The 70,607-nt window shown below is 38.6% G+C and overlaps 4 protein-coding genes and 1 long non-coding RNA gene across 7 annotated transcripts; 4 read left to right on the top strand and 1 right to left on the bottom strand.

Annotated features, from left to right (window-relative positions):
• Positions 1-12,373: 12,373 nt before the first annotated feature.
• Positions 12,374-14,548, top strand: fitm2 (fat storage inducing transmembrane protein 2). The gene is made up of 2 exons (XM_046869271.1): positions 12,374-12,633; positions 13,723-14,548. The coding sequence occupies exons 1-2, from the start codon at positions 12,455-12,457 to the stop codon at positions 14,309-14,311; spliced, it is 768 nt and encodes a 255-aa protein (XP_046725227.1). The 5' UTR covers positions 12,374-12,454; the 3' UTR covers positions 14,312-14,548.
• A 2,543-nt stretch (positions 14,549-17,091) lies between these two features.
• LOC124398829 (protein lifeguard 2-like) lies at positions 17,092-24,512 on the top strand. The gene is made up of 12 exons (XM_046869270.1): positions 17,092-17,483; positions 18,767-18,842; positions 19,587-19,675; positions 19,766-19,830; positions 20,411-20,464; positions 20,605-20,655; positions 20,784-20,823; positions 20,993-21,030; positions 21,157-21,244; positions 22,229-22,324; positions 22,427-22,480; positions 22,606-24,512. The coding sequence occupies exons 1-12, from the start codon at positions 17,469-17,471 to the stop codon at positions 22,753-22,755; spliced, it is 816 nt and encodes a 271-aa protein (XP_046725226.1). The 5' UTR covers positions 17,092-17,468; the 3' UTR covers positions 22,756-24,512.
• A 2,911-nt stretch (positions 24,513-27,423) lies between these two features.
• On the top strand, positions 27,424-36,151 carry senp1 (SUMO specific peptidase 1). The gene is made up of 18 exons (XM_046869225.1): positions 27,424-28,084; positions 28,734-28,794; positions 28,872-29,065; positions 29,510-29,594; positions 29,903-30,086; positions 30,400-30,547; positions 30,653-30,771; positions 30,846-31,138; positions 31,406-31,469; positions 32,009-32,047; positions 32,132-32,216; positions 32,319-32,462; positions 32,789-32,920; positions 33,535-33,738; positions 34,045-34,124; positions 34,303-34,387; positions 34,776-34,871; positions 34,959-36,151. Exons 2-18 carry the CDS (start codon positions 28,791-28,793, stop codon positions 35,019-35,021), a joined length of 2,019 nt encoding a protein of 672 aa, XP_046725181.1. The 5' UTR covers positions 27,424-28,084; positions 28,734-28,790; the 3' UTR covers positions 35,022-36,151.
• Positions 36,152-37,650: 1,499 nt separating this feature from the next.
• Positions 37,651-65,937, bottom strand: rbms2b (RNA binding motif, single stranded interacting protein 2b). Of its 3 annotated transcripts, none has more exons than XM_046869241.1 (14): positions 65,725-65,937; positions 59,045-59,211; positions 50,349-50,407; positions 49,771-49,862; positions 43,894-44,051; positions 43,716-43,795; positions 43,482-43,591; positions 41,779-41,825; positions 41,560-41,653; positions 40,727-40,777; positions 40,518-40,625; positions 40,008-40,088; positions 39,836-39,923; positions 37,651-38,513 (listed from the first exon to the last, which is right to left on the bottom strand). In XM_046869241.1, exons 1-13 carry the CDS (start codon positions 65,794-65,796, stop codon positions 39,843-39,845), a joined length of 1,200 nt encoding a protein of 399 aa, XP_046725197.1. In that variant the 5' UTR covers positions 65,797-65,937; the 3' UTR covers positions 37,651-38,513; positions 39,836-39,842. The 3 variants fall into 3 exon arrangements, with proteins under 3 accessions (XP_046725197.1, XP_046725199.1, XP_046725198.1); XM_046869243.1 differs by having other exon boundaries at positions 59,045-59,208; XM_046869242.1 differs by lacking the exon at positions 37,651-38,513 and adding an exon at positions 38,521-39,628.
• On the top strand, positions 65,911-66,930 carry LOC124398835. Its single transcript, XR_006928132.1, has 2 exons — positions 65,911-66,043; positions 66,549-66,930. It is a non-coding gene; the product is annotated as an uncharacterized LOC124398835 (long non-coding RNA).
• The last annotated feature ends 3,677 nt before the right edge of the window (positions 66,931-70,607 follow it).

Here is a 70,607-nt window from a genome sequence, read left to right as displayed (position 1 = left end):
AAAGCTTTGATTGTGTGAGGTGGATTTGTGCTCGCATCTCTATTACCACGACAAAGCAGTACAACAAAGCGCATAGCGGGGATGAAAGAGAGGAAAAAAAGCATCGATCAGACAAAAGCCAGTGCACCAGATGTCCAGGATTCCAGGAAGACTTGAAGGAATCATGCCATGTGCAACACATCTCAAACTAGACTTCTTGAAGTGCCAAGGTACATGCCACGAACTGGCACAGATCCACCGCACAGGGTCACTGAGACAACACAGAGTGCTGCAAACTGAAACAGAATTAGCTACTCAGATACACCTATTAAGTCTGTGTGTTTTGTTAGTCTTCCACATATGGCTAATTAAACCATTTCCTACAAAAGCTTGTTTTTCGTTCTGGACAAATGTCTGCCGAATGAATGACATCACCGAACTGGCAAGAGGGTTCCCCCCACCAGGGCATACGCTCTTTCAGCATTTACTATATGCACTTTGAAGCTTTACAGTATTTGCAGAGTCTGTTTAACGCTCACCCCACTGTTGCTATAGTGAAATGATGCATGTTTTATTTCCCCTCAGACCAACAAACACCAATGTGGTCCACTGTAGAGCTAGCAATAGTTTCTTAGTGTTAGTTTTTAAGAGTAAATATATACTATTGTCTCTGAGGTGACAAGTTTAGAATTAGGTCTTGCTTTATACAGAGAATAATCCAATAAATCATACAGGCAAGTGCACTAGAATGCTTTTTTTGAAGCATTTGCAGGCATTACAAAGTTTCTTAGTATTTGCTACATCACGTCATTTCTCGCTCTAATGACGGTGTGCATTTGAGCGGAACTCCACAAGTTTGCAAAACTTTACGCTCCAATTTTTGATCATATCCATTCGAGGAAGCACACGAACATAAAAACATAATCTTTTGTACAGGTCCATATGGTTATTATCCCAAATATTTAAATAATGCAGGATCTTCAATGTTAAATAGTCAAGATATTGAACATGCACTTGCTTGTTTCCAATTGTAAATGAGAAACAATCCCAGCTTTTCAGTGTAGTCTCAGACTTTTGGACCCCACTTTAAATAAAAAAGATGTAGACAAGCACAAGAGTGGCTTTCTGGGATTTAATTCCACTAACATGGTTAACCTCTGAAGTATAACTGTCCCAGCATTTATGCACATTTACAGCATTTGGTACACGTCCTTATCCAAACGACATTGATCTCTTTTATACAACTAAGCAAGTATAGGGTTATGGGCCTTGCCATGACTGGCAGCTTGGTGGAGCTGGAATTTGAATTTTACCATGTTTACCACAAGCCTACCACCTCCCTAACATAATTACAACTCCTGTTATATTGAACTATTAAATAGTATAATTAAAATGTTTTTAAATGCTTGAACAAGAAAATTGTTTTGCGTCTTTGATCCGATCCATTACTTTGAAACGTTAACAGCTCAACTCATGCACAATTACTATCCTGTTTGCAGATGTTCACTCTGCTATGCCACTGTCCTGCTGAATTCTCAATTCTGATTTGTCGGAAGGTGTCGATTAATTTTCCGTAAGAGAACCTTTGACAATAATGCAAGCTGCAATGCATATTTGTACTATTGTGCTTATTCTAATACTTTATCGTTTGTATAGTGATGTACATGGGGACTTGTGTGATGGACGCTTTACATTTCTTATGTATCTGTAGCCATGGTGACTCTGTTGTAATGTAAGTGATAATGCATGATTAAGAAGGCATTACATTATTAATGATATAAGTTTGATATTAAGATGTTAACACTAAACTATTATTAATAAGAATATAATTTCTAGATGTGAATCAACTGGCTGTTAATGTATGTGCTTAATTATGTGCTTATGTGCTAGAGATGAATTTATTATTATGAATGCATTAGTTAAGCATTACACAGTAATTCTCAATAACCCTTTCTTAAACGATTTAAAATTAAAGCTGGATGGAATTTTTTATTGGAAATATTTCTTTTTCTTTTTTTATTTGCTTTATTAGCCTTGCATATATACATTAAACACTCAAATACCACACAAAAATCACCACCAAACAAAATGGCTTCTTTAACACTGTAAAACTAATTGCTTTATAAACATTGTAAAGAACTGACCTGGCTGTTCTAGTGCAGACCTTTATAATCATAGAAAACCAAAAAGATGTTTTTTTTGGGGGGGAATCTGTGAAACAACAACCTCTTTCAAATATATTACATTTAAAGCAGAAGTGTGTGTGAGTGTGTTCACAATGAACAATACAAACATACACTGCCAGAACTGGCATGGAGCACTATAGACATTATTCAACCACAATACTAATAGTTCATAATGAATATGATGTTAATCTTAACCAAGGATGCAAAGCCTAATGTTCAAGGTGTATCCTGTTAAAACTCAGTGTCAGGGGGCAAAAATACACACATCTTTCACACAAGTAGAAGTACAGATACTCATGTTCTAAAAGACTCTATGAAAAGTTGAAGTACATATTATACCTTTTCACAAAACTGTTCTCAGTCATGTTTACATCGCTGACTTCCTCTGTCTCATCCACGTTAGCCAAACTTTGTGTTGCCTTCTGCCTCGATTGTTAGCTTCGTAGGCTAGCCTACATCTGTAGTGCGTGATAGTCAGAAAATGATACCAGTGGTAGGTTGAAAAAGTATTTGTACTTTGTTACTTCTCTGCTCAGTGTTGGAGAGAATCTTCACTAACATTACAAGCTTGTGGAGCTTTGGGCTCATTTCGCTTCAAGGGTGTTCGTAATGAGATGAGTTGAGGGGGTCTGGGGTTCAGTCAGTGTTCCAATTCATCACAAAGGTGTTCAGTAGGGTTTAGCTCTATAGCAGGTCACTTAAGATCTTCCACTTCAACCAATGTAAAGCATATATGCACGGAGCTGGCTTTGTGCATTGTGCATAAATGCTGGCCATCCTTTCGTCAAGCAATAATTGGGCAAAGATACATCAAAGATACATCAAAATGTATTTTTAAATAAAAAAGCTGTATTTCTATATTTAAGAAATACTACAAAATACTTTGAAATTTCTTCTCAAACCTTCCATCAATTGGCATATTTGATCTGTTCCTTCACCATTACACAGAGCTGATCAAACAAACAATATTTGATAGCAACAGCTTTTCTCTGGCAGAGTCATGCAATAAATCTGACATATGCAACCATTTAACAGATCAAACATGCACATACATAATTCTTGTGATCTCTCAGAAGAATATGTTCAACAGTTCTAACTCATAATTGTATCCTAATTTAGTTATACGGTGTTTGGTAACAAAGGGCTACTTTGCATTAGCAACACTGACTCATTTAAAAACAAGTCATTCATAAGAAAACAACTGATGGCACCCGTTTTTATAGCAACTAGTTTCTAACTAATTAATCATTTGATTTTTAATCATAAATATAATAATATATTATGTGTCAGGCAGTCGTTCATGCAATGGTATGCAAAATCATGATCCTACCAAACAGCTGCTTGGATTAGGGAACAATATTTTGCAATCAAATATTTATTTATCAATCATTGGTCACTTATTTGAAAGCTGGCAGCCTGCACATCTCTTCGTTCACCACCTTCTTCCATATAGATCAATTTTCTGTTCTGATCTCAACATGTCTGGGCAAACTATTGAGTAGCACCAATCAGAGGCTGCATTTTTATGATGTCATCATGCAGACGTCTTACAAAGTATTTTACAGTATTTTAAAACTACAAAAATACAGTATTTGGACACAAAATATGTAACCATTTTCATCAGCCCTCTCAAATACAAATCACAAAATACTATTTTATATTTTACATACATATTTGAAATACATGCATCATAAATACTGACAGCATACTTCTTTGCTGTAGATTTCACTATAGTTATTTACAATCGGAGATTATCCATAATAGCTCTGTACAAATACATCTGAAGTTTGAAGTTTTTTGTTTCAAACCTCGTCGTAGTTAAGAATGAAAAATTGCTCGAACAAAGACTTTGCAGCTACAAGGAGCCTTGTCACTTTGTGTTTTATGGTCCACCATTAAGGTTGTTTTCCTTCTGAGGTTAGCAGTTTCCAGGGTCAACCTATAACTCTTGGGTCAAAGTTTACTGGTCACATCTGTTTCTACCACTTTCTTTTTGTTACAAAGAAAAATTTGTTGGATTTATTGAACAGATAGTTGTTTTAAACATTGACACATTCCTAGTATATATTTACAAAAAACCCCAGGTATATCAGGTTTGCTCCACGACCCTATATCATTGGTTTCATTCAATAGATGTGCTCCTGAGCTGAAACACTTGCCAGTTTTATGTGAAGGATCTACACAACGACCTCCTGCACTCCCAGACTACAACGGACTCTTGTGTAGTGTAGCAATTTATATTTAGTAAGAAGCATAACCATGTCAATTCTGCCACATACTTAAGAGTTCTGTCATCACATATGAGTAGCAAGGGGGAAAAATGTTGAACGGAAATATCAAACAATCCGGGCAAAGCCCATACCATACTCTTTTTATATGTTACATTAACACAACCAACAAGGTTCACTATATTGCAACCCTGCACCTTGGATTTATTTGGGGAAAACAATCATTGCACTGTCTCGCTTGCATTATTATTTGTACTGCCTCTCTTTACAGACCCTGCACAAACTGTATAGTAAATATATTTATTTATTATTTTGTTATATATATATATATATATATATATATATATATATATATATATATATATATATATATATATATATATATATATATATATATATTATTATTATTATTGTATTTATATTGTTTTATTGACAATTTCCTGGTATATGTAACCTATGATACTTGGCAACAAATATGTTGCCAAGTATATTAAATCTGATTCTGATGGTTAAGCACAAGGCCAATCAAAATTGTATTTTATGTTTATGAAACTCATGCTATGTTTCCTTGGATATAACAAGCTTGCTACGTTTAAGGCAAAAAACTAGGGGTAACCCGACTTAGGACTTATGTAGTCGAATCTGATTGCCCTTATTTAAAGCGTGTGTTTGTGTTGTGGTGGGGGGAGGACTGGGGGCCGGGGTTTATTTAATAACCTGCTGCCAACATGCTCCTGTTTCATCACAGATAATACAAAATACAAAAATACAAAAACAGTCTGGGCTACAAAGCAGTCAGCCCCAGCCCCATTTCTGAATACCACCGTATATATTTTTCCTATAATTGTTGGTTGGTTTGTTACAAACTAAACTGCTTTAAGTCACTGCATTCATTTGAACCATTACAAATCAGTACATCTTTATCACTTGCAAGAAAAAAAAACCTGGCAGAACAAGACAGAGTAAGAAAGAATGAATGGGTAGACGAACAAAGTTGCACAGCTGTACAGTTATCTCTTTGGAAAAGAAAAGAAGGGAAACTTTGTGTCTTTATATCTAAACTCCAGGTTTCAACTAAATGGCACTGAATTAGCACTTCAAGAAAAACTAGTGGAGACAGAATGAACAGAAAAATGGTGGTGTGATGATGCCATTTGCTGCAAAAGAAAAAAAAAAGAGAGTGATGTGTATCACTACGCAAACCACATCCAGCTCTCCAGGTCTTGGCCTTGCTGCCTCCCGTGCCCTCGCTGCTCCCTGTGTAATGATCCATTTCTCATGTCAGCAGTCCAAACTTTGTTTTCTGGCAGACCGAAAAACAAATTTACAAAGCAGAGGAGCTGCTCACTCGGATGGATTGTTTGAAAGGAAATGCAGACAATGGGGCTCATACTGGTTGACATTTCCTGAAAGAAAATCGACGATGAGTCAGTGGAAGATTTGATTGCGAGGACACACATCTTCCAGGTTCAGCTGGAGAAACGTTGGGGCAAATATTCACCTTGAAAAAGACATCCACTATCCATCCAAGCTGTATAGTACTGGTAAAAAAGAAATGGTTTGGAAATGGTTTGAATTTATAAATAATTCGAAGGTTAATTTACCTCATTGTAAACTGTAATTGTCCCATAAATCTCTATTAAAATGTTAGAAATGGTCCTGTCTTCTAATTATATTGGAAAACAATTACCGTATTTTTCGGGCTATAAGCCGCTACTTTTTTCCCACATTTTGAACCCCGCGGCTTAAACAATGAAGCGGCTAATTTATGAATTTTTCCTGGGTTTTTCCCGGTTTCACAAACTTCAAGCCAAAAAACTGAACCCCGATGCCCCACGGCATCGGGAGAAAAAACTTTTTTTTAAACGCACGACGATGCAAAAAGATAAACTCCTGAGATAAATAGTTGTAAAAGAAAGGAGGAAGACAGTAAACAATGACTTTCTTGGTAGGCTACTGTTTAGATACAAGCCGTTGTAACGGGTTGAGTCTGGGTCATGGGAGAGCTCGCTAACTCCAGTTACAACAGAAATCATATAAGTACAGACAGATTTCCAAACCTCGTGCTTTTATATTTTTCTTGGCAACAGCGTTACGGGTTAGTCTAAGAAACTTCATCAGAAAATAATAAGGACATAATCCTTGGTCTTGAACTCACGCAGTAATACCGGAAAATGCAGTGGCATGCTATTCCCAAAATACCACTATGATCCTAAAGGAAGCGCAACATATTTCACCTGTTACACCGTGTCTTTCGTTAAAGCCTGTGTAAAGTACATTAGTGTAGACATGCGGCTTATAGACAGGTGTAGCTTATTTATGTTAAAAATAAAAATATTTGTAAAATTCAGTGGGTGAGGCTTATATATGGGTGCGCTTTATAGTCCGGAAATTACGGTAACACTATTTGTTACAATATCATGTGCTGTACTGCCCAAATAATTAACAATTACCTATGAATAATTATAAATCATAAATCTAAAAATGTATATGAAAACTTTTGGGGAAAAAAGAGCAGGTGAATGTTCAATTATGGTGAACCAGTACACACACCTTACACACACATCCTATTATTCTCTGACAGCAGTGAAAACCAATGGGGTCTTCTGTATTTGTAGTTGTATCTGGTTTAAGGTTTGACAATTTAAAATGCGTTTCTGCTCACCATGGTTGTAAAGAGTGGTTATTTAACTTACTGTGGACTTCCCTTCATCTTGAAACAGTTTGATATGGGATGTGAACATTTATTGAAGCTTTTGGCTTCTATTCACACAATTTTTTCAATGAGCTGCTGCCAGTGTGATTGTGACTGTCTAAGTGGATAACTGCAAAAATGTGAAATGTTAATAATGTATTTCTTTACTGAATGTTGCTTTGTAATTATGCATTATTAGTTATAAAGGTACCTACCGAAATACATTTATATAAGAGCATTATAACATGATTCTAAGTGATTCATAAATCTATATTATAGATTTATAGGGCATTATGAAAATCTATACAGTTTTATGGCATCATTACCAAATGGGTTGCAAAAGTTTTATGCAAGTGTAGGTGCTACCAAATATTAAAATTTTCCAATTGGACTTCATACATATGGATTTCGGAAAGTCTTCTTTGTAAGCAGGAAGTGTTTCCAGGCCCAGTCACAAGAAGACTAATAAATCTCAGCCGGCTTTAGTGCAGGATGAGTCTGGAGAAACCTCAAGCCAGAAGCAATCTTGCGTCTTCCGCTACATGACATCACTCTGTCTAGACACCGGAGTACAAAAGCACACTGTAACTCTGTAGCGTTCGTGACTTTTCAGCAACTTAGTTTCAACACTCAGATGTTGGCTGCCGAATTTGGGAGGCGTTAAAGGAAGGTGGAGCGGAAATTGAACTAAAATGATCATTTGAGAAACTTAAATAATAAAATAATCATTTGGCAAAGGTACAGATTTTCAGAAATCTGGCAGACATAAAAGACATTCTGATTCTTTAGTATGTGAACTATAAATTCAGCTTAATTTATTATTGTTGTATGTGATTGCAGGATGCTAGACCTCAACATGGTCTTTCCAAAATCATTGTGATGTGTGTAGTACAGATATATTAAAAAACTATAGACATCAGAATACGATAGACATCAGAATATACTAGGAACTCAGTGTTACTACTAATCAGAATAGGGTCTTGTGCAATAAATATCAAAGTACAGTAATTCATGAAATGATTCTGAGCCCAGCAGAGAAAAGCAGCCATGTTAACAGTGTATGGTCTGTGTAGACTGTAAGAAGAAATAATGTGTGTGCACTATTGTTAAATTGTTTCAAACACAAACACTGAATAAAACGGAAAAATGCATCTCTTTGGTCTGATGCCACAAATTTTTGGACTTTTGTAGCTGGGCTCAAAATGGCAACCTACAGTAGCTTCCTAGAACTTTTAGAGCTTTTTTCCAATCCTAAATATCTGTGTTTGTACGCATTTGCACTCATCAAATGATTAATTTGACCTTAATATTGTATTCATATTCATATATTAATTGTTGAAGTTTTTCTTTTTTTTTCTGAAAAATGTCCTTTTTTATTCTGTTAAAAGGTGCCGATAATTATGATATTTATAAAATCATAATCATGTGCATAAATGTGACCGTGGCCTGCTCCTGAAATACTAGAAAAAAATAAATCACTAAATGGGATGACTGGATTCTTAAAGGTTACATAAAGAGTCCTTTCTTCTGACAAGCTTATTTTTAATTGTCACTCCATCATTCCAAATTCAGAGCGAGGAAATATTGTGCCTTAATGACCCTGGTACTGGGAACAACCAGGACAGAAAAACTACACAGTAGGTCCAACTTAAAACACATGCAGTGCCTTTTCTCAGAACCAGCAAGACAAATGTGTTCTTGTTTTTCGTTTTTGGACTACAACAACTGTACAAATCATTGAAATTGCAACTCATTCGTTAAGAGACGCAGACACAGATGTGCACTTTAATACATCCAGGACATTTATACAAGGATTTCATCCATCTAGGTGAACCTATACACACGTTTCCGTTGCAGATGTTGCAGCGATGTCTTCCAAACAAGGCTTGGATGGTCTCACTTTGCGCTCCCAACGTGCTTAATTCTTTTTCTTTTGACACACTCAAGTCATTTGGCAACAGTGCTGCTCTTGAAATGTCCAAACAACACAAACTTACACTGAAAAAGAAGTGCAGAAAAAAACACAGAAGATCCAAATGCACCCTGTGCTCCTAGACCACATCCAAAGTATACTCACAGCCAGACAACAGTAAAATTCATGGCCATCTCTTGTTAAAATGCCGGTATTTCAGACAGCACAGTCTGGCATGGTGCTGGAAAGCAGAATGGAGACACAATGAAGCCAAATGTGAGATTTGTTCTAGGAATCAGGACTTTGAATATCCACATCCTTGCCAAGACAAGAGTGCACTGAGGGCAAAGCGTGCTTTCACTTGCAGCAGAGATCGAAATCTGAAAATGTCATTGAGCAGGACTTTAGGAAGGATTAGAGTGGAAAATCATTTCAGAAGTAAAAAAACGACCAGAAATATCAGTGCTGAACAAATCTCAGTGAAAATGATTCCTAATACGTTCTATAGAATGGCTGAAAGCTTTAAAACATCTTTCTTACTTTGGGTGTTTATATATACCCTTTACTGGTCTCTGGATACATTTTTGCTACTTGAATTTCACAACTTGCATTGATTATACTGCCCCCTACTGGATATTATAGTCTTTAAGGCGCTTTAGGGCTCTGCTCTAGAATTAAAATTAAAATTAATTAAAAATGTAAAAATCTGGGGGTGATTATTGACACAAACATTACATTCGATCCTCACCTTCACAATACAGTTAAAAAAATATTTTTGCACGACTGCACCCCAAGTTATCTTTATCTGTTGCTGAAAAATGTGTCAATACTTTCTTTTTTATACATTGATTAATGTAATGCTTTGCTTGCAAAGTTTTCTAAATCTAGTTAAAAGAAATTGCAGGCTGTTCAAAATTTAGGTGTGAGAATCCTGACCAAGAGCAGGACAGGACAGCACATCTCTCCAGTGTTGGAGTCATTGCACTGGTTCCTTGTCAGGTTTTGGATTGCTTTTTAAAATGCTGACCTACACAGTATGGCGCCACATTATTTGTCACCACATTTAATTGTCTACACTTCAAGGCATGATCGCTTTGCCACTCTTCTCATTTTGGTCTTTTAGATGTTCCTCCTACCCATTTACATTTTATGTGTGACCGGGCCTTTTCTTCTTGTGCACCAAAACTTCTTATTAGGGTAAAACTTATAAGCACTAAACTTAGGTACTGAGGTACTAACATATAAATTCATATTTTAGGATCTATTTATTTATATAAAGCTGCTTTATGACAATGCCCATTGTTAAAAGTGCTATAAAAATAAACTTGAGTTGAACTGAATTGAAGTATCTTGACTTATCGTAGCTAGTTTGAATATGACTAAATATTTTCTAATTTTCTAAATATTTAGCATCTTTTTTTTTTTTTCATTCAGGGGTCCAGGATCCCCCAGAGGTCTTGCAACATAGTCAAGACGTCCACTACTTTAAATAAATTTTTTTTTTGGTCGAGCAGTAGAAGTTACATTTTTATAATCCAGGGTCTTTGCACCAAACTCACCTCAGATCTAATATTCTAGATCAGTGGAAGTTGAAAAAGAAAAAGCATGAGAAACGTAAATCTAAAAAGATTTTAAAAAGAGAAGCTTGTATCTTAAAAAGAACCTAGAAATACCAGGTTCCCATTAATTACCTTTCTGTGCCCTGAGCTATGTTGCTCAAACAGACAAGCCTGTTTACATTTTCAGGTGACAGGGCAGCTCGTAAAAATGCTCTTGTAAATGTTTGAAAGTAATGATGGTGTTTTAAATGACGTAAATCGACACCAAACTGAACTTTTGCTATGTTTCTGCACGGACTGATTTAATTGCATCATTTGATGTGTTCATCATGGCAGAATTTAAAATCATCAGTAATACAAATGTTTAGTGAGTAAAAGTAATTTCCTGTTGGAATTTTTTTTTTCATATTTGAGTAGAATAAATGTGTGTTATGCTGAAGGTTTTAATTTCACCTCTTTTATATTTATTTATTAATATTTTTTATAAAAATTGTCAAAAAAATGTGCGCTAATTTTTTAATATTTAACTATAATATAATATAAAAAAATCAACAAATTTCCTCATTCTGCTGATGAAGACTGAATTTAAAATATGAGCTGTCTTGAAACAAAAGGAAACAACATTTATTTATTTATTTAACAAAGTGAGATACAGAATCAAATAAACAAAAATAATGACATATTACATATATATATATATATATATATATATATATATATATATATATATATATATATATATATATATATATATGTATGTTTATCAGTGGCGGGCCGTGCATTTGGTACCTGGGCCTTCAGTGGGGAGGTACCCGACTTAATCCACCTCTTAATACCACCACTATCACGTCACAATCATAGAAACCATCAATCCAATACAAAAACGCAATATAACAACACGTGGCATCACAGAGAGAGAGGCATTTGGCATATGGAGGGTGAATACCATTTTACTAAATACCATTTTACTCCAAACCTCTACACTACAACCACAACTGTGCCACCTACAACATCTGGAGCAGTTCAGAATCAACAGACTCATAACTAGCACCGCTCCTCAGAGGCTGTAAGTCAGTGGTACTGCTCGTATTCACTGGTCTGGAAGTGGAGAACAAACCCTTTCCCCGGCTGAGACACGCTAGCTAGCTTCCGGGTTGGCCGACCTCCTCACGATGTCTAGCTTTTCTTAAAAATATATTTTTAAGTATGTCTGAGACCAAATCAATTTGTCTTCTTCTGTAGGTGTAAAAAAAGTCAAACTTAGATGTATTATTGTGTATAAATGTAACAGTTTCCCTCTGACCAACCAATCAGAGAACGGAAAAATGCTAAGCTATTCTAGAGGCGAATTTAAAATCTGATTGGTTAAAGAAACAGACCAGTTGCTAATATTCTCTATGGTAAAAGGGCCGGCAGTAGAGACTTTGCAGAAGCTGATATCTGATTGGGCAAAAATTTTACATCCACATACACGTACTGGAAGCAGTGCAGCCAAGAAAAAACACTACGAAATGAATAGAATAAACTGTTGGGAATAAATGAATACAATTTCATGAAACAAATATTAAAATTTAGGTTGTAAATGAAGGTCAGTGCTTCTGATAGTGTTTAGGACAGCATGGAGAAGGCTTTGCTGGCCCTGACCGCCCGTCACTGATATATACATATATATAGTAAATAAAAATAAAATGATATTTAAATTATAATTTGTCTTTGTGTACCTTCACTATAAATATGAAATATTTGCCACATTTTTGTGTCGGTCCCTTTAAAAGAAGGGGCGTTACTTAATGGTCTCTCCGCCCCTTTGACGAACCCGGAAGTGACCCATTCATGATCTTTCTTGTCATTGATCTTGAAGCTGATTTGAATTCTGTCTCTCGCGTTAGGACACAATGTCTGCGTTAAGCGGTGTCGTGAAGAAATCGCTTCCTTTCCTGGAATTTAATGTCAGATTTGCCCGGAAATATTTGCCGTTGTTATTCTTTGCTGTTTCACTTGGAGGCTCGCTATTGAAAGAACTGGACGTTGTGCCGAACACATACTTCAGCAACAGGAGGAACCTTTTCAACGTGTAAGTACGAACATCTCAGGTAGTAAAGCTAAACCTTCATCTGGTTATCTGGGTGATTAGACTGTGATGTTGGGTCAGTAACTGACTTTACCTAATCTGATTTAACCAGATCTATAGTTTGAGTTATGCTAACTGACTAGCTCACGTCATCGAGCTTTGATCAAGTCCTCTGTTTTAGGGGAAAGTTCATGCATGCTCGTGATGCGCCTGGTCTCCGCGTGACGTCATCGAATACTTTACATATTACTTTACACATTCAAAAATGTTTTTACACGAATAAAATGCAGTATAATAGAATAAAACGTTATTGGAACACGTTCTTAGAAATATAACTATATACATATATTTATATATAAGGATTAAGTGATTTTTCCCAAAAATGGTGATCAGTGATTGGTCATTGAGTGCAATGGTGATAAGTGATTGGTCATTGAGTGCAATGGTGATCAGTGATTGGTCATTGAGTGCAATGGTGATCAGTGATTGGTCATTGAGTGCAATGGTGATCAGTGATTGGTCATTGAGTGCAATGGTGATCAGTGATTGGTCATTGAGTGCAGTGGTGATCAGTGATTGGTCATTAGGAAGTAGAGCTATATGTGATTGGTCTATGGGAACGATGGTGATCAGTGATCGGTTATTGTTGAATACAGGTGATCAGCGGTCGGCCATTGGGAACAATGGTGATTGGTGAAAACAATTGCTCGCGTCACGCTGTTAGCTAATGCGTTGAGTACAGGACAGTCACTGAAGTCCGCTCAGAATGCTAATCATTTTGCTAATGTGGTTTAAAAAGTCAACAAACCTACTGACCTCCTGCTTTTTCCTCTGCATCTGAAAACTTTACATTTGATCACTTTATGCAAAGTGCAACAAAATGTCCTGAATGTAATTTAGCACCATGTTACAGTGTATACAATTTTTTGTTATAGTATTTACTGGGCCACTGATCGAGTATTGTTATATTGAAGTCAATGACAGTGTAGCTTTCCAGATTAAATATAGTGCATACCGAGTCAATATTAGGACAGTAAGTACTGAATAAGTGCTGTAGGTCTTATTTGATGTATTCTGTTTTTTCCCTTTCAGATATTTTGTAAAATTCTCCTGGGGATGGAACCTGCTTTTGTTGCTCCCATTTATATATCTGTCCAACTCCTACAACAAAAACCTCACCTTTGCATTTCAACGTCTCGCATCCCTTGTGGTTGCCACAGCCATATGGTATTCCTGCACTGAGATATTCTTCTACATTGAAAATGTCACAGGGGCATGCTACGACAACACGCAAACCATCCAGGACGGTTTGAGCACCAAGTCTGAGTGCAAAACGGCCGGCTTCTTTTGGGAAGGTTTCGACATATCAGGCCACTGCTTCATATTATCTTACTCGACACTCCTAATCATGGAAGAAATGGTTCCCATGTTACACCTTGTCCAACACTACAAAAATAGACCCACCTTTCTTGATGCTTTGTACCTCGCACTCAACGCCATTGCAGTTATTTGGGTTTGGATGTTTGCCTGCACTTCGGTGTACTTCCACAACATGATCCAGAAGTTCCTCGGGACGTCGCTTGGTGTACTGAGCTGGTATTTGACCTATAAGTTTTGGTACATGAAACCTTTTTCACCAGGACTCCCACCTTACCAGAGCGACCATAAACAACATGTTTAAACTGAAAAGTTTACAACAACTTGCCATTCAGTGTGAAGCCTCCAACCTTTTGACCAGGGTTATATTTGTATGGTGCACTACATGTCAAATTTTTTCAAAGGTCCCTTCTGACCAAGGGATTTGTGTGCTTGTTTGGCAGCTGGTGTCCCAAAACTGACTCTGTAACCAGAGAGTGCCTGCAAAGTCTAAAGTATATTGTTGCCTTTTAAAATGTGACCACAATAGGGAAGTGTGTGTCCCAAATGCTACAATGTCAAGCCATTTTCTTATTGTTGCATCAACTAATACAAAAAACAAGGCACCTGTAACACTAGACTATCATCACTAGCTAAACTTTCTGAAATATAATTATATATATATATATATATATATATATATATATATATATATATATATATATATATATATATATATATATATATATATATAACGGCTGAGAGTCTAAGCATGTTACCCATAATGCACTGGCAAACAGATGTAACCTGATTGTGTAAAGAAAGAAAGTGCAAAGCTATGGCTGTTGTTTATATCAAAGCTAGAGATTCCATTCGCATATCCTGAAGCACCGTCAAATTCTTGGTTCTATTCGGTCCGAATGTGTTGATGCGTGTTCATTTAGACAAATTACACTTATTTTTAATGTGTATTCCTTCAAATATGACCTCATAATTGTTACACAAATTTCCGTTATTGTTAGGGTCTCTACAGTTCAAGCGCTTTTTGGAACAAATAAAGCTGTGTCTATATGTAATATGTTTTTTCAGAACCATTGTTTCTTGGGAACATGACTAAAATTCATTCACTTCAAACAAGAAAAATATGAAATGCTTGATATTATAGGAAATAATCGAATTTCGGCTCGTATCATCAACTACATTACCGGTTATTTTTCCATAATAATGTATCAGTATCTATGATTTTATTCCCTCTTAGGGTCCTTCAGTGGCTCTCTGTCAAATTTACCTCAGAACACTGAGGTAAACTATTTAGAGCACCGTCTTTGTTAACTATTTCAATGACTACCAAAAGAATACGTAGCTACTATATAGCTATTTTGCCTTTTTTAGCTCTGTTCGCTTTTTGATTCAGTGTCAACATAATTGCATAATCGTTTATAATTCGTTTCTTGTCAACAATTTCTGCCAAACACTAGAGGTTGGTATATACTGTAAATATCACCTCATTTTGTTAGTTATAACTGCATGCTTTTTGTAAAAGCGTTCTCTGTTCATTTGTACAACTTGGATTGTTGTTACAGCAGGATTTTGACTTGTTTCGCAACTCGCCATACAATTACCTCTGCTTGTAAATTAAACTTTCCCTGTTGCACGTCGTACGCTCGTCGTTTGGAAACATCCAATCGAAGGCTTGCGTTCCATGTCGTTTATTACTGAACGCATCGAATGAGGCGCCTTTTAGACATGTTTTGCGTCTCGTTTGAACTCAACTCGGACCTAACAAAAGTGGTTTGACTCGAAAAACTCCCAGTTATTTATCTTTTAGGTTTACAAATTCCACACATGAGAAATTATTATGTTTCCTGTGATTTTAGAGGGGTTACACTTTTACATGTGTTACATGTGTATTGATTAAAATTGACATATTAGGGACCGGACTGACTTACAACATTGCCATGTAAAATCTGCACAATTATTAAAAATCTCTTCATTTTGTGGACTGGAGCAGTGTTTGTCTTTTACTTCATCCAATAATGGAAAACATTTCAAATGACTGCGCTATATTGTGTTTATTTCCACTATATTTTACATTGTATGTGTTTTACAAATTCAGTCTGTGTGAATTGCATTTGCTATTGAAAAAAGAGATCATTATATGTAAACCAGTCGAAAACCAGTATGAAAAGCTTATGGTTTGATAGCCATCCATCCCAATATCCTCTCTGTATCTCAATTGTACATGTAGATCTATTGATATTAAACCTGTTGAATATTGTTATTAGTAGCAATAATCAATTGACTTAAAATTGCTCTCGGCCTCAAGCTAAGGGAGTGGGAGCTGTGTTCATCCTCCTCATCTGATAGTTATCCTAGGATGAGATCAATTTGGCTTTTGGGAAGAAATTGGGGGGAAATTACATTCTTCATTCGGTGAAATACTACAAAATACTTAACTCAAATATTGCTATTTAGATTTAACAAGACACTGGTTCCCTGGTGGTCTAGTGGTTAGGATGCGGCGCTCTCACCGCTGCGGCCCGGGTTCGAGCCCTGGTCAGGGAACCAACCCCAGCCATTAGGGTTGCACAAGCCAGTGCACTCTCAGCGCGGATCCCAAGCCTGGATAAATCGGGAGGGTTGCGTTAGGAAGGACATCCAGCGTAAAAACGTGCCAAATCAAACATGCGGATGATCCGCTGTGGTGATCCCTAATGGGAGAAGCTGAAAGAAAGAGAAAGATTTAATGAGACACTGAAAAATGAATTGATTTAGACCACTGTGATTAGATGAACCTAGGTTTAGAGATGATTAATCAATAGTGGGTCAGTCTTGGAATAAAACATAAAGACATTGATGCCATTACCATTTTGCCCTGTCTTGAAACCTGAAACCCATATATGAAGTATAACATTGGTGGAAAAATTTGTTGACTTAAATTAAGTTTTTTCCAACAACATAAAAATGTGTTGGTTTTGCCTTTAAAAATTCACTATTGAAACTATATCTTATTCATATTAAGAGCTTCATAATTTTATATAAACCGAATCATCAAATGAGATCCTACAAATATTTCATTAAGAACGAACCTTTTTCTCCTTCACTGCTGCTTGATCATGCCAGAACACTCTAGACCAAAGCTGCATCAATGATTCACAGCTGAGTGCCATGGAAAAAAGATCACCCCTGTTTTTTAAGAGGTTTGGTTTAATCCAGGCTTCTGTAGACTGCTATTCGTTGCTGCATGTTTCTAGAATGTGCTTTTTGGACGACACCAGGGGGGGAATCTGTCTGATTAATAGAGCATCTCTGTTGGAATAGAGTATTACAGCAGTGCACGAGGTTTCATCAGAAATACCCGAGAGGAGCATCACTATATTTTGCAACAAATATTTGTGGGATAGACACAAAAGAAAGAGAAGTAGAAAAATAAAGAAGAGCTGAACCACACGTTGAATGACTGATTAAAAGAGGTGTTTATCATGACTCAAGGCAAGGTAAGCTCCTTGCACAGTTTAGATTGTATGCAACTATTCATTTCAATGATTTACTCTCTAGGGATCTTTGTAGTAAGATGCTCCATCTGTGGTTGTTTTCATCTCCACTTTCACTGTCCAACTTCTTTATTTCAGCCCAGTCCAGTGTACTCGTTATAAATAAGAGCAATTATATTTATCTCTAAACCTAATTTACAAACATATATACCATACAATGAATGCTTTATGCAAAAAATTGTTTATATAAAAAAAAAATACATATTATCTGATTAACCAACATTACATTTAGTTACTTTAAATGTTTTCCCCAATCATGTTTAATTGCCTTTTTCCACTGCACACATTTGTCTTTCAGTCTTTCCTCATCGATCTGTATTCCTTTATGGGCATCAAACATTTTTGCATAATTTACATCATAATCTATAATTAAATATAAGCAATTAACATGACAAAACACGAAAATAAATGACAGAATGGTATGATGATGCCCAGCACAAATTGGACCTTCTGTGACCATCACATTTGGGTTTTTTTGGTTTAAATTTGATAATTAATTGTTTTATTTCTCTTATATTATAGCAATTTGCTGACACAAACATTTTTTTTTTTTGGAAGTCTTTATTTTGCTCCCTTAAAAGCCAGGAGACATGAAAGCCCATGAGTGGATGGGAGGATGGATGGATGGATGGATGGATGGATGGATGGATGGATGGATGGGAGGATGGATGGATGGATGGATGGGAGGATGGATGGATGGATGAATGGGAGGATGGATGGATGAATGGATGGATGGATGGATGGATGGATGGATGGAAAAATAAGTGGATGGTTACAATAGAAGTTGTGTCTCATGTGGAAAACAAGTTCTTTAATGATACCACTCTCCATTGGAAAACTCAAAAGAGTATCTGTTAACCTCTAATAGTTACATAGTGCTGAAACCGAAGGTCAAAACACACCAAAAAAAAGCAACAGAAACATTCAAAACAGTTTTTGCAATATAATATCACCACCAAAAACCAACTTAAGCTGTCCTACACAATGATCTGGCAACTTCCCTTCTCAATTTATTGATAATAAAAGCACTAATAGCTGGTCATCATCTTAAGATGTTGTGTCTTGTTCGATGTTTTCTCTGCAGCACGGTTAAACAAGTTGCTGGTTAATGATAACTGGACATGGTTTAAACACGGTCATGAGTGAAAGCACATTTGAATTCGATATATCCATTTTGTTACTGTTTTTAAAAAAAACTCTGTTTATTATAATGTGCTTATTTACAGATTTTAGAGGTAAACAAGCTGAATGAAGGCTCATCTCTGCCTCAACCACCACCAAGCTATGAGGAGGCAACTGCAGGTAAGTTCATTTCCTCACACTGAGGTTTTGCTCTCTTCCTCCCTCTAGTGGCTATAAATAACCCTCTGTTCAAATGTAGTAAAAATAAACAAAAATTTTCTAATAAATTTCATGGATTACGAAGATAATTTATGCAAGGACATTATCATTGTAATTATACCTCAAGTGAAGCTTGTTAATGTTTGTTAATTGGAGAGGGCAGTACAGTTTAATGCAGTTTCAGACACAAGAACAATATTCAGTTATTAATTTGTACCAACTGCATCCTCCCTTATGGAATATTTCAAATTTTCAGTTCACATGTAATCATTGATGTTTTGCATGTGATTTATGGTGTGAGGAATTTAAAATCGCATGCATAATTCAATTTACAATGTTGAGAAAAAGTATAACATTTTATTTTATTTTTTGTCACACTTGAATTAAATGATTCAGCTCATGCAGCGAATTTTAATATAACACAAAGTGCAAAACGTGTACCCAAAAAAACGTACAAAATGCAGTTTAATTAATGATAAAAAACTGCAATAACTGTCAATGAGTCTTTCACATTGTTATGGAGGGAAAAAAGACTTTTTTTACTGCACTGTATTATGCCCTAAAATCTCTAGAAAACACATGTAAATAAGATGTAATCACTTAAGAAGAAACACATGCAATTAAGAAGATATCCGGTTGCATTGTTTTAGAGTTATAACCAAAGCTGTTTTTGAAATCTAATTAACTCCATATGGTATGTTGAAGGTGGAAGTGGCATTTACCCTGTTGACGGAGAAAGTTGCACAAAGTTTTCCTTTGATGACTTGAACGTACGCCGGACATTTATACGGAAGGTATATATGTTGGTAAAAACAAACGTGTTTTTGTTGATAATAATGGATATTTTAGTGTTATGATTTCCTGATTTGAGCGTATGTGTGCAGGTCTATGCCATTCTGGCGCTCCAGCTGTCTGTCACCCTGGCCATTGTTTCTATCTTCACTTTCTGGTGAGTGCGTTAGCAGCTCTGTCTCAAAACAAACAGAATTTCCTTCATGGGGATTCATTGGTATGAAAAAAAAGGCTGGAAATCTGTAATAAAGACGTAAGAAGGTCAACAACTAAAAAAACAACAACTAAAAAACCCCCAAGAGATTCAAACAAGGTTCTCTGATCTGATGAGACATAAATGTCATTTAAATGTTTGGTAAGATTCCACAGTGTTCAACACCCTGCTACTATGAAGCATGGGGGTGGTAGCATCATGCTGTGGGAATACCATTTTAATAAGCAGGACATGGGAAAGTGGTCAGAGGGCAGTGTAGTTGAATCCAAATACACCCTATAGACCCTAAGTATACCTAAGTAAAGCTTTAAGTGTGTAGTTTAAGACCAAGAACCTCGAAGGAGTAATACTGTATGTTTAAAAGACAAGTAAGTTGCTGTCTCCAAGATTGTTTTTTTCCAAGAGGCAGATGGGAACACTTGCAGCTGCATTTTCAACATTTTACATGGTGGGATGATTATTATACATGGTACTGTGTTGTTGTTTTTTTTTTTTAATAGACCTTCTTTTCTTTCATTCTCAGTGAACCATTAAAGGACTATGTCCAGTCTAATCCTGGATGGTACTGGGCCGGATAGTAAGTCCTAAATGGTGCAAACAATTCTGAACAATTTGAAGTTGGCTGTCTATAGATAGTTGGAGTTTTAAGAACTTAATATAATGCTCAATGTATGTTGCCGAATTACTGTTTTCGGGGGTTTTGTTTTTCACCTACAGCGCAGTGTTCATGACAACATTAGTGACGCTGTCCTGCTTTCCTGGACCGAGGTAAGCTCGTTTTGACACTAACAGATCAATTTATGGTCAATTTAGCATACAAATGAGTCTTTTGATTGTGCATTATTTGATAGAAAGAAATACACAGATTTTCACTCTCTTTCTATCTGTAACTATAGGAGGCGGTTTCCATGGAACCTGATTCTGTTGGCCATCTTTGTAAGTCCCAAAACTGAAATCTTTTCTACAGTCTATTGAAACGAATTATTGTGTATGAAACACACAAATACCGTCTTTCATTTCTATATTATACAAATTTTTATGTGAGAATTTTATAGGAGTACTGACGTTCATTGTCAGCATTTACTGTGCATTTCTTCCATTACAGACTCTGTCACTTTCGTATATGACAGGAATGTTGTCCAGGTATTGTATCGACCTTGTATGTATGTATTAACTTTGTGTTATGTACAAGAAAAACAATTATTTTATATGATTGATATGCACATTATTTCCTGTTTTAAATCTCTTTTTTTTCCCCACTTCCCATAGTTACTACAATACAACGTCTGTGATGATGTGTTTGGGTATTACAGTCCTGGTCTGCTTCTCTGTCTCAGTTTTTAGTTTTCAGACAAAAGTAAGTACAAGGTCATTCACAGTAACACCGTCACTCATGTCTTACAGTAACGTCAATCTGTTTAAATATATTTGGTTGACCGGACTGAGGAGTTTCACTTGATACTGGACAATCTGCTAAACAATGTGTGTGTGACTGATAGGAAAGGTATGCGTCATATTTTCTTTTTCATTGAACACATATATGGCTTGTGGGACAAATAAAGACCATGTTCATTAACATGGGGATGGACTTGGTGCCCGAACTATGGAGTTTAAAAATGAATATGGATTTTGTATATTCGATTATCAGATTTATGTTTGAACGATAACATTACAATGTGTTTGTATGCTGTAGTATGAAAATTTCCCTTCACTGAAACACAAACCAGTTCGGGCACGCCAATGTCCCTGTGCACAAACTCTATGAGGACATTGTTTACTAGTGTTATAGTGAAAGAACTCCTGCACCCTTTGAGCCTTGACATTAAACCCACTGAACACCTTTATGATTAACACTGAATAAACATCAGGTCTTCTCAACCATCACTGCCTGACCTCACTAATGCTTTTGTGGTTAAGGAGCACAAATCTTACAGCCACTCTATAGAATCTAGTGAAAGACTTCCCTGAAAAATGGTGGCTCCACATTAACGTTTTGGAGAGAGAAGTTCAAAAAAGCACATAGGGATGTAATAATCAGGTGTCCACATACCAGGATGATGTAATGTAATGTAGATGTCTAGAGTGATGTTAAACCTTTGATACTTAGTACAATGGATATTAAACAATGTAAATGTTCATAAGAAATGTGGGAAAAGGGTTTATCTGATCTAACATCACAAATACCTGCAGTTTTAGCAGGGATGTGTAGATACATATATCTGCTACATTTACAGTATCTGGTGATATGTCCACTGTACATTACATTCATTTACTAGAAAAGAGTGAATTATTCTTTATTGATTTTATTGATCTAATTATTTTCTTGTTTGTTTTTTTACAGATTGATATGACATCGTGTCAGGGTGTGATGCTTATCATCTGCACCTCGTTTTTTATATGTGGAATATTACTGGCTTTAATTATACCTCTTGGCTGTGTACGTATATATTTTCTGCGGATAAAAATGGTACTGGATTCGTTCATTATTTGAGTGCTGTAATATATCAGCTGCTATTTTTTAACGCTGTTAACTGTGCAGGTTCCTTGGATGCACGCTGTGTTTGCTGTGCTGGGAGCAATCATGTTTAGCATGGTAAGGGCTCTACCAGTAGCTGAATTGTAGAATACAGTATATATACACATACACATGCATTCATACCTATACATATAATTGTGTGAAGTTCAATTTTGCTTATGGTACTGTCATTTTTTTTCAAGTTTCTGGCAATCGACACACAGCTCCTGATGGGAAAAAAGCGTGAAAGTATCAGTCCTGAGGATTACATCTATGCTACACTCAATATCTATTTGGACATCGTCTACATCTTCTCCTTTATTCTCCAGATTTTTGGAAAAAATAGGCTGTGAGCCAATGCATTTTCATAGCTATAAGTAATGTGAAGTTACATATCACCTTGTTGTGACCACAAAAAAAATAATCCAAAACTCACTTACAAACTTCAGAAATTCTGCATGCTGGAACCCAAATTCAAAACAGTTGAACATCAACTAAAAGTCTTGGAAAGGAATGTATGGCAGAAGGTATTAGCAAAACTTTTATGTAGTTTTAGAAAACTTTCATTCTTTTCAGTATACAAATACATAGGTTAACATAGAAAATAATGGGTGCATAGTAATACTACTAGTCCTACTGCCAATACAAAATAAAAGAGATTTATTTTTTTATGTAGTTCCAAACTTCTATTTTTATGTATAGAATAAAATGTATCTATACATAAACTATTTAAAAAGGCAAAGAATTTTAAATGCCTGAAATATGAAAATACCAAGATACTAAAAAAGAGCATAATGGGTCATACAATATGAAAAAGTATGCACTGTTAAAAAACTGCTATTTTAAAGTAAAACTATGCCAACAGATAATATCAAACAGAAATGTTTTTTTTTAAATAATATTTTTAAAGTTTTTTTATTTTTACTAAAAATTTAAATATTAATAAAAATAGTAGTATGCAAGAACCTCGCTAATTAATAGTATCAAATCTGAAATGGTATATTTGTAGGTAACCTAATGTTTATATATAAATTAATAAACTATTCTAGCTAACAATAATCCAGGAACTGGATTTTTAATGCATTAAAATACCAAAAACTCAATTCAATTTGAAGCCTTCAATACTGCTCTCTTCTTTAAAAAGTTGTAATACCACAAACCTCACACGATCCGATGTTTGCTTCACTCCTTTATGCTGGGATCCTGAAGTAGAACTATGAGATAAGGAGAAATGGCCCAAAGATGATTTACTGTATTTGCACATCAACATTGTTACACACAAAAAAAGTGTATTAAGGTTAGCTGCAAAGTAAATGCACGTGCTGATATTTTTTTTTGAAAACCTATTCATCAGTCTTTCACTTTCTCTCACTAGTGAATGTTTTTATTCAAATTAGGGCTGCAACTAACGATTATTTAATCGGACAATGAATTATTTTCTTCGTTCAATTGATAAATTGGATTTTATTTTTAAAACAACAAAAAAACTTTCATCTTCATACGTGACTTGGGACGCACACTTTTTCATTTACATTTACATTTGCTGCATTTAGCAGACGCCTTTGTCCAGAGCGAAGTACAAAAGTGCTTTGAGTCTCTAGAAATAAATAAATCTACACTGGTACGCTTGATTACAAACTTAAGATAAATCTGCCTACAATCGCTGCCGATCGACCCTGTAATCTCCTCTATTTCGCAAGCGGCTGTGTTATCTTACCATCACGCTAAACCGTAAATTGAGCAGCCTAATCGCAACTAATCAACAACAGCATTCGTTGACAACGATTAGTATCGATTTTATCGATTGTTGCAGCCCTAATTTAAAATTCATTTGAATTACCATGGAATTAATTATTATTATTATTGTTGGGTTTTTTTGTTTTTTTTGGGATATTCTTTGTGTCTAATAATCCATTTATTTATTCATTTATTTATTTGTTTATTTTTGTCATAATTCTGTCGTGAGTGAGCTTCATTTTATAAGATGGTTTTTACTTTGACAGAAAGTAACAGAGAAACTAAAATTGAATAAAAATGAAATGTAAATAATATAATCATAAGCGTCAAATGTTCATTATGCATATAAGGTATGGATGCCTTTCTCTGAGACACAAATAAATAACTGAAATAAACATGTTCTTTTGTATTGCTTGGAGTTTCTGATATTCATATGTTATGATAATTATTATGTAATATTAATCAAAGTAAATAGTTAACAGTAGTTAATAGTTAACAATGCGATATTAATTAATAGTTAAGAATAGTTAATGCGCTATGAATTAATTGTTAATTCGTTTTTAGAGGTATAATGACATAATACTAAACATAATGCTTTAGAGACACTTCCTGAATTATTGGCACCCTTCAGGAAATTTGGCTTCAATTATTATTTAAAAATTATAGTTAGGCATGTTGTCTTTTTTGTTTTCAACAAAAATCTCCTCTAGCAAAAGCCATTTTCATATTTTCCTATAATATACACAGCAAAATATGGTTTAAACATAAGTAAAATTAAATAAATAGCTACAGTATCTCCCAAAAGTGAGTACACCCTTTTAAATTTCAGCAAACATTTTATTTTAGGTTCTAAAGGGACAATACTATAGAAATGTGTGTATCGTAGATTAGAGCAGTCAAAATTTGGTGCTTTGCATAATATTCTCTGGATGTTCAGCATGGCACCTTAAAGAGGTCCCAAGGAATCTTTAAAGAAGGTTAAAAACATGTAAATTATTAATATTATATTACATATTAATATCTATAAGTTTAGTGTGTATAAATGTATCCTTAATGGGCAAACCTGTGTTGACAGTGACAAGGAAAGACTCCCTGAGATGGTATGAGGAAGAAACCTTGAGAGGAACCAGTTTCAAAAGGGAACTCATAATTATCTGGGTGGCACCAAATATACATTCATTATAGTGTTATTATTGTTAAGATGTACTGATCAGCAGTGACGTGCATTGAGGCCAAAGGCAGGTGAGGCAATGGACAATCAGAGCCAGATTTACACATATATGATCCCCGAATAGATTCAATTATTAAATACTCAATTACTTGGTTTGATCAGGCAATTTTATTTGAGTGTTATACAATAAGTACTTGGGCTCTTGCATGGCCTCAACATTGTGGCAGGGATAAATTGCTGCCTCTCATGGTACTCCTTTATTGCAGTTTTATCTATAAAAACATACCTTAATATCTTTTGAATAGATATGTGATGTAAGTTATCTAGACTATGGAAGGTGATCACTTGCAAATATGTACACACAAACCACTTCACTGTCCTCTCTTTCATACACACATATGTACTCTGTCTTACTCCTACTGACTTTCATTCCCTTCTCTCCACCTCTCCAGGCTCTTCTCAACTTGCTCCCTACTCTCACCACAAATCACAATATCATCCACAAACATCATAGTCCATGGAGACTCCTGTCTGACCTCATCCGTCAACCTGTCCATCACCACTGCAAACAGAAAAGGGCTCAGAGCCGATCCTTGATGCAGTCCAGCCTACATCTTGATTCAGTTTGTCATACTGCACACTTCACTTCTATCACACTGTCCTCATACATGTCCTGCACCACCCTCACATACTTCTTTGACACACCTGACTTCCTCATACAATACCACAACTCCTCTCTCTCCACCCTGTCTTACGCTTTCTTGAAATCCACAAATACGCAATGCAACCACTTCTGACCTTCTAAATACTTCTCCATCAACATTCTAAAAACAAATAATGCGTCTGTGGTGCTCTTCCTTGGCATGAAATCATACTGCTGCCCACAGGTCTTGGTAATCTTGGTAAACAATCTGGTTAAAAACTCCACTGCCATCTCTCCTTAACATCTCCATGCTTCTACTGGAATGTCATCTGGTCCAACCAACTTTCCACTTTTAATCCTCCTAATCACTGCTCTCACTTCCTCCTTAATAGTCCTATCCACTTCCTGCCATCTCCACATCATCCAACCTTCTCTCTCTCATTTTCCTCATTCATCAGCTACTCTTCATATGCCCTTTTCTTTGCCTTCACCACATCCGTCTTCACCTGCTGCCGCATCCTCTTGTACTCCTGCCTACTTTTCTGTTCTCTCTGCCAATCCCAATCCTATTTCCCCAAACTCTTTCTCCTTATGCTCTCCTGCACTTCCTCATTCCACCACCACGTCTCTTTGTCTCCCTCATCACTTCTGCAGTAGTTGCCCAATCATCCAGCACCTTTTCACCACCACCGAGCCCCTGTCTGACCTCTTCCCTGAACCTAACACTACAGTCTTCCCCTTCAATTTACACCATCTTATTCTTCCTTCAGTCCTCACTTTCCTTCTCGTCTTCTTTACCTCTAAAGCCATCCTACAAAAAAGTGTATCTGCGACCAATTCGAGTTCCTCTCCTCTGTCAGCCATTGTGGATTGAAAAACTATTTAATCCACACAAATTTATTTAAGCGTGTGCAGTTTATTACAGATGCGGTACTTGCAGTTCCACGTGAATGCGACGTTATTGGATGCCTGCTAGATGGCCCTGGAGCTGCCAATTTGAAATCTGATTGGTTAAAGCAACAGCTTTAAGCAATATGTACTTAAATGTACAGGTGTCTACACTGCTGATTCTGAAGGCCTCGCAGCAACATCCTAGCAACACGTGATGTGATGGATGAAATACGATTGGATAGAAACCTCTAACGAAAACACACTGCTTGAACTGTGAGAAATGCTATGAAAATGAAAAAAATAGACTACTGAAAATAATGGAATACATATTAATGGGTAAATTGATATTAAATAGTAATTTAGTGATACTGGTGGAGTTCCAGCCAGCAAAGAAAGCCTTGCTGGCCAAGGATATGTTTGTATGTTGCGTTCTGACACTTGCTAGAGCAAAAAATAAATAAATAACATTAAAACAAAATTTTATAATAATAATAAATAAATAAAAAATTACCATCACCGCCTCCTTTAATAGAAGGGAAAGTTATGACGTCATTACGCGGCAGTCGGTTGGGCGAATCGCGTGGCCGAACGCTGCACGCGCGCGCCGCACGCCAGCCAATGAGAGGTCGCGATGCTCAGGGGCTCAAGTCCGCCATGTTGTGGTTTTAAATGAGGAAGAAGCGGGAGAGGGTTAGCGTGCAAAAGAAGTTCATGTGCTTTTCTTCTCCCGCATTCAATGTTCTGGTTTAGTTTTGAAAATAAATAAAATAAATCTCAGCCATTTATGGTGATACACTGAGGAGAGTTTGGCGGTAGTTGAAATAAGCGAAGTCTATTAGTTTGGCGAATTATCGCTAGTATTAGCGTCGCGAGCTAACTAGCTAGTTAGGTTAGAGAGGTACTGCTTAGTTAGCGAGCTAGCCCGGCGCTTTTACTGGAAATGGGGATTGGGCTAGTCGGCTAACAAAGCTAGTTAGCGTTCGGTAATTCTGGGCACTAGCATGCAGCCGGGCGGGAGTGACGCGAATGCCGGAGCTCGTTGACGTTCAGTGCGTTTTGGTGTATTTCGTGCGGAGAGATTTTGTTTGACTTCTTGCCTCTAACGAGAGTCCGTCGAAATGTTCAACAAATTCTGCGAATGGATTGAAAGCGGAATCGCGACGCTGCGCAACGAAGTGCCGGCTGCCCAAGATCCGTCCGACGGTGTCCGGTCTGACCGGAGGAAGAGACCGTTAGAGGGGTGAGTGTTTAGACTGTCAGTAGAGGGAGGGGGGAAAGTCTGAGAGGTTGTTTGGTGATGAGCAAAAAGTAGGTTGGAAGAAAACACTCCTAAAGTACCCCAGGTGTCAAGTTCCTGACTGTTCGTACAAGAGTGTTCAGTCTTTCTTCTACTCTCAGCATTGCAAAGGGACCACCAGGGCATGATCCCATGCGTGATGGAGTATTATTTACACCAGTGGCATGGTGGACATGGTGAACTTTAACAGCTCAGGAGTGATAGTCTTGAGTTTAAGAAGGTGTACTCAAACCTTAATTTGATGATCTGAATCATAACTTCCATGTCAGTGTTGGGGCATTTCCAAGAACGGTCCTTTTACACCAGTGTAAGGCGATATGATCCCTTACTGATTGTACGTCTACACTTAATTTGAGCTGATTTGATGTCTAAAGTATGGTTTTTCAAAGCTTGATTTAAAAGTTCTCAGTTGCTCTTTGTTTCTCCTAAACAGCCTTTCTTGAGTTTACTTGGTTTTGGGAAAACTCAAGGGGGGGATCGTGTGCTCTATTGGGTCAGGATCTAATTGCATCCAAGCATCGTGTTGTCATGTATGTCTAGTGTTAGTCAGCCTGTAACATGTACACAAACCGTCTTTTTGTTTGATTGACAGTTTGGAAGACGGGATGCCGTTGACTATGAAGCGGACCGAGCTGTCAAGAAGTTTAGAATGGGTAAGTAGTTGTCATTTAAACCCGATTAATGGTGTTTAACCAGACTTTGATGCATAGATCCATTGGTTGTGTGCTAGGAGATTTTATGGATACTATGAAGAATGCTGCTGAAGGGATGAAGACCCATGGCTCCAGCGTTGCTTTGTGGATGCGCGACAGCGTTAGTCCAACCTTGAGGAACATGCTACCTGCTTCCCCTGGTCCACCTCGAACTCAAATAGCATCACCTGATGCCGCCAATTCATCAGGATCGGTGTGGAGAGAAAGCGAGGTGCTGAACTGTCTGTTAATGCCACACTGAGAAAGTATAGAGAATGTAGAGATTATGCTATGTTGCGTTTTATTTTTTTTTGGGTAACGTTATATGTCTGTGCACTGTTCTTGGTATTCTTTACATTAAATGCTTTGTAAGCTAAAGAAGAAAGACAAACTATAGGTTTAACATATTAAAAGGGGGGGGGGAAATAGTACTTTGCCTTTCAAGTACCTACCAGAAAGAATCACTGAATTTTCCTTCTACGGTAGATTTATATTTGCTTTGCTTTTTCTTTTTCTTTGGTCATGTGAAAATTCTAAGACACAAATTCATTTAAAATTATTTGGGTTTAGGTAAAAAAAAAAAAAAAAAACTGCATTATCTATAGAACTTTTAATGACATTTTAAAGATTTTCATATTAATATTTGTTCTAACTTGAGCATGTTTTTCTCTCTCAGTTGATTGAAAGACGGGATGAAACCCACAAGGATATCTTTGTTGCTCCTGCTACATCTTTTGAATGGAAGACCATCGTGAAATCAGGTGACGAGGCAGATTTCTTATCCAGCATTCCTTCACTTCTGTTTACTAAATGCAGTAAATTTAAATGTAAAGATGCCCATAACCAGAGTGACATACAAAAGTGGTTTAAAGACTATTAATGAATAAATCAACATAGTTCACCAAGACTCCATCTAAGGACATTAGCCTAAACTCTACTGAGAGGAATTATAGCACACCTTGTTTTTTCTTTTCTTTTACATAAAGACATGAACAAGGATAACAAGTGCTAGTTCAAGTGTTTTTGAAAGAGGTAGGTTAAACTCTTAAACCGATTATTTCCCTTTCAGACTCTTCAAGAACCGAAGAGTCAGTGAGTATATTGAAGGTCGGCAAACGACATGCACACGCAAGCCTTCCACCCCACGAGACGCACAAAACCAACGGCCATCCGGTTTCAACCTGCACTGCGAAACCCTGCTCGGTTCCGCGGCTCGGACGTCCTCTTTATGTCAGAGCACAGAGATCTCCGAGGTGTGTATTGTATTACTAATTATCTTCCCACATCCTGTACACTCTCTGTTTTGTAGTATACAGGTTTTGATAGGGATATAGTGAGTCCGTCCTGATATGGGATGTGGAAAATTGTATTGAATAAAATTATTTTGAATAATGCTTAATCCCCATGTTTTAGATATTTATTTTTTCTAAGCAGCCAATAATGCACCCCATTCTTTGGGTTGATGACTTTATTTACTAAAAGCTCTGAAATGTCATAGTTTGTATAAGTTTTTTTGTTTTTTTTATGTACTAAAATGTAATACGCAGCTTCCTTTTGTTTTCTCAGTCAATTATCCACTCCTGGTACAAGCATGAGGAACACATCGTACACCAGTATGTATGAGAAAACCTTTCCTATTCGAGTGGTGCAGAATCCTTCTCCCGGCTCCTCTAGCCATCACTGGAGAGGCAGAACTCACTGCACAGCACAAGAGGTTTGACTCGTTCAGATCTACTCATGTTAAACTCGTATAGAGGCTGCTCGTATTCACCGTCATTGTTTATGTTCAAGAGTTTTTTTCTCCCTTTACTGTTTTTAGTCAGTACGCAAGGAGGAGAAGGAGGTATACCGGCAGTTACTAGCCATAGTGTCTGGTGGCCAGTCATCATTCTTCTCTGACAGCCTTTCTAACCCAGGGATTCGTTCACATCGCGATTTGTGAGTGTTTAAGAACTGTCATTATGCGTAATGAAGCATTCCTGTGGATATTTACTGTATTATCTGGTCCTCAGTTCCAGTTTCCTGACCTCGAGTCGCAGGCTGCTGCAGTGTACCTCACCAGAAGGCTCAGGAACGGGGGAGTCTTTTCTCGGTTTGTCCAGTCTGTCTCCAAGTCCCCAGACCTCGAGCGCAATGCACAGTCCTTGTGCACACACCAACGGGCCCGAAACACAGCCCTGGGATCCTGATTCAGATGCCAAATACGTCTCAAGGAAAATGGGGTTAGTCGAGCACTCGGTGCCCTCACCGGCGGCTCTTCAAGACACTTCTTCTCAGGACACGCAGTCTTCTGGTGTGCATTCAGGTACTTTTCGCTGTTGTAAGTAAAATAAAAAGTTAAATGTTTGCTCTAGATGTAGGAGGTATTGTTGTCATTGACTTCTAAAATTGTCAGTACATGATGCAGTTGTATTTGTGACACACCTGTTTGATTGCTGATGGTTCAAAGGAGCATCACACCAAGCACCAAGACAGCCATTTATGATGGAGCTCTGTGCTCAGAACTACATTTACAGTACTTGTAAACACACTGCTTGATTTATATTCTTTGTTTTTTTTTTTCCATTCACAGCTCACGATGGGGATTCTGTCATTTTTGTAAAGGAGCAACATGGCAAAAGAACAGAAAGTTCAAGGTAAACGTGATTTCTGGCATTTGGTGAATCACAAACTTCTGGCAAATGCAATTCTTTTGGCACTGAAATTTCATGCCAGAAAATTATTTGCGAATTTAATCATAACGGTTTTACAAGTCTGAAACGTAATGATAGACCCAGAAGTGCACCATGAGGTTATTAAAAATTCCTGCCTGTTGTGTCATGCTGGCTTACTCATTTGGCCTGGATGTGAACATTCAGGCAATTTGCACATCCATTATTCTCAATTACCCAGTCAATATTTGTGCCAGACGATACCCACCCTCTTGGTAGATTTGGTTTTTATTGCTTGGATTCATTCTTTAAAATTCTCCTTTAAAGCATTTGTTCCATATTTGCTTTTATATATAGGCTTAACTATCATGTCACTGTATTTCTAGAGGAAAGTGTACACACAATTTGACGCTTGAACGTCGTTCTTCTCTACAAAACAGCGAAAACTAGACAGTCCTCACCAATAGCTGGGAAACATGTTCTCTAATTAAATTTAGGAAGCTAATGATTTTGTCTCTTTGCAGTGTGCCATGCTTCCAAGCTGAACTCTGGATCAAAGAACTGTGAGTCTCTTTACAGAATTATGTTGACTGTTAAAAGACTTTTTAGAACATTAAGTTTCATTTGTCGTACTCGTGTGCGTGCAGGACTAGCCTTTATGACGCTCGCGCTCGGGAGAGACGGAGGCTAATAGACGAGCAAGAGGCTCTCACATCTCAGCTTCTGTATCAGGTGAGCTTGGAGCCTCTACTTTTACATATACCACTTGTATTTGCTGCATTTTCTTTTCTAACCCATTTTTCCTTTATGTTTCATGTGTGGGAAATCAAATAGCGTCTTTCCGGCGAGGGTAGAGCTGATTTAAAAAGTGTGGAGTTGAGGGTGAGGGTCCCTCTGGAAAAGGAGGTTCCTCTGACGCCTGTTATTGTGGAACCAGAGAACGAAGCAAAAGAACAGGAATTCCCCGAGTTGACTGAGGTATAAAAAAAAAAAAAGAAGAATTCCATGCTGAACTTTCTGGTTAAACAGCCAAAGATCTGGCCATTATTTCTGTATAATCAAGAAACCATATCACAGCATAATCCATCATTGTACATTTAAGCAATGCATCCAATTCTAGATAAAACAACTAGTTCCAGAGGTTGAGCCTGAATGATTATCCTGCTTTCACATAATTACTAAACCTGGTGGTTAAATATTAAGTTAAATGAGGTGTCCTTAAGCAGCTAAATCAACAAATAATGCTGAACTGAAATAAATGACCCCTATCCTAGATTACGTGTTAACGAGTGTGTTGCATGCAGGCCATGGAAAACGAAGTTAGCCAGGCACTAAGAGGAATAAATCAGGACGAGGTGCTCAGCGAGGGATTCCGCCAAACGATCACCAGGAAAGACCTTCAGACTCTCAGCAACCTCAACTGGCTCAATGACGAGGTCAGTCCGATAGGAACATACTGAGCAAACCCTCCTCACTGGAAAGAATTGAAGAATAAGAAATATAGCCATAGTTGGAGTTGTGACGCATATATATCGAGCAGGCATAACATTGTGACAGGTGAAGTGAATAACCCTGATTATATCTTCATCATGGCACCTGTTAGTGGGTGGGATTTATTAGGCAGCAAGTGAAACAGGGTTGGAGCATCTCCAAGGAAGGAACAGTGGTGAACCGGTGACAGGGTCATCAGCGGCCGAGGCTCATTGATGCACGTGGGGAGTGAAGGCTGGCATCTGTGGTCTGATCCAACAGATGAGCTCCTGTAGCTCAAATTAGTGAAGAAGTTAATGCTTAATGCGTCAGGATTGTTTTGGCAGCAAAAGGGGGACCAACACAATATTAGGCAGGTGGTCATAATGTTATGCCTGATCACTGTATCAAGAATGTGACCAATGTGTTTTATTTATTTATTTATTATATATATATATATATATATATATATATATATATATATATATATATATATATATATATATATATATATATATATATAAAATAAATAAATAAAAAATACTAAATGAACTGCTCCACCTCTTCATCTAATCTACAGGTGATAAACTTCTACATGAACCTGCTGGTGGAGCGGAGCAAGTTGCCCCGCTTGCCCTCCGTCTACACGTTCAACACGTTTTTCTTTCCCAAGCTACGCAGCTCAGGCTACTCAACCGTACGCCGCTGGACCAAGAAGGTGGACATTTTCTCTGTGGACATTATCTTGGTGCCTGTCCACTTAGGAGTGCACTGGTGTCTCTCTGTAAGTTGGAAATGAGTACAGACACAAATGTATAAAATGTGTAGTTCTGGTCGATCTCCAGTGCAGCGGCATCAGTAATAAATCGGATGTTATGACAGACAAATAGAAGTCGACGAGTTGTTCAATGCCATGTGTAATCATCATTAAAATATTTTCCATTGCTGCCGTACTGGTCTTGTGCTATCGCACCTCTAAAGTTGTTCTACTCGGTATGTTGTGTTGCTGATTACATGAGTTAAACTTATTTTTCTGTAGTTTTACATTTCTTTTTTTTTTTTATCCTTTTTTCTCTCTGATCCCTGCCAGGTAGTGGATTTCCGCAAAAAGACCATCACGTACTTTGATTCCATGGGCGGGAGCAATGACGAAGCTTGTCAGATTTTGCTGTAAGTACTTTTCCAGAGTAAGAAAAGGAACTGGGTTTGCAGCCAGTGGCTGTGTTGTGATTTGTAATTCCCCCCCCTTTTCCCCCCTTAATTCCCCCGTATTAAAACTGTGTGTCATAAATTTGCCGTCTGGATCTTTTTTTATGTGGAAAATAAACTATGTACTTCAATCCCACAGAAAATATTTAAAGCAGGAATGCGAAGACAAAAAGAAGCAAGCTTTTGATACCTCAAACTGGATCCTTCATAGTAAAAAACGCAACGTGAGTTCTGCAATCAAACGCGGGTTCTGATGCCCAAAACAGTAGGGAAGAATTATGCCAAATGAAAGTAAACCAATTCATCTGCATATGTTTTTTAGAAAGAAAATAGAGGCTTATGTGATATGATTCTTCTTTTAGTTTAAAAGCCACATTCTTTAAATATTTTTTACTCTTCACGGTGCATTGTGGAGTTCTGACAGGTAATACCTGTGGTTTGCTTTCGTAATGCTGTTCAGATCTCGAGGCCAAAATCAATCTAATTCTTTCTATGTACACACATTCATTGGCAATATAATAAACTGTTAGATGTGTATTTGCTGATTCACTTTTCAGACCGACATAAAAAAAAAGATTGAATTTTTTTCTTTTTTTTTCTTTAACCTTTCAGGAGATTCCTCAGCAAATGAATGGCAGCGACTGCGGGATGTTCACATGCAAGTACGCCGAATACATCACCAAAGACAAACCAATCACATTTACACAGGTACGTCTGCTCACTGTGGCTTCTGAGGGGTTGTGGTTTGAAAATCTTGTTTGTTGGACCCGTTTAAGCACCGTTTATTTCTTTCAGAAACACATGCCGTATTTCCGGAGACGGATGGTGTGGGAGATCTTGAACCGGAAACTCCTGTGATTGGTCTTTTGAGGATTTAACCGGGGAAAACAAGGACATGAAGCTCTTTCTCAGAGGGTTTTTTTTTTAAATTCAGATTGATACCTCACTTTGATTGGACACTTGACTAAGAAACAGAAGTGGTGCAATCACACTTTCTCTCAGCTTTTGCTTGATGCTCAGCCTGCTTTAATTTTTAATCATGTCTTCAATGGGACCCTGCAATATTCATCCAGCTATCCAACATGCTATAGCTTTTTGATTAGAATTCTCTGCATGATTTCCCCCCTTCCGTCCCTGCTAGTATCATTTATTAGGAATTTATAAAAGTATGCTCCACCAACTTTTTTTTGTTTCGAAGCAGAGTTGAGAATTATGTTCTGGAGTCATAACTGAGGTTTTAATAGTGTAGGTTTTTTTTTTTTTTTGTGCATCAAAAACATTGGGGGTAACTGATGCAGAAGGAGGCAGCTTTGGACCAACAGCAGCTCAATCTGACAATCTCTGTTTTTGTAAACTAAAAAAAAAAAAAACATACTACGTAACACTATTTTTGATGCTCAGGCCTTTGTATTTTACAAAACATTATTAATTTTATATATATATATATATATATATATATATATATAATTACATTACAAAATGGCCAAATTGCATAAGTCAAAATATGCAAGAGTTACAACTATATAATATATATATATATATGTTTTTTTTTTTTTTTTTTTAAGGCAGGTTCATTCAGGCAGGGCTCCATATGGACAGCCAATAAACAATTTCTAATGGTTATTTTTTTCTGTAGGATGGGACAAGCAGCAGAGTGGCAAATTGGATCTGCACGAATTTATCTAGAGAGGTCAGTGTAGGGCATCTCGACCTGTAAATAGAACCAGCAGTATAGCATCCTCCTGTTTTCTATTGACTCCAGAGGATACTCGCCTCTCTTAATGTAAGTGTACTATATTTAGATACTTGCAGCCGTTTCGGGGTTTTTTCTGTCTCCACTATATTTGCAATTATATGTATATACCGTGTCGGCACAGATTAATTGAAGTCATATTTAATACATTTTTGTACCTTTTATTAATGTTTTGTATGTAGATCTGGTCTTTCCAGAAATAAAAAAAAACCTGAGGCTGTATGTCCTGGATTGATTAACTGTACAGTAATTGTTTTCTTTTTATTTATACAGGGCAGTGTCAGTCATCTGACCTCATGACACTCAGGTCATTGATACAGTCACAACATTGTCCCTTAGTCTGACTGGTTCATGTGTTCTGATCAAACCTTCACCCCTTTTTTTGTATGTTACTACTTTAGCGAAGTGAAGCTCATGCCCCTCTAGCTAAGATGAGAACATGGCATGCCCTTTAGCGTTGCAGTTAAAGCGATGGGGCCCTTGAGAAATGCATCATGAGAAGCCCTGTTGCACAATAGCGAGGCAAAAGCTGTCTTTTTTTTTTTTTTTCTGAGCTACTGGTGCTGCATGAGTAACCAAAAAAACCTTAGTATGCAAAAACAATACTTCTGGGAACTAATTCAGAAATCTCATGTTATTGAGTGAAATCCACCATCTTGCTGAATATAACAAAGTATATTGTAGAAACCCCTTCAGGGGGTCTACATTTTTAATCCAAAAGGGAAGGAATCTCATAGGTCAGCAGCAATCTGCCATAGCAAGGTCTTGAACCATGAAAAGGTTGTGGGCCAACTGCTGGAATGAAATTTCTACTCCTGTGACATTCAGATGCCTTCACGAGAACAGAGATTTATGAAGTGACAAGAAAACGGTGAAAGACGCTGTTACTTTTGTTTGAAGGTCTTGGCATGTGTCTACCTGAACCCTGGCAGTTAGCAGTGAAGTAGGGTTAACTCACAGCTTTTGGTTTTAATCATCAGTGGGTGGGATTGGTAGCAATTACCTTCTGGAGTAGGCAAGAATGGGATATTTGGGAATGGGATGTTTTATAATCTACACATCTTTACTCATAACGAACAGTCAGCCTTGCCACCATAGGGTAGATATTCTCCTGGGCCAGGTGGTGGCCTGGTGATCCAGTGATGCCCTGTATGAACAAAAGTTTGTGGACACATGACTATGATGTGTGTGTGCTTTCTGAACATTTTCCATTCTATATTTAGTCCACATTTGCTGTTATAAAAGTCTAGTGGAACATCTGGAGATGTTGTTTATATGTGCTTGTGGAGATTTGTGCTCATTCAGCTACATGGGTGTTGTGTGAAAAGGAGGACGGGGCAGTCAGTGTTGCAATTCGATCAAAAATATGTTTGTTTCTAGTAGGCCACTCAAGATTTTCTATTCTAGCAAATGTAAAGCATATCATCATGTGCACAGGGGTGCCGTCATGCTGGGGAAAAAAGTTGTTTAATGCTACCTCATCCAAAATCATAATATACAACTGTGTGCCTCCTACTTTGTTGTAACAGTTTGAAGAAGAACCACACATGGAAGAAAAAGTCAGGTGTCCCAATACTACCATCTTTCTAGTTTATGAAAAAGTAGCCCCATTTATTCAACCTTTTAATGGTCATGAACAGGGTTTGTCCCGGGCCTGAGTGCAACTCAGTGTAACTCTGAGTGTAATTCATGTTTTTTTGTTTTTAAAGAAATGGATGTGAAGTATCACAAAAGTATGCAGAAGACCATACTATGCTGGCATTTAATTTTAGGAAAGTTTTCTGAAAAAGACAATTTAACTTTAAATAAGAAAAACAAAATATCTCAAAAGAGTCTGACCTCGGTTCTGAGACAAAGCAGCATTTTAGGGACGGAGGCAGAACAGCACGTCTATGATCTTGATTCCACTATTAAACTCTGACCTTCGTTAAAAATGGCGACTGCGAGTCACTTCAAACCGCTGGGTGATGCCGACGTTTACAACACAACGGGTTTTCCACCGTATTCTGAACCGCTTTAGAGTCACGCTTAAGCAACTGGTTCCACGTTTAATTAAAACCGTTTGATATACGATAAAAAAAAATGCAGCAAAAACCTTTGAAAAAGAAAAACATTGCTTTTTTTTCTATGTACAAAAAACCTACTTCTAAAACACTTTTTTAAAGCAGTCACATATTTGAAACAGTTGGGGGAATGAAAAGAAAAATACATGGGAAAAAAAAAACTATATACTACTGTCTTAAAAATGATAGTTTTGTCCTTTATGCTGGATGACCAAATTAAAGCTGGATTTTAAGTGGGGGAAAAATTGTGTGAGAGAAACTGTGTGTGTTTGTATATGTGTGAACATTTGCTAGCTTTCCTCGCCCTCGTCTCGAGTGCATCGCTTCCTTCATGTTGTTTTTAATGCTGCCAAAAGAGGTTACATTTTCCATTGCTTGGTCTTTGCACCCTTGAAAAGAGTCTCCAGTAGAATTATTGTCTGTTTCCTTTAAATGACTAGGGGACAGGCTCCTTTAGATGTCAGTGTCTCTCCTTTGATGTCCAAAGCAGCAGAAAGTGGAGACACATTGACTGCTTGTTCCTGCACGGATGAGCTGCGGGACAAAAAAGAGAGACGCCGTCATTTGAAGTGCTCGAGGAAGCAAATTGGAAGTGTTGCGTCCAGTCTGGTTCAAATCTGGATTTGTTTGTGTGGTCGGAAGGAAAAAAAAAAAGGGTCTGCCATAGAATTTTACAAAGGGTCATAGCCCTTTGAATGGGCTCGTACTACGAGGTGGTTTTAAAGATTTCGAGACTAGCCCGCTTTCGGCAAATGTCCTCCTTCGGTAAAACTCACTATTGAAATTCTTGCCCCTTTCTTTCAGTGCTCTTTCGCTCTGGAAGCACGCATGCCACTCAAAAACAACTCATTGCAGCATCAATGTAAACTTCACTTTTGCTTTTCTGACCAATTTGCTGTACATGATGATAACGCACGTGGTCAAAAAAAGCACCAATGTACACACGACATTCTTTTGGCACACTGACTTATGGATTTCGGTGCTCCCTCTGACTGTGCGGGCAGCTTTGTGCTGCCATCTGCTGGCGTGTTCCAAAACTAGTCTAGAAACTCTTTGATACCACCTCGTATAACATGCAAATGAGCAATCAGCCAATCGTATTGTAATAGTCTATCATCACTCACACACACACACACACACACACACAGGGGCCAAGAGCTTTGCTTAATATTAAAATCAGTCAGTTCATCCGATCATTTCAGTGATTTTGTGTCCTTGATGAATTCTGAGAGTGGAATGGGGAGTCATATACAGAATCTTATGTTTTAATATATTTTTTGGACATGAATGTGTATTAAATTATTCCCAGTAGTCTCTTCTTTTCATTTCATAGCTTTTCTCTTGGGTGCACTGCTTCAAGTAGTGTCTGTTCACGTTGAAGTTTCTATCCAATCGTATTTCAGCGGTCACGTCCCGTGTTGCGGCATCGAAGGAATTTGTGTCGAGTCTTTAGAATCAGCAGTGCCTGTAGTGTAAACTGCATGTTTCTTGAAGGTTATTGCTTCAACCAATCAGATTTCCAATTGATCAATTTCTAAAGGTAATATTGACTCTTCTGCTAGAGATGATGTCTGTGGGCAAAGGAGACTTGAATTGGGTTCATCGGGTTTCTTGCTTTAGTAACGGCCTTCGTTCCCGCTGCAGAAGACCTGTATATGTAGAATATTGATGAGTTATTACACTTCTGAAGGCCTAGGTGTGAACTTCACAGCCTACCACTGCATATAGTGGTACTGGAAGCTGATGCTACAGTGGATCAAATAATCATACTTTACAAAAGTGTTGAGCCTGAAAAGGAACTCGGAATGAAGAAAAAAACAAAAGACTAAAACTGATTTCTCCATGAACAACAATACCTTGTCTTCATTTGCCATGCTGGTAGGAGTATGCTGGATGCTCTGTGGTCGCCTCAATGGTAACCTGGGGCTGCTGGACACCGTTTTCCTACAATTTTATAAACGAGTGAGCAAAAAAAAAAACATTCTAAGAATAAACACTTTGTAATCTTGGTTACTGTTGCTGCTTTACCTCGACTGAGACACTGGCAGGAGGCACTTGGGTGTACTGGGGTATGTATGTCCCTTGCATAGCTGTGTTTGCAGGTATATACTGACAACACAGAGAAAAGACGTATAACAATTATGTATGGGATACAACATGATGATGTTTCACTACAGGAAAATAATAACCAATGGCAAATGATGTGATGTGCATCCAGAAATGAATTATTCACCAACAACAGCATGTCCTGTAGTTTTGTACATGTAATAATGAATGATGTAATGTGTTTTATGGAGTTATGGCTGTCTGTCTGTCTGTCTGTCTGTCTATCTATCTATCTATCTATCTGTTTGTCTGTCTATCTATCTATCTATACATACATACATACACACACAAAACTATTGACTTGTCATACTTCCAAGAAGCAATCAACTCCTAAAGTCTCTCACATGAGAACTGTTCCTATAATTCCGTCACTATAAATAAATCATTGAGCAGCGGTGAAGTGGACATTGAGTCGAGTGTCGGAGGACTCACTGTGCCAGTGCTGCCCAGGGACAGATGACTGAGCTGCTGGGTCAGTGGCATCATGGCAGCAGGCTGGATGGACAGAGTGTGATCCATGGTAGGTGTTAGGAGCGTTCCCTGCGGATGTGCCAGCGAGTAAATGAGGGGAAAGTTGATTAAACCCGTACGGTACCAGCGCTCGTTTGATGGACGGCGTACTGTTTTAATGGTAAACTTACCGTGGGCTGCATGAGGTACGACTGATGGTGCATCCAGGACGGATTGTGTACCTGTAGAACAGGGGAAAGCGGTCTGTTTATCGCCGAGTCAGCACACTGGCAAGCTCAAGAAAGCATGAGAATTGATTTGCATAAATAAAGAAATACAAAAATGCCTTTTATCGGTTAATCAAATAATATATTTTTATTTTAAAAATTCTCTCCGAAACTAAAAAGCAGGTTTGAAATAATTTTTTATTTTTTTTATAAATAGCTAAATTACTTTTTACGCTAAAGTCTTAAATTATTAACAAATAAATGAAAGTGACACCTGAAAGGGAATTTATCAACTGGAGCAAAACAGATACACAAAAAGGCAAGAAAATATATTTTAAATGCAATGCATGCTGGGAAAGCAAAAAACTAAAAGTTTAATTTCACACACAGTACTACTGGTGGAACACCAGTTTCATGTAGAACCCTGTGATTTGGGGAAGGTGGTATGTAGTGTCTCTCCTGGGCCTCTGGGCAAGACCCTTAACCCCACAACTGCTCAGTTGTATAAATTAAAGACAGTTTTAAAAATCCCTTTTGAATGCTTTTTTCACATTTAAGAAAAGACTGATACACATTAAGAATTTTTCCAAGAGTATGGTGAAAATATAAAAAATAGCCCTGGCCTTCTTTAACAAACATTACAAATAATTTGGGAGCCTGAAAACCTGCACAGTCTTCATAACATTCTATGGTTTTATATTTGCATTGACACACACACACACACACACACACACACACACACACCCAGACTGGGCTACAAGAGATGTGTAAATGTGAGGCATGGGAACAAGCCTGACCTGGTACGTTGAAACCGGGGAATGCATGTATGGAGAGACAGAGGTTTGTGTGATCATTCTGTTGGGAGCGATGCAGTAGGGTGAGGAGTAGAACCTGCAGGGGGAGACACACACACAAACAAAAACATGCCATGTTCACGTTTGTGAGATTCTCCATAATCTCACAGAGGATTCTGGGTTAGTGTAAGTATACAGTATATCTGACTGCTACAAGCTCACCCATTCTGTAGGGCAGGGGTGGGGTCATAGGTCAGCATCATTCCACCCTGTAACGGGAAAAAAAGCACATGTGAGGAGTTGACACCTGGCCATGGCACTCGTAGGAGAGTATTCCGAGAAATCGCAGAATTTAAAGCGCACAATTTCCCTTTACTGAAACTAAAAAGCCCAAATCTGTTCCAGCATGACAATAACCCTGTGCACAAAGCCGGCTCCATGAAGACACGGTTTGCCATATTAGGACTGGAGGAACTCTGACCTCAACCCCTATAAACATCTTTGGGATAAAGCCAATTGTTGACTGCTCCAAAATCTAGTGGAAAGCCTTCTCGGAAGCGTATCAAAACATACTCGATTCTGCATGCTGGAACAATTGTGATGTTGGGAATAAAACATGACGAGGTCATGACAACAGGATTGTTGTACTTTCTGTACTATTACATTTAATATTGTGGAACTTCTATTGACCTCAATGAGAACATTGTTGGAAAGTGCTGAAACCGGAGACCATAAATGTTAAAAATCTCCTCACTAAAGAGTATATCAGGAAACCAGTGGGAGGCCATCAGGGCCAGCATGGCCGTCTCTCCTATCAGAATCACTGCCTGACTTTTTAATATATTTTTGTCCCAATAGTCCATTCTCTTCAAATATTTAACACGTTTCTGTCAGGTGCACTGCTTTAAACAGAAATGAAAAGTGGAGACTCTTGGAAGCTTCGAATCCATGTTGTTGAAGCTGTTGCTTTAAGCAATCCGACTGCAAGTTGGCAACTCCGAGGTCCCCGAGTCGGAGCCACTAATCAGAGCTCACAAACGACATCTGTAGCAATCTGCACAAGCTCAAGTTTATGCGTGGGGATTTAATAGCTGCTTTTTCACTCCGTTATGGCTGACAGAGGAGAAGAAATTGACCTGGTCGCAGATACACTTTCAAAGACATTTACGAGATGGACTTCTTAAGAAAAGCTGGATGTCGTGAGGCAACGTGGGCCAAAATAGTTCAAAACCGTTAAGCTTTTTCATGACCCGTTTTTATTTCCTGTAGAATTTGCACTAAAACACACAGTTTGACTTTCCTTAGGAAATGACCTACATGAACTTTAATGCGGAAAAACACAAAATTACACAAGCACAAAAATTAAATAAATGAGGTTAATATCGATGCTTCTGCTGGAGGTGATGTATGCGGGAGATGCAGTTGTGGCTTCAGTGAAAGGAGACTTCTTGAATTGTGCTTATTGGGTTTCTTGCTTTAATAATAGCATTCATTCTAACTGTATAAGATTCCCGTCTGCGCTTTGTTGTTTTGCCTTTCTGTATAATATTGATGGTTTCTATAGCCGTGGTGTTCTAATGATGGTATTAAGAGGTGGATTGATCAGTGAAGGCCAGGGTGTGAAATGCACACTGCAAGAAACACATTTTTATATTTGTATATTTATGTGGCGCGTCAATCGTTCCGTTACCATAGAAACGATCGTACAGTAGAATGAGCACGTTCATGTAAATCTGGAATATGAATTCCAGCCACTTTCTGATCAATCATATATATCATATATAGCAATTATATAAAAAATATCTCTTAATCTCTAAATACGGCTTTCAGAACTGTAGACTTCCATAATTATTGAAATCCCCCGCACAAACCTTTGACATGTAAAGGACATTGTGAAAATGTCATGTTTAACTATTATTTCTCACCGTCTCTCCGTCTCTCATCCACGGCCGACCGTTTAGAAGATATTTGCCCTGACTCTGACGTTTCCTCTGTCCCCCGTCTGCAAACTTGCACAGCAGAGGTTCTGTGGGCACTGGGCAAATGACAACAGGACATTATTAATAATACGAAAGCTGCATCTAAAAAAACTAAACATGAAACAACTAAAATCAATTCTATGAGTAAATAAATCACGTGCAACTGAAATGGTCCAGTACCTGCTACTCCAGGTGGTGTCTTGATGTATTTGCCATTGAAATGCTGAATAACGGTCTCACATTTTTCCGTCGATTCCATCCTGTTTAGAGTTTTAGACGTTATAGACCAATGTGCTATGCAGAAATTCGTTATTCCCAGACGATTTCGTTTGTGTTAGAAATCCGAGGCCGGATTTACCTGGCAAAGCCGACTCCTCTACTGGCACCGTTGGCATCGCGGAGAATGCGTGTGGAGATGACCTGGCTGAAGGGCTTCAGCATGCTCTCCAGCTCCTGCTCGTCCATGGACAAGGGCAAGTTGGAGATATAAAGGTTGGTAGGGTCCTGCTCCTGTTGCTGCAAAAGAGATTGTGCTGAAGTTTCTGCTCAGCATTTTTTTTATACTAAAGAAATCATAACAGATAAACAGAGAAAAGATAAACAATAATTCGTGGCATGAAATACAGTTAGTGGGGAATAAGGGGTGGAGCAAACCCCCAGCCAGACAATGGTGAAGCGTACTGATGTTTCAAAAAGCCTTTAGTTTGTGTTCAGCCGTCAGCCTTTCCTTGGGAAACACAAAATCTACCTTTCCTTGATGAAAAACCTTTTCTTAGTGAAACACCGTAAGAGCTACAGAACAGATAAATAACAAATAATACAATCAGCTCTTACAAACATAAACATGAATAGCCATTTATAAGAAACCCTTTTGTGATGTCACACAATGATGTCACAGATGTGATTTCAGAGCATTTTAGCGACATGACTTTCCTTTTCCATGTGTGCGTCACACTAACTAGTGGGGGCGGAGTTAAAGGACTATACCGTGTGGGGGCGGAGTTAAAGGACTATGCCGTATGGGGGCGGAGTTAAAGGACTATACCATATGGGGACGGAAGAGACCAAACAAAATGGAGCTCAAAAGGATTACCTTATTTACTCTTTTCTTAGAGTTAGTTACAAGGGGTGGAGGAAACCTGTGAGCTGAATCTTAAAAGTATGAATTTGAACATAATATGATATAAGGAAAAGTTGAATACTCAAGAGGGTGACAGTAAATATAAGCATTAGATTTTAAAGGTGACAGATGGAAGAGTTGCATGTAAAAGATTGATGGTTGAAAAAAGTGGATAAACGAAGAGTTTAAGTTGACAGATGAAGAGAAAGTCAGACAGATGAGTTGCGAAGGAAAGTGTGAGGTATGAAGGTTACATTTAAGTTGGTTAGAAACGAATGAATGATGAATGAAGAGTTTAAGTTGGATATAAAAAAAATGTTTGATGAAGGAAGAGTTTGACTTGAATAGTAAATAATAATGAAGAAAAAGCCTGAGTTGTGAAAAAAGAATGATGAATATATTTAGAGTTTGCGTTGGATATTAAAAAATGAGTGATAAATAAATAGTTTGAGTTGGATATAAAAAAATGATTGGTAAAGGAAGAGTTGGAGTTAAGTACTAAACATTGACAGATGAAGAAAAAGCCTGAGATTCCTGAGAATGATGTCAAAGGTGCATGTCAAAGAATGATGGATGGAGGCAGAGTTTAGTTGAGTATAAAAGAATGACAGACGAAGAAAAAGCTTGAGTTGTGAAGAAAGAATGATGGATGGGGGCAGAGTTTGAGTTGGATATCAATGAATAAGTGAAAAAATCGAGTTTAAGTTGAGTATTAATGAATGACAGATGAAGAAATAGTCTGAGTTACGCATAAAAGAACAATGGATATACAGTAGGTCGAGTTTGAAGGAATGGATAACTGATGGAGTGATGAAAGATTTTGTCAAAAAATGAGTGATGAGTGAACAGTTTGATACGTTGATTGACAGATGAAGGAAAGGTTTGAGATGAGCATAAACGAATGAGTGATGATAGAAGTGTCTGAGTTACATGTTAGAGGGTGGCAGAAGAAAGGAGAGTTCAAGTTGATGAAGAAAGATTTCGAGTTATGTGTAGGAGGATGGAGGATGAAGGAAGCGGTTGAGATGAGTACAACAGAGGGACTGATGAAAACAGTGTTTGGGTTGTATGTAAAAGAAAGACAGACGACAGAAGAGTGTGCGGCGTGTAGAGAGCAGTAAATAAAGAAGAAGTGAGGAGCAGCTGAAACTGAGGGATGAAAGAAGAGGTTAAGTTGAATATTTTAGGACGACAGATGAAGGAAAATCAAAGGAAGAGATTGAGAGGAACGTAAGAAGGTTTCTGTTTTGTTTAAGCGGATCGAACGAGGACAGAGTTGGAATTCTGGATGGATGTAGGAAGTGTACGAGACGTAGCTTAGAGAATCTCGGATATAAAAAGTTCGAGATTTGAATTCTATGAAAGAAGGTGAGGTAAGAATTCGGGTTAAAGGGAAGAGCATGTAGATGAGTTGAATGTGATTGCGTGAAGGACATTTCCTGTGGAATATAAACTAAGATCTAGCAAGAAGAAAGAGTTTGAGATTCGAGAGACAGGACTGAGACACAATTAATATAAATATGGTGTGTGTGTGTGTGTGTGTGTGTGGGTATCTGGATATGTATTCCATTGGCATGGCAGCCAGAATTAAGTCCAGATATTTATACAATGACTAATGGCTTCTAGATAAAAGGTGTCAAAATAACTGGCTTGGAGATGTTCAGGCTGTCAACTTATTACCATATGCACATCCTAATTGGCTCTGGAATATGACAGCCCATAGCATAACACGGACTCTCACCTGCTAATAAATACATCCGCGATGCATGTTTTTGCATAGCCTCAGCCAATTAGTCCTATCTGCACATTACGATGCAACAGGAGTTGGCTTTTTTTTACCTCCGCGCACCCAGAAGGACCTCTTTCTGCATGTATCTCGCGGTATACACGTGGTATGTTAGCCGGCGTCCCGGCTACGCTCGGTGTCACTTACCCAATCCTGACTCAAGGAATTATAAAGACAGCTGGGATGTGGAGGACCTGCAATTCACCCCGACACCCCTTTGCATATTAATTACTCGAAGATGAAATTAAAAAGCTGTAAATGCATTTCCGCTTCATCTCCATGTCATGAATAATGGATGCGTAACTGCAGTGACCTGCGGTGAAGGTGATTTTTTTTCCCCTGTTCTTTCCTTTCCTCTCTCTCTCTTTCTCGCAGAGATCTCATCGCATCTTCAGACGATTCGCTTTTGCTTATGCAGGAAAATGGGAGGTGCTGGGAAGCCTCAGGCACTTGCCACACACGCCTTACATTCCTAAATAGGTCAGAGTGCTAAGAGACTCCGAAGATGGTCGTAATTAAGTCTGGAGTGAAACGTCATGACGAGTCTGGCTTCTTCTTTTCTTTCTTTTTTTGTGAGGCAGAGGAAAAAGGCTACACTTCCAAACTTGTGCACACTTTAATCTTATATACACGTATTAATAATAGAGAGGAACACTCATAGGACGAGACCTAGAGAGAAAAATGTGACATACACAGAAAAGAGAGACAGGAAGAAGGAGACAGTGTGACAATGGAAATGAGGGAGAGAGGGAAAAAAAGAGAGAGGAGTAATAGAGAGAGAAATGGACTCTTAAAGCGGAAACAGGACCCTCTGGCACTCCTTGTTTGCTCTCAGCAAGTTCAGTGCTGAACATGCCCGGGCCTAATGGAGTTGACGACACTATTTTCACGGACTGGCACCCTCTCACATACACCCTCATACACACCCACACACACACACACACACACACACACACACACACACACACATACAGGCCATGGTCTAAAGAGCAGCTCCAGAAAACATCACTCTTCACCTATTATTCCTCTTTTTCTCCCAAGCAACTCAAAACATGCTACTATCTTAGGTTCAAAAATACATTATGAAAAGAATTGCTGGCGTTTACTGCTGCTTCGGACATCTTTATTTCAAGATCTTCTTTCGTTTGAATGTTATGTTGAATCAAAATGAAGATTCTCTTTAAATGAAGGACACTGACCCAACTTTCTTATTAAAGGAATACTCACTCTTTATATTTTGGATTTTCTGTATTAGGAAAAAGATTTCCTCAAAATTCACTTATACTTGAAGTCAGAGGGCAGTTGTTGGGCTGGTCAACAAACGTTTATTTACATTAGCACCGATCAGGCATAACATTCAACCTGCCTAATGTCTGTGTATTCTGACACCTTTCTATCTGAACCAGCATTAACTTCTTCAGTACTTTGAGCTACAGGAGTTCATCTGTTGGATCGGACCACACGGACCAGCCTTCGCTTCCCACGTTCATCATTGAGCCTTCGGGCCGCCCGTGACCCCGCCGCCGGGTTGCTTTGATAGACACTGGCCGATGCAGGATGGGAAATGCTCCACAAGAGCTGCAGTATTAAAGACGCTCTGACCCAGTCGTCTATTCATCACAATTCGGCCTCGTCAAACTCCTTCCTCTTGCCCATTTTTCCTGCTTCTAATGCATCAGCTTTGAGGACAAAATGTTCACTTGCTGCCTAATATTTTCCACCCACTAACAGGTGCCATGATCAAGATATAAGTCAGTGTTATTCGCTTTACCAGTTATAATGTTATGCCTGATTGGTGTAGATCAGCGGTCCCCAACCTTTTTTGCGCCATGGACCGGTTTAATGTCGGACAATATTTTCACGGACCGCCCTTTAAGGTGTGGCTGATAAATGCAACAAAATAAAATGATACGACCGGCATAAAAACTGGTATTTTCTAAATAGAATAATAAACGTGAATCCACTGTGTTGTTTTTTTGTTCATTTTGCTCGCTTGGGGGTTTCAATTTAGCGGTAATGTATGATGTGTTAGCGGCCGGAGCAGCCCCTTTAAGAAGGTAGCGGATGTTGGTAAGACATGTGACTGGGGCATCATGACATGCTTTAAGAGTGAGTCATAGACAGATGTGGCGGAGAGAATCCGGTCGTTTTCCAAAATAAAACATCGTTCAAAATCAGATAATGAATAAAACGGAAATAATGTAAGTTATGTATTCTTTCTGTGCGGCAATTGACCCACGAACCGGTGCCGGTCCGCGGCCGGGGGGTTGGGGATCACTGGTGTAGATGATGACCCTTATCCAGTGCGATGTACAAAGTTCTCTATCAATGAATACATTAACACTGGTTCAGTAGGTTGCAGACTTAAAATACCATCAGCCTGAAAGTTTATTGGGAAGAATTATAGCACATATCTAGGGGAAACTCATTCCACCACCTCGGTGCCAGAACAGAAAACTCCCTTAAATTCAATTCGATTCGTTTTTATTTATACAGCGCATTTTAACAATGGACATTGTCTCGAAGCAGCTTTACAGATAATGTGGTATAAGCACAAGTTTGTTCCTTATGATTGTACGTTTGTCCCTGATAAACAAGCCAGTGGTGACTGTAGCATGGAAAAAGTTCCTGAGAAGGCATGTTGAAGAAACCCTGAGAGGAACCAGACTCAAAATGGAACCCGTCCTCATCTGGGTGGCTCCGAATGCCCATTCATTACAGTTTTATTATTGTTAAGGTGTGCAGTGATGGACGATTAAATGCAAACTGTGGTCCTGGGCGATTGTAGTAGACTGTTGTTATTAATTACAGTCCACATCCGTCCTCAAAGTTGTTGAGTTGCTCAGTAATTTCATGGATTTTTAAACCAACAAACCTACAAGACTCTTTTCTCTTTTTCAAGAAAAAATCAATTGTGATGGCTTTTGGTTGAGATTTTCTCTCATTCCTCCCTCCTCCTAATACATTTACTGTTAAACTGGTATAGTTTTTAATTGGAATTTTTTCCACATCTATTGAAGCAACATCCCTGAAGTAGACTAGTGAGTTATGCATGATTATTCCCACCTCAAGCCAAGTATTTCTGGAAATGTAAGTAACTGAGTGAGTGATTGAGTAAAAGCAGTAACAACTGCCTTTATACTTCTATTATGAAAGGCTTCGGGCAAACCAGCATTCTTTCTTTTCTCAGTACATGGAAATGTGTTGAAATTCTCTTCAGTGGTAATGACACACACTGTACAAATGCAACGCAAAAATTTAGGATAGTGTTTTGGAGTGTTTTGTTAACGCTGTGGATTGATTTATATAGGAGAACTGTAATCTCTTACCTTCGCCATCTGAGCCTGAACTCCAGTAGCCTTAAGTGCTGTAACAGCTTTCTGCGCAGATGCAGGACTGTCAAAGTCAACAAAACCATAGCCTATACACACACACACACACAATACACAAACACATTCACAGAAATAAACAGGGTTAGATATCAGATTTACAGTCTGTTTAATTGTGACAAGTACTCAAATCCTGTATAATCTGCATAAGTCAACTACTGCACGTGTCCCGAATCATTTCTAATTAATGATATTCAGCAGCTTCTGGTTCAAGTCAGTAAGGTTAAGCTACTAGTGTTTCCTGCTCGGCTCGAGCTGACAAGCTGCACCACATGGACAAAGAACTGTGCGCGCACACACACACACACACACACACACACACACACACACACACACACACACACACACACACACACACACACACTAATACAGACTCAGTAATGTTTCAGGTCAACAGATGTGGAATTACTCAACAGCGAGCTCAGCGCGGTTACATCATGACGCACACATTTGCCACAGATGAAACGAGGCTTTGACGCCAACTCGGCTGAGAACGTCAGGATGAGAGCACGTCCTACCTTTGCACTTGTTGGTCGTCTTGTCCAGGATGGCTTTGGTGGACACGATCTTGCCGTACCTTTTGGGGGTGGGGGGAGAGAAAAAAAAAATCAACAATGGCGAATTGTTTTTTTTTTTTTTTTTCCTCCTACTCTTTGTTCACCATCATACCTTTCATCTGGCACAAAACAACTTGGCTAAAGAGTTCAAATTACAGGCAAAACGTTTTACCCCGAGTGCTAAGTGGCAGAGCTAAGTGGTGCACCAGATCAAGAGGTCACTTTGAAATGTTCTGCTTTAGGACAACAAATAATGGTCAGTTAGGGGCTGCAGTTGATTGCTGTAGTTTCATTGGTGGTTTGTTAGCCTCCAATGCAGTGATAGCTCATTAGCTCATTTTTCTAAAGCTTTGAGGTACATCCCTAAATTAATATCTTACATATCAGACACTGTAATAGTATATAAACAGTTTAATAAACACATATACATCCAAATCTATACAGTAAGGCTGATGTATGGCACGTTCCCCTCTTGTGGATAGTGCATGAGGACTGTGTAGCATAATACCACATGGCTCCCTGATGGCTTGAATAATTACCGTCCAGATTAAAGACATTTGATTGGTTGACCCTCTAACCTCACATGACAAGAATATACATGACTCAATGCTGCATCCTATGCTAAATAACGGTGCTCATTTAAAAAAAAAAAGGTCTTTATAATTATCCGATTTATCAACTTTTTAAATCAAAGAAGACCACTCATCATTTACAGAGGAAATTGTGAAAAAGAAGGAAAGTTTCACAGAAGGAAAGCTTCTGGATTCTAACAGAAATAACTGATTCTTTTCCATCACTGTTGCACAAATTGAACAGAAACGTAAAATATAGCTAATTTCTGGCTTTGGCTATGCACATAAATCTTTTCAACTAGCATTTCAAGAACTTCTGATTGCAAAACTTGATCTGTGTCAGCTGCGGCCGACAATAAACCACTTTATCTCCAAGATCCTACACTCGCCACGGTACTGAGCGCGTACTGGTTAAAGTGGTAACATTTTCCATATGTCCGGTGCTGTTGTTCCTGGCTGTAAAGAAGCAAAACGTGGTAATTTTACACTACAGTTTGTTAACATTAGCTAACTTACCTACACAAACTAATTAGCATATAAATGAACATTTTCCATTCCTTTATAGAAGACACCTTCTTTAAAAAAGATTTCTTGTTGACAGTGGTGGGTGAAGTACACAATGTATTTAAAATTTCACTTGAGTACAAAAGTATTTGCCTTCAGATTTGCCTAAGTATCCAAAGTACTATGATTTATTACTCTTAATCAATTTATGTAAAAGCTATCTTTCTTTCTATCATTTATTCCTTTCAAAATGTTCTGCTTTCTCGCTGAACTGTAGAAGTAGAATTAAATACCACCAAGCGGCAATCAAAACAAGTTTAAAACAAATAGCGAGCTCTACCTGGATTTTTACCCGGAAAATTTTTAATCCACTCATAAATAAAAAGGAACAACTAAACATAATGTAGATGAGTAAAAAGATATTTGACTTTGAAATGTAGTGAAGTTAAAATAAAAGTCTCCAAAGTGCAGATACTCATGTTTTACTGTACTGACTGCACTTTTTCACTCAAGTTCTTTTCATTCAAGGCTCTGACATGTACTTTAGTAAAAATGAAGCATTACTACTACTTGTTTCAGTGTCACGCTGGTAACTGGACCCCAGATCATAATAATATATTAATACCAATAAATTTCAAATTTTGTTACCTAATGAATGTATTCAGGCCGAACAACCACCATATAGAACACAAGCAGAGAAAAGATGATGATGATCAGGAATGTCCTTGATCTCAGTCATGTTTACATCGCTGACTCCCTCTGCCTCATTAACGTTAACCCCATACTTTTATGTTGCCTTTTAACTTGCTTGTTCTTAGCTTTGTAGGTTAACCTACGTCTGTGGTGCGTGAAAGGCAATGATATACCAGTGGTAGGCTGAAAAATGCTGGCGCAATGAAAGGAAATATATCGATGGGTTGAAAACGGTGCGCAATAAGAAGAAAAAAATATTGATCATGCCACCGAGTAGATTAAAACTCAAGCAACGAGCCTGGTTTGAAAATGTAAGAAGAAGAAAGTACATATATTTGTTTAGGAGTAAAAGTAAAACGTCCAAAAATTAAATAGTGCAGAAAAATCTACTTAAGTACAGTAGTTAAGTACTTCCTATCTGTCCACCACTGGTTGCTGTTTCAAACTTGCACAGGGTTGAAATAAATGTGATTCCTATTTAAATCATTTCAATTTACAATGCGGTACAGTCAGCATTCTGAGTATAAGATTTTCGCATCGCTGAAAATGTACTTTCCTTCCTGGTTATTGAGCTTTGCTCTTAAGAATGTAGAAGTATTAAAGGTATTCTCTGTCTCATTTGTAGTCCTAGGCTACACACAGCTATACAAGTAGCCGGCATAGATGTATGTTTTCACAGTATAACTGATTTCATATTTTTTATTAAAATATGCATTTCGAAAACCTCTCCAAGTTCAACACTGAGGTAAGAGGAAAAGCACCCTGCTGTCATCTGTGACCGTGGCATTGATACCACACGGGCGGAAAGAAAGAGCAAATCTGCTCTTCGTTTTTTTTTTTCCCTGTTGCATTGCTTCCTGCTATCATTTGTATTGTTTGCATGAAGCATTTATGAGGGTCACCACAATGTGGAGAACCCGTGCTCTCAATAATGGATGCTATTGTGCACATAGACCTGCTTTGCATATCTAGGGGGTGCAGAGATATAAAAGATATATGGCCCAAGCTGCATATGTGTGTCGATTGGATGCAGGAGAGGAGATCTCCTGGGAGGCCGAGAAAGAGAGGGAAAAGGGAGGATGGGGAGAGAGAGAGAGAGAGAGAGAGGAAGAGAGAGAGAGAGAGAGAGAGAGAGAGAGAGAGAGAGAGAGAGAGGCCTCTTTTCCCCTGACATGTGCTTGCAGAGTAACCTGAGAGTTCTCCTTGCCTGCCCTGCACCACAGTGGTAACAGCTGACTGGGTCCTAATGCCCCACCACACTAACATCACAGACTACACACACACACACACACACACACACACACACCTAGAATCTAATATGATAAAATACAACATTCGTACATCTGGCACATCTGGAACATTGAACGATCCTCATAAGAAGAAGGGTTATGACATTCTCAACTTTGTTACCCCAAAAGTGAAAGGAAAATAACATCTACGGTTTCATTTTGACTGCAGTGCATTTTCACATGTGGTATCTGATTACAATCTGAACTGGCACGTAAGCATCCAACAACTTCCACTGTGAGAGAACGATTGTTTTGTAACTTGTTTTTAGCACCACATTTGACTGGCGTCTTAACCAACATAAGCCTTGCAGGAAGTTAATTTCAGTATGGAAGTCCTAAAAGTCCTAAAAGGCCATGCACTACAATATTTTTTTCTTTCGTGTCTTCTCGTGATCACGGATACATTTTCGCATTATCTCGACTTCTCTGAGGCGGAGATAATGGATAGATACTGATTATCCAAGATGCTGTGGTGATGCTGCCTCTGGAACACGCTCTTATTCCGAATACACGGAAAGAATGTTATTTCGAGATCACGAGAAAACAAGAAAGAAAAAAATAAAATAGAACGCATGGCCTCTTAGGACTTCCGTATTTCAGAGAATGCTGATCTCCCTGAAATTTTCACGCTCCACACTCTTTAGAGTTGAGTTTAAATGGTGAATTGTGAGAATGGTACAAGATGAGAATTGAGCAAAAAAAAAAAAACAACCAGTTCTGCAGGCAGAAACACACGGGATAAGAAAAGGTAAGAGAAGACTACCTCAAATTGACAGGTAACAAAAAACCTCTACTACCAAAAGGAATAAACTAGTTGCACCTTGAGGGGCATGGCATACAACAGCGGAAGACCACACTGGGTTTATTTCAATTAAGTGGAACCTAAAGCCGGCAGAGGTTCAACCAACCTGGAGAGCTAAAAGTTGGAAAACCATTATGTGGCCTTTTTTTAAATAAAAGATGCTGAATCTGTCCTCTCCACTGATTTACAGAATATTACCTAAAACTTTAAACCATGTAGGCAAGGACAACATGGGAAAAATAAAAATACAGGCACTGAAACCAATTCCATGTTTTCTTGGTAATAGCACGCTCCAGTTGGTTTATATATTTCGTACATTTTATCTATCATTTCCTCCCAATTTGGTCATATGTCAACACCAACCAACCAGAGACGGTGAAGGCCAGCTCATGCTTCCTTTGAGACACACAAAGCCAGCCACCACACCTTTACAAGCTGCTAGCCAGACTACATCACAGGAACATACCAGGAGGAAACACTTGAAAATACTGGCCTCTTATTGTAGCCCATCCAGATGTTCTTCTGTGTACAAGAGAAGGTTTCAAAACCAAGAAATCTCACTCAAAAGACTTCTGAAGGACTTTAGAACTAACTGACTGGATACCCATACTGTTGGGTGAATGCTTAGCTTATTTGAGAATAGACAGAACTGATTATAAGCAACCACAAAAAAAAAGATAAGCCCTCTGGAGCAATTACATGCCCAAAAAAATGTCCCAATGGACAAACTAAGACTCTTCTGACTTTATAGAGCTTTATTTAGCTTGGTCGAAATACAGCTTGGGTGTGCTGGAGGAGTTTGTCTGTGTTTTTAGGTGTGTGTGAGGCCAAAATCAACCACGCACTGCAAGAGAGTGTGCAGAGCTGGCTTCATTAGGAACTAGTGATTAGCTTTAATTCCTAATGAAAATTTGTTCAGTGAGTAGAAAAGGCTACAAAGCATAAAAGTCTAGCTTTTTATTGTCTTCTCAAAGACTGGTATAGACATATACTACAAACTAGTGTGAACACATACTACACCAACAATATTTAAGGGTTGTGTATTGAGTTTATTTGCTTGCCGTTTTAAAAAATAAAAAACACAATGAAATAATGACCAAAAAAAGGGGGTTTTCCTCAAAATATTTCAAATACACTTTTACTTTCTTGTGATCTTATTGTTATTTTTGTACATTTTTTGAGCAATTTGGGTTTGTGGTACACTATAACTTCAGTGCATAATCCATCAGCGGCTTGATCCAACCTTCTGGCTTCATTCTAAGAAGTGCATATGCTTTTTAAAAGCAACAAGATACAAGAAAGTCCTTCTCATGTCCTCTTCCTACAATGTTACGCCATGTCATTGGTGGACGAAGTACACAAAACATGTAGTTGAGTTAAAGTAGAGATACACTCGATAAAACATTATTCCAGTTACAGTAAATGTGTCCCTTTAAACTTTCACTTGAGTAAAAGTACAAAAATATTTGCCTTCAGATGTACTTAAGTATCCAAAGTATTAGGATTTTTTACGGCTATAATGTTCCTATTATCATTTCTATCACAAGACTCTTTACTTGATCAACTCAGTTTATGGGAAAAGACTTTAATGTTACTTTTAGCACATCGATCTATTAAAAAGATGATATTAATCAGTCTAACACTGATTGATATCGATTCAAATTTGTATCCAACCATAAATAAAAAGGAACGACTGATTTCGCAAAAAATGTAGTTGAGTAAAAAGTGAGATACGGTAATCCCCCGCTTTACAGCGCCTTTTGGCACATAAGAAATTTGTTTCGCTGATTTTCCCGGTCTCTTGCAGTACGATAGACCAGACAAATTGTTTTTATGGAGTTTTATTTTAAAAGAATGAAATATTGCATATGAAAAATATAATTATTAATTATTAAATGAAGTAAAATGTTAATACAGTACAGTACTGTATACGTAAAATAGATTTTGTGGAGTGGCGTCCGTTTATAAACGGGGGATTACTGTATTTGACTTTGTAATGTAGTGAAGTTAAAGTAAAAGTCTCCCCAAATGGAAAACTTTAGATACACAATAAAGCTACTGGTTTTACTTTTTACTTCGTTTCTGTCCACCACTGTAACATGTACAAAATCTAAAACACTAATTGCAGAAGATCCCGGCCCTCACTCGCTTTGCCCAACTTCACACCATGTTCTACTGGATGGTGTGCGAACTCTTAAAATGTGTTGCTTAAGTTCAGTGGTCCCCAACTCAATGTGGTCCTCAATTGGTACCGGGCCGCACAGAAAGAATAACTAACTTACATTATTTCCGTTTTATTTATTATCTGATTCTGAACAATGTTTTATTTTGAAACATTAACGAATTCTCTCCATCACATCTGTCATCTGTGACTCACTCTTGATGCACAACAAAATGCTTGCCTCGGTCACATGTCTTACCTCCATCCGCTATCTACCACATAATACATTACCGCTAAACTGAAACCCCCCAGCTAGCAAAATGAACAAAAAACAACACAGTGGATTCACGTTTATTATTATATTTAGAAAATGCCAAACCGGTCCATGGCACAAAAAAAGTTGGGGACCACTGCTCTAATTTGTGTCATATTAGTTATCATCAGTGCAAATGGCTCCAGAGTGAACATTTCCGCCAATGAAGAAAAGACCACCAATGATGAACTTCTATATTAGAATGTTAGTTTGGAAATATTATACCCATCAGGGCACTGATCATTTATGGTATTGTAAGATGTTTAACACTACACTTTGTGTGATTAAACTTTCAATATTAAGCCATTGTAATTCTTATTTTGTTTATCAATTGCGATTCAAAAAACGAATGTACGCAACATTAATCATTGTGAATCTCGAGAAAAAAAAAATCAGCTAAACTCAAAATAGCTGACAACAAAACTATGGAACGTTATTATGACATCTTATTAGATCTTTAATAACAGACGATGCAATCAAACCTTCCGTTTATTCCAAGCTTTTTATATTTTTGCATGACCCCACATTGTGTTGCTTGATGATTTAAGCAGAAACTAAATATTTCTTTAATCGTAGGTAAACGTGTAGATCGGATTTGGGTTCATCTCAACATGTATAACATTATAATAAGATCACTTACTTCACACAGTTTTAAACCTAAGGAATAATGCAAGGTCGGCCTTTTCGGGGGGTTTTGATGAAATCTCTGGATTACGCATACGGATTTTTGTCTCAACGTTACTTTTACAAGGAATACGAATATGATATTAAGCACAGCTCAGCTTTTTAAAAAACAAGTAATTACCCTTGCAAACGTCCCTTTTACCAGCTGCCACCATTAGCCTCAGGAACACCTGACACATACATCTCTTACTCTCCTTTCACTCCAGCCTACAGTCCCCTTCTCTCACCTCTCTCTTTCTTTTCCTGCCACACTCGCTCATTCTCCTATGCTCCTTTCTCCTGCTCTCTGTTTCCCTTCTTTCTCCCTCCCAGTTGTTGCCCTTGTTTGTCTTTCTCTTTCCCCTTGGGCTTGCAGTTTCCTGTTGGGCTGGGCGGCCACATCAACAAGGTTTCATCCAGACTGCTACAGTCAAGTGAGAGGGCCTCTCTTCCTCTCTCTCTACCTCTCTCTGCTTTTCCTTTCTGCTTTCCTTCATCTCTTAATCTGTACCAAAAATTACCATTTTAACTTTTGACCTTACGGTTTCCCATGGTGCATCTCCATTAAAAAAAAAAAAGGCCTACGCACAAAATGAAAGAAAGAATTCTGAACTTGATTGAAAAAATCCTCACTAATGGACATTCTCAATGCCATGTGTTTCTAATGGAGCATGCTCATTTATGCACGAGGTCCTGAACCATTTCTGTTCGTTTTTTTTATTTTTTTTGCCAGAGAAGAAGAAGGGATGTAGTATAAAAACATCGGAGATAAAGTGAAATTCTTCAGAGCTCCTTGGCTGGAGGAGCGACGAGACCCCTCCTTCGTTTTCTTGCCGTAAAAGGAAGTGAGGCTTAGGGAAAGGGAGGAAGGGAAGGAGAGGGAAGGTTTCAGGGGAGGCGCAATCATGCCTACTTGTTGGAAAGGCTTAGTGCTGCCAACTAGAAAGTGCTTTGTTTGAAACCCAAACCCCTGTTGACTTTACCACAAGTTACAGCTTGCTGCAAGGGTTTCATTCCACAGCAGGGTCATCGAAGCTAAAGATAAGGGACACGTTTTTTCCCCCGAGTTCAACATAGCGAAAATAAAAGAGAGGAGAAATTATACAAATAATCCATAGTGCACACATGCCCAAATGTAAAGACTACTGAAATCAAGATGCTGCATACCTGCAAGGGATCACTTCATTAACGCTTTGGCTCAAGTTGTCAATGGTGCAGGTTTTTTCCACTTGCATGTTGAACTCAGGACATTTTGGAATCGTATTCTGAAGCTGTGTAAATGTCTCTCTCCATGCAGTCTGAGCTGAATTCCTTTCAATCCTATCAAAAATCTGCTACGTCAAATTACATTTTCTAGCAGCAACAATGGAAATCGATTTGCCGATTTTTTTCAACCTTGAAATTGTTCATTTTCAAAATCGTTTTATTTGCCCTATCTGTATTTGTTGAGCGCTCCAAGTGTTCATATCTGTATTTTTATCCAGATTTAAACCCAGAAATTCTTTCCTGTCACGTAAGAAAGAGTAAAATCAGCGCATTAGCTACTCGTTGCCTGTATGACTGTTGAGAACACATTATATGTTCATTGGAATGGACATGTTCATATGTACTAGTAATTCATTGAAAGTTCAAAGAAGTGCATGTTACAGGTGACACTCACGGCTGACAGAGTTTAACCAGGTCTTGGTCTGTGGTCCCTGGGTGGAGGCCACGAATATAGAGGTTGGTTTTGCTCAGCTGGTCCCCTCCACTGCTGCTTCCATTGCTGCTGGTTGTAGGGTTGGGACTGGGAGGTGCCATTTGTTGGGTGGAGGACATATATGCCTGCTAAAAAAAAAAAAGAAAAGAAGCTGAGGCTTGTTCCACCAATGAGATATTATATGACTGAGCTACTTACATGAAACCAGTCTTTTTTTTTTATATTTAAAAACCTTAAAAAGAAAAAAAAATTGGTAAGAGATAATGTTAAGGATTGTAAAAAGTAAAAAGTAAAACCGGGACTTTTATTTTTTTACTGGCATAAAAATGGATGCCGGTGTGGCTAATGTGTCCTGTTACTGATAGGTGGTGCACATGACGCGAGTCACTCCGGAGATTGTTAATCAAGGTGGCAGACAGAAGAAACCTGTGAAGAACTTCAGAAGACTTCAGGCACAGTACGGTGATGAGACGCTAAGCACAGTAAGGCATTTAAATGGTGTAAACGTTTCAAAGATGGTCATCCGTCCGTCACTGGTGGTGGTGGTTCCCTGATGACGAAGCGAAGTAGGCAGTCCTAGGACGAATCTTTCCAGGTATTAGTTTAACGCCAAGATAAGTGTATAAATCTGGCAGGGGAGTATGTCGAAACATAAAGTTTCCACTCCTTGAAATGTGTTCTTTTATTCTTAGAAACTCAAAATTCCCGGTTTGACTTGAACACCCCTTGTATGTTCCAGAATTCTTGGTTTGATTGGGACCTCAGGTTATTGTCTGTGTGGACTTTCTCTGCATGTCGGTTTCCTTCCTAAATGATTCCTAGGTGTAAATAAGTGCTTAAATATGAAACCCATCCGGTCCAGGGTATGATGCAGCCTCGTGCCCACTGGGGTAGGTTCCAGAATTATAGTGACCCTGAAGAAGGATAAAATACTTCGCGAGGACGAACGAACGAATAAATCCCACGTGTATGATTTCGCAAGACTTCCAGAAAAAAATTTTATACTGCCTTTCGTGTGCCAAAAAACACTTACCTTAAAAAAAAAAGCAAAACGAAGATAAGTGGTTTTGTTTTAGTCCTTTGTGTAGGTGCAGGAATCGCTTAGACTTTTCATAATCAAAGCACTACAGATTGAGCTTGTGTGTAGTGCTGGAAAACGGACTCCCCCCCTCGTGAAGGCTCTGCTTACTTTTTCAATTAACTCCTCATCAGTCACACGGGCAGGCATGGATGAAAGATTTCATTAGAAAGGCCTGTGAAATCAGACCATGGACAGGGAACAATGGACCGGTTTAACGCGGGCTCTGGGAACACTCCTGGATGTTTGAAATTTGGGAAGGGTGGCTTCCAGGGAATACCTGTTCTAAAGGTTAAGCCAGGCCATGGACACATCTGGGATGCAAAAGTGTTTGATATACTCTTTCTAATCATTCCGGACTTTTCGCAGGTGCCGAGGCGGGAATCATCCTCATCAAATTATCAAGAGGATGAAAGCTATTTCATTATTAGAAATGGATGCTTTGCTAACACTAGAGCATAAAAGGACCTCGGAACTCTAAATAATACGGTTTTTACTTCGAGTAATCATTCGAATGCTAAATGTCATCGGCTTTACTTTGAGCACCCCACCCACATCCTCTTGGGTGTGCTAGGTAGAACCGCATTTCATTAAAATGGCTTTTCCATTTTCCATGTACCAGACACCTACTTCCCCTGGACCAGATATGTACCTCTACTTATGTGATCTCTGAAAGTATGCTGAAATATCCACAGCCGCCATCTCCCACCCAAGAATAACATTTATCTGCACTCACATTACCTCTATCTAACATTTCTCAGCCTCCTCTTTGGAATTGGCTGGGATCATGTTTAAAAGGATTTTGAAAGCCTTTTTGATTCCCCTCTATTTTCAAGAGGCCTTGCTCCCAATAAGGGAACGTTTTCTGACATCCATGCAGGATGATCGGGTGCTCGCCGCCCCATTCCGCTCCTCTTCGGGGTCAGGCTTGGCCATTGAGGCTTGTCTAATTGGTGGCTGAGCTTGTTAGCGTCCGGCACTAATCTCTCTCATGTGCTGGGGGGCAGTGAGAAGTCACTGTCTCGTTAAGGCTGCTCCACTCCGCCTGCTTCGCTGCGGCGTGAGAAAAGCTGATGACGGAAAAGCAGCCCCCTCTGCCAAGCCCATTCGTCCTGCTCAAGGTGAGATGCAACTCGACTCCCGCCTAAAGCCATCAGCTGAACAATGAATGAGCAACGTATAAGAATGTTTGGATGTTTTGTTTGGTTTTTCTTTTCAAAAGCATTCAGGAAGTGATCCAGTTAACAAAGGTATCTTTAGCCCAGGCAATTCTTTCACGTTTGTCACCGTCTAATGCTAAACCTGAGATTTACACCTTGCGTTTTCGCATTCCGTGCATCTGAGTTCCTGCTGATCCGATCCTTCTCGCTTCTATTGAGCGAAGCTTCGCTCGCTGTGACAAGCTGCAGAGCAAACACACCCGGCCACAGACAAATCGATATGAGCGAAGCACATGCCGGTACATCTCGGTCTCTGCCTAATTCAATCATCGAGACTCTCCTTCACTGCGCCATGCACACGTGAGGGCTCTATCATCGCTTCCAGAGATATGTTGCCTGATAATGAGAGTCTAGTCTGAGAGTACAGACAATAACATATCTGCTGGGGGGGGATCTAAAGTGCCAGGAACACCAGGTACATTCTTTGGTTGGAAGAGAAGAATGATTTAACTGGTATGCAAAAAGTTGCAAGCAAATCGTGTGCTCCCATCTTTAATAAAACCATGTACGCCGGGGCAATTTGAATGTATACATTACGCTTTCATTGGAGGAAGAAACAACTAAGTACTGAATTATCAGTGTAATCTAGAATCGTACAGGGGGGATGAATTCTTTTTCCCCCCGATAGCATAACATTCCGTCAACCCGAATTCTCCTCTGCGTGTTCGACTGGGTGATGATGAAGCGTATAGTTAATGCTTTACATTTATTTCATCATTAATCTATTCGTTGAGCTTTTGTGTCCCGTCTTTAAAGGGGGGCGGGGCCATCCTGGAAGAGGCCGCTCCCATTATTGTAGGATAAACGTGGTCAATCGAAAAGAATTTAGTATTGATTTGCAGTGATGCTTTTCTCGAGGGGGATGAGTGGATGCAAAGCGTGCAACTTAATACCCCTTTAACATAACAGAGACATTAGCTTTAGTTCGAATTCCTCATCATTAGACATAGAGATGTTCATTCGACTGGCTTTGACTGAAGAATGGAGATGATTTTGAAATAAATGGTTGCTGTCTACCCTGACAACTGCCTTCAGCAACTGATTTTTTCCAACCGTTGGAATCACACATACTCTATTAACACATGCACCAGTTCTAAGAACTTGGATGCGGCTCCTGGCATTTGCGCTACTTGGGTGAAAGTTGTGTCAGTGAACAGCATTAGAGATACGACGTGGTATCAAAATGGTTCGAGACTAGTTTCAACACGCCAGCAGATGGCAGCACAAGGCTGCACGCACAGTCACAGGGAGCGCCGACCTTCATAAGTCAGTGTGTCAAAAGACCTGTGTACATTGGGAGCTGTGCAGCTGGTGCTATTCTGACCGCATGCGTTACCACGTCTGCGATTTCATCATGGACACCAAGTTAGAACGTCCTGTCATAGAGCGAGTTTCTCTCCGGTAGCAACATGATCTCACTTCCGCTCCCACCCTACTCGCCAGATTTGGCTCCTGCAGACTGCGCCCTCTTCCTGAAGGTCGCCGTTTTGACACCATTGTGGAGATCCAGCATGAATCGCAGAAGGTGTTGACACACTTCAGACTTCCAGGACATATAACAGAAGTGGCAGGAATGCTGGGAGAACTGTATTGCTGTGCAAGGGCACTATTTTGAAGGTAATAGTGTGTAAATGTATTTTCTTGAAAACTTTGGCCATGTCCACTCCATTTGTATTTTTTTTTACGTATTTTTCTCTCAGTTTTTTTTTCTCACAGTTTTTTTTTTGGTCAACGGAAACTTTTTTGAAAACACTCTCCAAAGTGGATCGATTTGAAAACGCCGTTTTCACGTCACAGCTTTTAAAAACTATGATGCATTTTTAGTCATGTGACCGGGTCTTTCCTCGACATAGCCGTAAAGTTTTAAAGAGTCGGAAAGTAAATAAACGGGGGGCGGAAGTGATCAAAGGGTCGAAGGGTCTTATGTTTTAGTCATGCGCGGTACAGGGGCGTAAACGTTTTCAGCCGTGTGGATTAGCAACTTTTGGGCAACGACTATGAATACAATAGGGTGGATGTTTAGCAAATTTTAGACGTAAAGTGTTTCTGGGATTAATGTGGATGTAGCCTGTATGTGCTACGTGTCTACGAGGTGGAACTAATGTTGTTTTACTATAAACCATTTACATCACCATACAAAGATGTAGACATGCACCAAGACAGCAAAGGATATCCAAACACACTTATAGAGTGAGCTCTTGTGTGTTGAGGCAAGGGTAAAAAAAAAGTACCCTTAAAATTTTGCAGAACTATGCCCTGGATTCGAGTTTAGCCAAAATCAAGCGCATTTCCAAACTGATCCAAATTTCCAAAATCGCTTCAGTCCGTTGAATGAAATACAGAGATGCTGATTTCATTAAAACCATAAAAACCTTGACCGTCTCCTCCTGCTCCTGCATTTTCTCATTAAAACCTACAGATGAGGGGTTTCCACTGTACTTCCATTTCTCGACACCTTTCTCCTCCCTGCGTCTTCTTCACGTATGAAGCTGTCAAATTTCCTGCTATCTGCCGGGGGAAAAAAAAAAAAAGCAAAGCTTCGACTTTGCGGCTGCCGACACCTCCAGATGTGTGCGCGTTGCTCAAGCTGGGAATTCCAGGAATTCCAAGTCATTAATCTGAGCGATCTGCATCCCTGCCAAGTGTGTGCGAAAGAGCCAAAATGCTCTCCGAGCTTCGTTTCAAAACTCAACTCTATACACACTCGCACTGCTGCTTTCTACCAGCTCTGCATGGGGAGTGTACTCTTTGTCTCCTCTGTGAGTTTTCCATGTCTGGAACAACAATATCCCCCAAAAAGACAGTTCTGACTTATTTGGCGTTCGGTTTAGTTCAGGCCGTCTTCGTGAAGAACCTGGAGAAGACATCATTAACGCCTAGGATAACGAGTCGGTTGTATTATTCAGTCAAGCGATGGCTATGTACAGCTTTCTCGTAGCAAAATAACAGAAATGGCTCCTAAGATGGATCCTAAATCCCACTTATTACTGAAGTATCCTATAGACACATTTTCTTTTTTGATGATTTGAGTGCAGACGCTGTCACCGTTGCGCAGACATAGCACCGTATCTCAACGTTATGGTTGCATGGAAGCCGTGTTTATGATGATGAGTTCACAATGACGGTCTTAAAGCTACAGCTGATGTACTCAAACCCAATCCAGCATCTGCAATATCAGGTAGCAACAAGGATGCAGCGTATTTATTCATGGGATGCTCCGTCCTTCTGAATCTTCTTTCCGTATCGTCACAGCCGAAACCCGAAAGCTCCGGTGCTGTCTGCAAAGTCAAGTTTTCTTCAGTTCTAGGCAAGCACACAAAAAAGCGTTGGATGTAAAACCGGCAAAACCGATGAGCCTGTCCGCTTTATGCTTTCGGTCCAACCTGGTAATCCGCAAGTCTGGATTTGGGGACTAAGCCTGTGTTGTTTGGCTGTCCTTAGCCTGGGAAGATGATGACCTTGCCAGGGCATTCGGCACTGTGCTGATCATGCAGCAGCCTGATTCTCGTGTATCCGAGTGCCAGAACAGTTGCTCGGGGGTTCGTCCTGAACATCTGGAAATGTACTAGGCAACACTTCGTATTTATTTTTGTTTTTAAATGTATACAAAATTCCAGAAGTCTTTCGTCAATACATTTCCTTGTTGATACCATCAATAGTAGGTTTTTACCTAGAAAGGTGTGTGTAGTGTACATGGAAATAATTTGCCCCCTTTCCAGGTGTTCTATACCTAGCAAGGAAGATAAACCACTTTAGACACATTCTTTAGGCTCATAAGAGGGACATATATGACTTTTTTTTACCCCCCACCCTAAAACAAAACCTTCCCCTTACACCACTGATTATCAGAAGCCATATTTGCATCATCAGGGTATTTATGGGTGGGGCAAATTGCTTAAACTTGGTTGAACTTATTTAGTAATTGCCCCCACACATACATATCTACCCACCCACCCCACACACACACACACACACACATATGTAATTTCTCTTGGGAAACGCACACAAATCGCACGCGCGGGGGTCACGCGCTTCGCACGTCTTCCCGTGAAACCGGCCCGCGTGAATGCGCGTCCACGGCGCCTGTCCCTGTCCCGCTACACTACACTAACGCTTTACGCTATCCGGTACGGGGAAAGACTCAGGTTCACCCCCTTTCCCCGTCCTACACACACACACACACACACACACACACACACACACTATACACAGACTACATACACACACTACACACCCCTTTACCATACGCTCCACTTTCAAGGACACTGCAGCTCGCGGCGGCGCAAATTCAAGAGGAAAAATCCCCACGAGCGTTCACGCGCGCGTCCCGTTACAGCGGTTACCTTCTTGCCGGTCCGGTGAGTGTAGCCGTTATACGGGCTGCTTCCGGTCCTCGGCGGTGCAGAGAGCAGCATTTTATTTTATTTGTATTTTTTTATTCCTCCTCCCCGGACCGTGTGTGTGTGTGTGTGTGTGAGTTGCCGTACGAAAGCGGTGAGAGCTCAGCGCCGAGGCTGCCCTGGTGACGTCACTCGGCGCCGAGCGTGGGGAAGAGATTGGAGCCGCGCGCCGCGATCCGCACCGACCCGAGCGCGCGCGCGCGTACCCGCGCAGGATTCACGCACGCGACCCCCCCCCCACCATCAATCTCACGTGTACAGGGTTTGCTTTCTTTTTTACTACTATACTTAATCTTTTACAAAAAAAACGTAAAAAAAAACAAATGGTTTTCTTTATCAGCTTTTTCACTTTCTTACTTTCTCTTCACGTGATTAATTTTTACTTCCCATAAAATGTTTTTTTTTTTATTTTTTTATGTATTTTTTGTAGGGGTTTTTTTGGCAAATACTTTCTCACGTGCTTATATTTTTTTCACGTGATTTTGTTTTTACTTGCAAATGTTTATTTTCCCTTATATAATACTATATATTATATATTGTTTTTATTTTATTATATTTGTATCAAATTTTTTATTTCCTCACACGCTTTTTTTTCATAAAAACTATCACATGAAAAATGATTTCTATTTTTATTTGTGTTCTTTAATTTTCAATTTATTTGTTCATTATTTTCCCACGTTTTGTTCTTTCTACATGATGAATTTTTGCTTGCAAAATTATTATTATTTTTTTATTGGTTTATTTGTTTCTTACACTTTCTTACACAGTACAGTCCCACATCATGTACCCAAAGAGAAGCTGTAGGCGGCACTGGCAATAATGGAGGCAGCAAACATCATATAATCTGCAAAATCCAGTTTTACAAGTTACAAGTCAAAACAGCGCATAACGTATCGGTCCATGGAACCTATAAAGTATGGCATGAAATACAAACTCTGCATAATGTCTGTATAATGTTTCATGAGTGTCACACAAAAATGTGCACGTACATTCAAGACCCACATTTACATCAAATAGGGTGGCTTTTGACATGAAATTGTTCTTCATGTACCATTCTTGCCATTCCTGTACGAACATGGCATGAAAAACAATGTTCATTATACTTTCAACGTGGATTCATGCCAAATGAAATGTTGTAACCAAAACAAATACAATTGTGGTTCTGATTTCTTTGTGGCATTTTGATTAGACAAGATATGCTCAATCATCTGATGTTCAAACTTTTTTTCTGGAGTCTGGGAACAATGATAATGAGCAAATAATCAATATTTTTTTAAATATATATTTACATTACACAGACAGCTGTATTTTGCATGCACCTCCTCAATGGCATAATGTTACTGAAAATCTGTGAAGTCTCCTTACATGAGTGATAATCTGATAATGTGGTAATAGTTATAATGATAATCTAAACCTGGCTGGAAAGAAATCAGGCCCAGCCTTGTTTATTGTTGCAGCCATTGGTGGTGCTGTTGCACAAAGTTCCAGTTTCACACATTTATTAACACAGCTACCCAAATTTATTTGCCAGCTACCCAAAAACACCAGACACTCTAGGTGTAATTCCATGTGAATTTGACTAGAAGAAATTAGAAAAAATGGGCAACGCACTTTGAAGTTAATTGAACTTTTATGCAGTATCGCACAAAAGTAAGTACACTCACAATGTCATTATGGAGGAGTGGAAGAGGATCCCAGCAACAACCTGTGCAGCTCTGGTGATTCTATGCCCAGGAGGATTAAGGCAGTGTTAGATAACAAAGGTGCTCACACAAAATATTGACACTTTGGACATGGTTTATGCATTTTCACGTAGGATGTACTCTCTTTTGTTGCCAGTTATTTTGGCAACAATGGCTGTAAGTTGAATTATTTTCAGAGGACAGTAAATAATCACAATCATATTTTTTTGTGTGTGTGGGGGGGGTTAAAGATCTGTACGAAATAATTAAAGGGAAATGGGGGTTACGTTATGAAATGGTTCTTGGTGTAGAAAGCTGCACTTCGAGAAAAACAAAAACAACTCCAGCTCTTACTAGCGGTTTTGTTCGTTTCTCCTCTTCAAGCCTGTTTGATCCATCATGATTCCCTGATGAAAAACTTAACAATTAAACACCCACATTTGTGAGAATGGTTACACAGCTGAAAGCAAAACAACACGTGAGATTACTTTGCATTGAAGAATCCATTAGGAGCTTTGAACTGCAATTACTACAAACAGTTCACTTAGGACTTTAATTGCTATAAATACTTTTGCACTCAAGTGTATATTCAGTGTACAGTTAATAACCTCAATAATGATGGAACTACGATGAACAGATATCTGGAGTCCGGAGAAGGTGGGTTCCATTAAAGTGTCTGATTTCTCTCAAGGTTTCGTCTTCATACTTCTAAGGGAGTTTTTCCTCACCATTGGCATCTCTGGCTCTTGTGGATAAACTTATATGGAGTAATGAATATACAATTTTTGTTCTTAATCTTAATTGCTTTATGTTTTGCAATGTCCCTTGCTGAACATGCTACATAAATAAAATTGAACTTGGTTGAACTTCTACAAGGTGGTATCATTTCAAGATTAATGGTGCTTAATGGTACTATTCCGAGCAAATGCAAATTCTGCGTGGTACTCCATTACATTTTTAATGACACAATGTTACCAATTACATTTTGCACAGCAGTGATACCACCTCATCAGAGAAGGAGGATTGCTTCAAGCCACTGAAGGTATCCCAATCACACCAAGCCCAAACACTGCTTGATGACTATCTGGCATGTTCTGGTAAGGACATTAATGTTCTGAAAACCTTTCCACCTCAGTTGAAGATGTCATTCAGGCTCAACACTCCCCAACCCGCAGCTGCTGATGTGAGCGACTTTTTTTAGCACCGCTAGCCTCCTTTTCAGTCCAAAAAAGAGCTCAATCTCAACTTTGAGAAGCAGTTGATATTGTTGAAGTTGAATACAAATATTGCCCCTTTCTGAGACTAAAAGGTGCACAAAATCACATTCAGCACTGAATACTTGTTTTTACTTTATCTAAAAGTATTTACTTGAATTTTATTGGTACACTGAATAATAATGGTTCTTCTACTTTGTGACATGATACTGAAATTTTATTTGTTAATTGAAGATCACTTTTTGAAAGTTTGCTTTACTTCTTTGTCTTTCATCATTCTGGCATGTTGAAAAGGCTGTTTTGTTGATCTTGGTTAATGCAGTGTTGAAGTGTAAAATTTGAGTTGTATTGTAAAATCTCACTAATCAACTGTTTTTGGCTTTTCACAAACGTGTCTTGGTGTTAAGGATTAGTGCATCTTTAGCCTACTCAAGTACTGTTTAAATCAGATACTCTAAGTCTTTTACTCAAATCATATTGAATTGGTGACTTTTAACTTGTAACCGAGTACAAGTTTTGCGGTAAGTTATCTATACTTTTCCTCAAGTAGGATTTTTAGGTACTATTTACACATCTGATAGTAGGTCATATACTTACTGAAGGTTTTTATTTAAATATGGAATATCTTTGGTGTATAGGTCAGTGGCTAATCACAAATTGTTTCTTTGTTGCAGTTAACTAATATGTTTGATTTATTGGTAGACTTTACTGCATATATTAACATTTATGCCATTTGCCACATGCCATTATCCAGAGCCTTGCTCATGGCCCAAGGAATGGCAGCTTGCTGTGACTGGGATTTGAACTCATGACCTTCAGATCCAAAGCCAATGCCTTAGCCAATAAGCTACCACCTCCCCTCAATAGTATATCCAATACCATGGTTCAATGCCCAAGTAACATTCCCGGGAACAAGAAATACATCATAGCTTGGAACTGAGGTACTCATATAGGCATTATACACTGATCGGTACAGCTAGAATGAACTTCTGAGGAGCTTAAACTTGGAAACTCTGAGATTTGGAAGTGTTTCAATCTGTACTCGCAGCAAGGAAGGTGCGTACTTTACATTTTTATGTTTGTTTTTATGTTGGTTTTCGTTTTTATGTTTGCTTACATATAATTTGGTACTGCTAAGAAGTACAGTTTTCGTGGTATTAAAATAAAAAATAACTATACTTAAACTATACAGAAAAAATGGCTTTGTTGTTTCGTGTTCGTGTGTGTGGATGTACAGTACATTTTTCTTTCCCATATCTGAGTAAAAAATGACCAGTTAACCATCCATATCCAAAGATTCGGATGTATTCTCAAACCCTAACACCCCTCTTGAGGAATGAGTGGTGGTAATAGGAAAGTTCATTCACCTGAATTAACTTGGAAGAAGGATGACTGGAACACTTGCCATTCCCAGTAACCGGCTGAACTCCTTTTCTAGCCAAACTCAGGAACCTCTGGATCATTAAATCTCTGGCTCAGGATCATGCAGTAGACCGCTAGGTCCAGCATTCGGGTTTCCTGCTCTGGAATTCAATACAAGAAGAGAATTTTGGCTAAAGACTGCAAACCTTTCAGGCTCATCTATCAAAGGGAGTAGAACTAGAAGTAGAGTTTTTGTATTGTGAAGTCGTACAGTGGATTATTGGAGATTTTTATGGAATTGAGCACAACAGCACCACCAATCGCTGTAAGAAAAACATGTCAGGGTGTAAAAAAGTGGGGGTGAGGCTGGGGTTAATTTCATTCTAGCCCAGTCTGTTGATTCGTGCAGCATATTAGTGACATAACATAGATTTGAATTCCAGCTGGGCTTTGCCACCAGACGCATCAATAACACTCAGTTAGCAATGATTGGGGCAGCAAATGTTGTGGGTACAATGTACAATAGAAACTTCTGGTTTGAAAATGCTTTTGGAAGAGAAACTAAAGG

The sequence above is a fragment of the Silurus meridionalis genome, chromosome 16 (genome assembly GCF_014805685.1).
Source record: "Silurus meridionalis isolate SWU-2019-XX chromosome 16, ASM1480568v1, whole genome shotgun sequence".
In the NCBI taxonomy this organism is placed as follows: Eukaryota; Metazoa; Chordata; class Actinopteri; order Siluriformes; family Siluridae; genus Silurus; species Silurus meridionalis.
This window is presented reverse-complemented; position numbering and strand designations above follow the sequence as displayed.

Bases quoted from the DNA above. Each gene is read 5' to 3' on its own strand.
- LOC124398829 (XM_046869270.1), top strand. The intron at 21,031-21,156 runs GTATTGTATCGA...CACTTCCCATAG, and splicing joins ATGACAGGAATGTTGTCCAG to TTACTACAATACAACGTCTG. The intron at 22,325-22,426 runs GTACGTATATAT...TTAACTGTGCAG, and splicing joins TAATTATACCTCTTGGCTGT to GTTCCTTGGATGCACGCTGT.
- rbms2b (XM_046869241.1), bottom strand. From the start codon at position 65,796: ATGCTGCTCTCTGCACCGCCGAGGACCGGAAGCAGCCCGTATAACGGC. The intron at 43,796-43,893 runs GTAAATCCGGCC...AACTCTAAACAG, and splicing joins AGAGGAGTCGGCTTTGCCAG to GATGGAATCGACGGAAAAAT. The intron at 43,592-43,715 runs GTACTGGACCAT...TCATTTGCCCAG, and splicing joins GACACCACCTGGAGTAGCAG to TGCCCACAGAACCTCTGCTG.
- fitm2 (XM_046869271.1), top strand. From the start codon at position 12,455: ATGTCTGCGTTAAGCGGTGTCGTGAAGAAATCGCTTCCTTTCCTGGAA. The intron at 12,634-13,722 runs GTAAGTACGAAC...TTTCCCTTTCAG, and splicing joins AGGAGGAACCTTTTCAACGT to ATATTTTGTAAAATTCTCCT.
- senp1 (XM_046869225.1), top strand. The intron at 32,217-32,318 runs GTGAGCTTGGAG...GAAATCAAATAG, and splicing joins CATCTCAGCTTCTGTATCAG to CGTCTTTCCGGCGAGGGTAG. The intron at 32,921-33,534 runs GTCAGTCCGATA...TCTAATCTACAG, and splicing joins TCAACTGGCTCAATGACGAG to GTGATAAACTTCTACATGAA.